Source organism: Mya arenaria, chromosome 11 (assembly GCF_026914265.1).
Source record: "Mya arenaria isolate MELC-2E11 chromosome 11, ASM2691426v1".
Lineage (NCBI taxonomy): Eukaryota > Metazoa > Mollusca > Bivalvia > Myida > Myidae > Mya > Mya arenaria.
In genome coordinates this window covers 37,888,301-37,960,389 of record NC_069132.1, presented here as the reverse complement: position 1 = coordinate 37,960,389, position 72,089 = coordinate 37,888,301, and the positions used below count along the sequence as shown (strand labels likewise).

The following is a 72,089-nucleotide window of genomic DNA, read 5'->3' as shown; positions in this document are numbered from 1 at the left end:
ATAGCGGGAAAGGTTTTTGGTAAGATAGTGCTAGAAGCCATATGTATATGGGTAAAACATAAATAATGATAATGAGAAAAACGCGTCAATTCGTGTTAGTTCAAGAGTTAAATATGTAATGGGTGGTAATTATAGTCTTGCATTAAATGATAATGATGAGGTGGCGGATGAGGATGATGATGAGGATAAAGTTGAAGAAAAACAGAAGAAGAAGAAGAAGAAGAGAAGAGAAGAAGAAGAAGAAGAAGAAGAAGAGAAAGAAGAGAAGAAGAAGAAGAAGAAGATTGCTTACAGACCATGTAATATATTCACATTGCACAAAAGCTGATGAATCGATTCGTTAATCTTTTCCAAGTTCTGCCCACAACGCTGATTATTCTAATTTACTCAGGTTGGATGCATGGAAGGGAGCTCCATTTGAGGCGATTTTGATTCGTCTGCTTTGAGGACAAAAACATCAACAAAGATATGTTTCCTTTGTTGGTTTTATAGAGTTTGTTGAAAGTCCGAACATTTGTTTTACTTAATAAGTCATATTTTTTTTTATAAAGAAATACACTGAAATGAATAGGCACTTTCTGTTGGTTTTTGAAATCTTACAGTGAAAATGCTAAAAGGCACCAGCATTGTTCCCAAGATCTCTTTAACCAAACCTGGGTAGTAGAAAATGTTATTTGGTTTCATGTATTTCAATAGATATAAAATTTTGGACAATACTAGTTTATAAGCACTCTATTTCATAGTTAAATATTCGTTTGTAGCATATAAGTGCTTGATTTACAAACATATAAACTCTAGATAGAACATGAATTATGCTTCTGTTCAATTGTTTCCACGCTCCACCGTACCGGAAGGGGGTCCAACGTTCCACCCAAAGAGATGCCGTTGCATTGGAGCTGGCTTTGATGACAACCCACCACTGAGGTATGGCTCATAGCGGGAAAGGTTTTTGGTAAGATTAGTGCTAGAAGCCATATGTATATGGGTAAAACATAAATAATGATAATGAGAAAAACGCGTAAGTTCGTGTTAGTTCAAGAGTTAAATATGTAATGTGGTATTATAGTCTTGCATTTAAATGATAAGATAGGTGGCGGTGAGATGATGATGAGGATAAAGTTGAAGAAAAACAGAAGAAGAAGAAGAAGAAAAGAAGAAGAAGAAGAAGAAGAAGAAAGAAGAAGAAGAAGAAGAAGATTGCTTACATGACCATGTAATATATTCACATTGACAAAAGCTGATGAATCGATTCGTTAATCTTTCCAAGTTCTGCCCACTTAACGCTGATATTCTAATTTACTCAGGTTGGATGCATGGAAGGGAGCTCCATTTGGAGGCGATTTTGATTGTCGCTTTGAGGAAAAAAACATCAACAAAGATATGTTTCCTTTTGTTGGTTTTATAGAGTTGTTGTGAAAGTCCGAACATTTGTTTTACTTAATAAGTCATATTTTCTTTATAAAGAAATACACTGAAATGAATAGGCACTTTCTGTTGGTTTTTGAAATCTACAGTGAAAATGCTAAAAGGCACCAGCATTGTTCCAAGATCTCTTAACCAAACCTGGGTAGTAGAAAATGTTTATTTTGGTTTCAGTGTATTCAATAGATATAAAATTTTGGACAATCTAGTTTATAAGCACTCTTATTCATATGTTAAATATTCGTTTGTAGCATATAAGTGCTTGATTTAAACATATAAACTCTAGATAAGAACATGAAATTATGCTTTGTTCAATGTTTCAGCGTCCACCGTACCGGAAGGGGGTCCAACGTTCCACCCAAAGAGATGCCGTTGCATTGGAGCTGGCTTGATGACAACCCACCACTGAGGTAATGGCTCATAGCGGGAAAGGTTTTTGGTAAGATTATGCTAGAAGCCATATGTTATGGGTAAAACATAAATAATGATAATGAGAAAACGCGTCAAGTTCGTGTTAGTTCAAGAGTTAAATAGTAATGGGTGGTATTATAGTTTGCATTTAATGATAATGATGAGGTGGCGGATGAGGATGATGATGAGGATAAAGTAGAAGAAAAACAGAAGAAGAAGAAGAAGAAGAAGAAGAAGAAGAAAAGAAGAAGAAGAAGAAGATTGCTTACATGACCAGTAATATATTCACATTGCACAAAAGCTGATGAATCGATTCGTTAATCTTTTCCAAGTTCTGCCACTAACGCCTGATTATTCTAATTTACTCAGGTGGAGCATGGAAGGGAGCTCCATTTGGAGGCGATTTTGATTCGTCTGCTTTGAGGACAAAAACATCAACAAAGATATGTTCTTTGTTGGGTATAGAGTTTGTTGAAAGTCCGAACATTGTTTTACTTAATAAGTCATATTTTCTTTTATAAAGAAATACACTGAAATGAATAGGCACTTTCTGTTGGTTTTTGAAATCTTACAGTGAAAATGCTAAAAGGCACCAGCATTGTCCAAGATCTCTTTAACCAAACCTGGTAGTAGAAAATGTTTATTTTGGTTTCATGTATTTCAATAGATATAAAATTTTGGACAATACTAGTTTATAAGCACTCTTATTCATATGTTAAATATTCGTTTGTAGCATATAAGTGCTTGATTTACTAAAAATATAAACTAGATAAGAACATGAAATTTACGTTCTGTTCAATTGTCAGGTCCACGCTACCGGAAGGGGGTCCAACGTTCCACCCAAAGAGATGCGTTGCATTGGAGCTGGCTTTTGATGACAACCACCACTGAGGTAATGGCTCATAGCGGGAAAGGTTTTTGGTAAGATTAGTGCTAGAAGCCATATGTATATGGGTAAAACATAAATAATGATAATGAGAAAAACGCGGTCAAGTTCGTGTTAGTTCAAGAGTTAAATATGTAATGGGTGGTAATTATAGTCTTGCATTTAAATGATAATGATGAGGTGGCGGATGAGGATGATGAGGATAAAGTTGAAGAAAAACAGAAGAAGAAGAAGAAGAAGAAGAAGAAGAAGAAGAAGAAGAAGAAGAAGAAGAAGAAGAAGAAGAAGAAGAAGATTGCTTACATGACCATGTAATATATTCACATTGCAAAAGCTGATGAATCGATTCGTTAATCTTTCCAAGTTCTGCCCACTTAACGCGATATTATTAATTTACTCAGGTTGGATGCATGGAAGGGAGCTCCATTTGGAGGCGATTTTGATTCGTCTGCTTTGAGGACAAAAACATCAACAAAGAATGTTTCCTTTGTTGGTTTTATAGAGTTTGTGAAAGTCCGAACATTTGTTTACTTAATAAGTATATATTTTCTTATTAAAGAAATACACTGAAATGAATAGGCACTTTCTGTTGGTTTTTGAAATCTTACAGTGAAAATGCTAAAAGGCACCAGCATTGTTCCCAAGATCTCTTTAACCAAACCTGGGTAGTAGAAAATGTTTATTTTGGTTTCATGTATTTCAATAGATATAAAATTTTGGACAATACTAGTTTATAAGCACTCTTATTCATATGTTAAATATTCGTTTGTAGCATATAAGTGCTTGATTTACTAAACATATAAACTCTAGATAGAACATGAAATTAGCTTCTGTTCAATTGTTTCAGCGTCCACCGTACCGGAAGGGGTCCAACGTTCCACCCAAAGAGATGCCGTTGCATTGGAGCTGGTTTTGATGACAACCCACCACTGAGGGTATGGCTCATAGCGGGAAAGGTTTTTGGTAAGATAGTGCTAGAAGCACTATGTATATGGTAAAACATAAATAATGATAATGAGAAAAACGCGTCAAGTTCGTGTTAGTTAAGAGTTAAATATGTAATGGTGGTAATTATAGTCTTGCATTTAAATGATAATGATGAGGTGGCGGATGAGGATGATGTGAGGATAAAGTTGAAGAAAAACAGAAGAAGAAGAAGAAGAAGAAGAAGAAGAAGAAGAAGAAGAAGAAGAAGAAGAAGAAGAAGAAGAAGATTGCTTACATGACCATTGAATATATTTCACATTGCACAAAAGCGTGAATCGATTCGTTAATCTTTTCCAAGTTCTGCCCCTTAACGCTGATTATTCTAATTACTCAGGTTGGATGCATGGAAGGGAGCTCCATTTGGAGGCGATTTTGATTCGTCTGCTTTGAGGACAAAAACATCAACAAAGATATGTTTCCTTTTGTTGGTTTTATAGAGTTTGTTGAAAGTCCGACATTTGTTTTACTTAAAAGTATATTTTCTTTTATAAAGAAATACACTGAAATGAATAGGCACTTCTGTTGGTTTTTGAAATCTTAAAGTGAAAATGCTAAAAGGACCCAGCATGTTCCCAAGATCTCTTTAACCAAACCTGGGTAGTAGAAAATGTTTATTTTGGTTTATGTATTTCAATAGATATAAAATTTTGGACAATACTAGTTTATAAGCACTCTTTATTCATATGTTAATATTCGTTTGTAGCATATAAGTGCTTGATTTACTAAACATATAAACCTAGATAAGAACATGAAATTATGCTTCTGTTCAATTGTTTCAGCGTCCACCGTACCGGAAGGGGGTCCAACTTCCACCCAAAGAGATCCGTTGCATTGGAGCTGCTTTGATGACAACCCACCACTGAGGTAATGGCTCATAGCGGGAAAGGTTTTTGGTAAGATTAGTGCTAGAAGCCATATGTATATGGGTAAATAAATAATGATAATGAGAAAAACGCGTCAAGTTCGTGTTAGTTCAAGAGTTAAATATGTAATGGTGGTAATTAAGTCTTGCATTTAAATGATAATGATGAGGTGGCGGATGAGGATGATGATGAGATAAAGTTGAAGAAAACAACGAAGAAGAAGAAGAAAGAAGAAGAAGAAGAAGAAGAAGAAGAAGAAGAAGAAGAAGAAGAAGAAGAAGAAGAAAGAAGAAGAAGAAATGACAGATATACAGAAGAAAGAAGAAAGAAGAAGAAGAAGAAGAAGAAAGAAGAAGAAGAAGAAGAAGAAGAAGAAGAAGAAGATGCTTACATGACCAGTAATATATTACACATTGCACAAAAGCTGATGAATCGATTCGTTAATCTTTTCCAAGTTCTGCCCTTACAGCTGATTATTCTAATTTACTCAGGTTGGATGCATGGAAGGGAGCTCCATTTGAGGCGATTTTGATTCGTCTGCTTGAGGACAAAAACATCAACAAAGATATGTTTCCTTTTGTTGGTTTTATGAGTTTGTTGAAAGTCGAACATTTGTTTTACTTAATAAGTCATATTTTCTTTTATAAAGAAAACATGAAATGAATAGGCACTTTCTGTTGGTTTTTGAAATCTTACAGTGAAAATGCTAAAAGGCACCAGCATTGTTCCCAAGATCTTTAACCAAACCTGGGTAGTAGAAAATGTTTATTTTGGTTTCAGTATTTCAATAGATATAAAATTTTGGACAATACTAGTTATAAGCACTTATTCATATGTTAAATATTCGTTTGTAGCATATAAGTGTTGATTTACTAAACATATAAACTCAGATAAGAACATGAAATTATGCTCTGTTCAATTGTTTCAGCGTCCACCGTACCGGAGGGGGTCCAACGTTCCACCACAAGAGATGCCGTTGCATTGAGTGGCTTTTGATGACAACCCACCACTGAGGTAATGGCCTATAGCGGGAAAGGTTTTTGGTAAGATTAGTGCTAGAAGCCATATGTATATGGGTAAAACATAAATAATGATAATGAGAAAAACGCGTCAAGTTCGTGTTAGTTCAAGAGTTAATATGTAATGGGTGGTAATATATGTCTTGCATTTAAATGATAATGATGAGGTGGCGGATGAGGATGATGATGAGGATAAAGTTGAAGAAAAACAGAAGAAGAAGAAGAAGAAGAGAAGAAGAAGAGAAGAAGAAGAAGAAGAGAAAGAAGAAAGAAGAAAGAAGAAGAAGAGAAAGAAGAAGAAGAAGATTTCTTACATGACCATGTAAATATTCACATTGCACAAAAGCTGATGAATCGATTCGTTAATCTTTTCCAAGTTTCTGCCACTTAACGCTGATTATTCTAATTTACTCAGGTTGGATGCATGGAAGGGAGCTCATTTGGAGGCGATTTTGATTCGTCTGCTTTGAGGACAAAAACATCAACAAAGATATGTTTCCTTTGTTGGTTTATTGAGTTTGTTGAAAGTCCGAACATTTGTTTTACTTAATAAGTCATATTTTCTTTTATAAAGAAATACACTGAAATGAATAGGCACTTTCTGTTGGTTTTTGAAATCTTACAGTGGAAAATGCTAAAAGCACCAGCATTGTTCCAAGACTCTTTAACAAAACTGGGTGTAGAAAATGTTATTTTGGTTTCATTTATTTCAATAGATATAAAATTTTGGACAATACTAGTTTATAAGCACTCTTATTCATATGTTAAATATTCGTTTGTAGCATATAAGTGCTTGATTTACTAAACATATAAACTCTAGATAAGAACATGAAATATGCTTTTTGTTCAATGTTTTTCAGCGTCACACGTACCGGAAGGGGGTCCAACGTTCCACCAAAGAGATTCCGTTGCATTGGAGCTGGCTTTTGATGACAACCCACCACTGAGGTAATGGCTCATAGCGGGAAAGGTTTTTGGTAAGATTAGTGCTAGAAGCCATATGTATATGGGTAAAACATAAATAATGATAATGAGAAAAACGCGTAAGTTCGTGTTAGTTCAAGAGTTAAAATGTAATGGGTGGTAATTATAGTCTTGCATTTAATGATAATGATGAGGTGGCGGATGAGGATGATGATGAGGATAGTGAAGAAAAACAGAGAAGAAGAAGAAGAAGAAGAAGAAGAAGAGAAGAAGAAGAAGAAGAAGAAGAAGAAGAAGAAGAAGAAAAGAAGAAGAAGAAGAAAGAAGAAGAAGAAGAAGAAGAAGTAAGAAGATGCTTACATGACCATGTAATATATTCACATTGCACAAAAGCTGATGAATCGATTCGTTAATCTTTTCCAAGTTCTGCCCACTTAACGCTGATTATTCTAATTTACTCAGGTTGGATGCATGGAAGGGAGCTCCATTTGGAGGCGATTTTGATTCGTCTGCTTTGAGGACAAAAACATCAACAAAGATATGTTTCCTTTGTTGGTTTTATAGAGTTTGTTGAAAGTCCGAACATTTGTTTTACTTAATAAGTCATATTTCTTATAAAGAAATACACTGAAATGAATAGGCACTTTCTGTGGTTTTTGAAATCTTACAGTGAAAATGCTAAAAGGCACCAGCATTGTTCCCAAGATCTCTTTAACCAAACCTGGGTAGTAGAAAATGTTTATTTTGGTTTCATGTATTTCAATAATATAAAATTTTGGACAATACTAGTTTATAAGCACTCTTTCATATGTTAAATATTCGTTGTAGCATATAAGTGCTTGATTTACTAAACATATAAACTCAGATAAGAACATGAAATTATGCTTCTGTTCAATTGTTTCAGCGTCCCGTACCGGAAGGGGGTCCAACGTTCCACCCAAAGAGATGCCGTTGCATTGGAGCTGGCTTTTGATGACAACCCACCACTGAGGTATGGCTCATAGCGGGAAAGGTTTTTGGTAAGATTAGTGCTAGAAGCCATATGTATATGGGTAAAACATAAATAATGATAATGAGAAAAACGCGTCAAGTTCGTGTTAGTTCAAGAGTTAAATATGTAATGGGTGGTAATTATAGTCTTGCATTTAAGATAATGATGAGGTGGCGGATGAGGATGATGATGAGGATAAAGTTGAAGAAAAACAGAAGAAGAAGAAGAAGAAGAGAAGAAGAAGAAGAGAAGAAGAAGAAGAAGAAGAAGAAAAGAGAAGAAAGAAGAAGAAGAAGAAGAAGAGATTGCTTACATGACCATGTAATATATTCACATTGCACAAAAGCTGATGAATCGATTCGTTAATCTTTTCCAAGTTTCGCCCACTTAACGCTGATTATTCTAATTTACTCAGGTGTGATGCATGGAAGGGAGCTCCATTTGGAGGCGATTTTGATTCGTCTGCTTGAGGACAAAAACATCAACAAAGATATGTTTCCTTTTGTTGGTTTTATAGAGTTGTTTGAAAGTCCGAACATTTGTTTTACTTAATAAGTCATATTTTCTTTTATAAAGAAATACACTGAAATGAATAGGCACTTTCTGTGGTTTTTGAAATCTTACAGTGAAAATGCTAAAAGGCACAGCATTGTTCCCAAGATCTCTTTAACCAAACGGGTAGTAGAAAATGTTTATTTTGGTTTCATGTATTTCAATGATATAAAATTTTGGACAATACTAGTTTATAAGCACTTATCATATGTTAAATATTCGTTTGTAGCATATAAGTGCTTGATTTACTAAACATATAAACTCTAGATAAGAACATGAAATTATGCTTCTGTTCAATTGTTTCAGCGTCACCGTAAGGAGGGGGTCCAACGTTCCACCCAAAGAGATGCCGTTGCATTGGAGCTGGCTTTTGATGACAACCCACACTGAGGTAATGGCTCATAGCGGGAAGGTTTTTGGTAAGATTAGTGCTAGAAGCCATATGTATATGGGTAAAACATAAATAATGATAAGTAGAAAAAACGCGTCAAGTTCGTGTTAGTTCAAGAGTTAAATTGTAATGGGTGTAATTATAGTCTTGCATTTAAATGATAATGATGAGGTGGCGGATGAGGATGATGATGAGGAATAAGTTGAAGAAAAACAGAAGAAGAAGAAGAAGAAGAAGAAGAAGAAGAAGAAGAAGAAGAAGAAGAAGAAGAAGAAGATTGCTTACATGACCATGTAATATATTCACATGCACAAAAGCTGATGAATCGATTCGTTAATCTTTTCCAAGTTCTGCCCATTAACGTGATTATTCAATTTACTCAGGTTGGATGCATGGAAGGGAGCTCCATTTGGAGGCGATTTTGATTGTCTGCTTTGAGGACAAAAACATCAACAAAGATATGTTTCCTTTTTGTGTTTTATAGAGTTTGTTGAAGTCCGAACATTTGTTTTACTAATAAGTCATATTTTCTTTTATAAAGAAATACACTGAAATGAATAGGCACTTTCTGTTGGTTTTTGAAATCTTACAGTGAAAATGCTAAAAGGCACCAGCATTGTTCCCAAGATCTTTTAACCAAACTGGTAGTAGAAAATGTTTATTTTGGTTTCATGTATTTCAATAGATATAAAATTTTGGACAATACTAGTTTATAAGCACTCTTATTCATATGTTAAATATTCGTTTGTAGCATATAAGTGCTTGATTACTAAACATATAAACTCTAGATAAGAACATGAAATTATGCTTCGTTCAATTTTTTCAGCGTCCACCGTACCGGAAGGGGGTCCAAGTTCACCCAAAGAGATGCCGTTGCATTGGAGCTGGCTTTTGATGACAACCCACCATGAGGTAAGGCTCATAGCGGGAAGGTTTTTGGTAAGATAGTGCTAAAGCCATATGTATATTGGTAAACATAAATAATGATAATGAGAAAAACGCGTCAAGTTCGTGTTAGTTCAAGAGTTAAATATGTAATGGGTGGTAATTATAGTCTTGCATTTAAATGATAATGATGAGGTGGCGGATGAGGATGATGATGAGATAAAGTTGAAGAAAAAACAGAAGAAAGAAGAAGAAGAAGAAGAAGAAGAAGAAGAAGAAGAAGAAGAAGAAAGAAGAAGAAGAAGAAGAAGAAGAGAAGAAGAAGAAGAAGTTGCTTACATGACCATGTAATATATTCACATTGCACAAAAGCTGATGAATCGATTCGTTAACTTTTCCAAGTTCTGCCCACTTAACGCTGATTATTCTAATTTACTCAGGTTGGATGCATGGAAGGGAGCTCATTTGGAGGCGATTTGATTCGTCTGCTTTGAGGACAAAAACATCAACAAAGATATGTTTCCTTTTGTTGGTTTTATAGAGTTTGTTGAAAGTCCGAACATTTGTTTTATTAATAAGTCATATTTCTTTTTATAAGAAAATACACTGAAATGAATAGGCACTTTCTGTTGGTTTTTGAAATCTTACAGTGAAAAAGCTAAAGGCACAGCATTGTTCCCAAGATTCTTAACCAAACCTGGGTGTAGAAAATGTTTATTTTGGTTTCATGTATTTCAATAGATATAAAATTTTGGACAATACTAGTTTATAAGCACTCTTATTCATATGTTAAATATTCGTTTGTAGCATATAAGTGCTTGATTTACTAAACATATAAACTTAGAAAGAACATGAATTATTTCTGTTCAATTGTTTCAGCGTCACCCGTACCGGAAGGGGGTCCAACGTTCCACCCAAAGAGATGCCGTTGCATTGGAGCTGGCTTTTGATGACAACCCACCACTGAGGTAATGGCTCATAGCGGGAAAGGTTTTTGGTAAGATTAGTGCTAGAAGCCATATGTATATGGGTAAAACATAAATAATGATAATGAGAAAAACGCGTCAAGTTCGTGTTAGTTCAAGAGTTAAATATGTAATGGGTGGTAATTATAGTCTTGCATTTAAATGATAATGATGGTGGCGGATGAGGATGATGATGAGGAAAGTTAAGAAAAAACAGAAGAAGAAGAAGAAGAAGAAGAAGAAGAAGAAGAAGAGAAGAAGAAGAAGAAGAAGAAGAAGAAGAAGAAGAAGAAGAAGAGAAGAAGAAGAAGAAGAAGAAGAGTTCTTACATGACCATGTAATATATCACATTGCACAAAGCTGATGAATCGATTCGTTAATCTTTTCCAAGTTCGCCCATTAACGCTGATTACTAATTACTCAGGTTGGATGCATGGAAGGGAGCTCCATTTGGAGGCGATTTTGATTCGTCTGCTTTGAGGACAAAAACATCAACAAGATATGTTTCCTTTTGTGGTTTTATAGAGTTTTTGTTGAAAGTCCGAACATTTGTTTTACTTAATAAGTCATATTTTCTTTATAAAGAAATACACTGAAATGAATAGGCACTTTCTGTTGGTTTTTGAAACTCAGTAGGAAAATGCTAAAAGGCACCAGCATTGTCCAAGATTCTTTAACCAAACCTGGGTAGTAGAAAATGTTTATTTGGTTTCATGTATTTCAATAGATATAAAATTTTGGACAATACTAGTTTATAAGCACTCTTTATCATATGTTAAATATTCGTTTGTAGCATAATGTTGATTTACTAAACATATAAACTCTAGATAGAAACATGAAATTATGCTTCTGTTCAATTGTTTCAGCGTCCACCGTACCGGAAGGGGGTCCAACGTTCCACCCAAAGAGATGCCGTTGCATTGGAGGTGGCTTTTGATGACAACCCACCACGAGGTAATGGTCATAGCGGGAAAGGTTTTTGGTAAGATTAGTGCTAGAAGCCATATGATATGGGTAAAACATAAATAATGATAATGAGAAAAACGCGTCAAGTTCGTGTTAGTTCAAGAGTTATATGATAATGGGTGTAATTATAGTCTTGCATTTAAATGATAATGATGAGGTGGCGGATGAGGATGATGATGAGGATAAAGTTGAAGAAAACAGAAGAAGAAGAAGAAAAGAAGAAGAAGAAGAAGAAGAAGAAGAAGAAGAGAAGAAGAAGAAGAAGAAGAAGAAGAAGAAGAAGAAGAAGAAGAAAGAAGAAGAAGAAGAAGAATTGCTTACATGACACGTAATTATTTCACATTGCACAAAAGCTGATGAATCGATTCGTTAATCTTTTCCAAGTTCTGCCCACTAACGCTGATTATTCTAATTTACTCAGGTTGGATGCATGGAAGGGAGTCATTTGGAGGCGATTTTGATTCGTCTGCTTTGAGGACAAAAACATCAACAAAGATATGTTTCCTTTGTTGGTTTTATAGAGTTTGTTGAAAGTCCGAACATTTGTTTTACTAATAAGTCATATTTTTTTTTATAAAGAAATACACTGAAATGAATAGGCACTTTCTGTTGGTTTTTGAAATCTTACAGTGAAAATGCTAAAAGGCACCAGCATTGTTCCAGATCTCTTTAACCAACCTGGGTAGTAGAAAATGTTTATTTTGGTTTCATGTATTCTATAGATATAAAATTTGGACAATACTAGTTTATAAGCACTCTTATTCATATGTTAAATAACGTTTGTAGATATAAGTGCTTGATTACTAAACATAAAACTCTAGATAAGAACATGAAATTATGCTTCTGTCAATTGTTTCAGCGTCCACCGTACCGGAAGGGGGTCCAACGTTCACCCAAAGAGATGCCGTTGCATTGGAGCTGGCTTTTGATGACAACCACCACTGAGGTAATGGCTCATAGCGGGAAAGGTTTTGTGTAAGATTAGTGCTAAAGCCATATGTATATGGGTAAAACATAAATAATGATAATGAGAAAAACGCGTCAAGTTCGTGTTAGTTCAAGAGTTAAATATGTAATGGGTGGTAATTATAGTCTTGATTTAAATGATAATGATGGTGGCGGATGAGGATGATGATGAGGATAAAGTTGAAGAAAAAACAGAAGAAGAAGAAGAAGAAAGAAGAAGAAGAAGAAGAAGAAGAAGAAGAAGAAGAAGAAGAAGAAGAAGAAGAAGAAGAAGAAGAAGAAGAGAAGAAGAAGATTCTACATGACCATGTAATATATTCACATTGCACAAAAGCTGATGAATCGATTGTTAATCTTTTCAAGTTCTCCCATTAACGTGATATTCTAATACTCAGGGTGGATGCATGGAGGGAGCTCCATTTGAGGCGATTTTGATTCGTCTGCTTTGAGGACAAAAACATCAACAAAGATATGTTCTTTTTGTTGGTTTTATAGAGTTTGTGAAAGTCCGAAAATTGTTTTACTTAATAAGTCATATTTTCTTTTATAAGAAATACATGAAATGAATAGGCACTTTCTGTTGGTTTTTGAAATTTAAGTGAAAATGCTAAAAGGCACCAGCATTGTTCCCAAGATCTCTTTAACCAAACCTGGGTAGAGAAAATGTTTATTTGGTTTCATGTATTCAATAGATATAAAATTTGGACAATACTAGTTTATAAGCACCTTATTCATATGTTAAATATTCGTTGTAGCATATAAGTGCTTGATTTACTAAACATATAAATCTTAGATAAGAACATGAAATTATGCTCTGTTCAATGTTTCAGCGTCCACCGTACGGAAGGGGGTCCAACGTTCCACCCAAAGAGATGCCGTTGCATTGGAGCTGGCTTTTGATGACAACCCACCCATGAGGTAATGGCTCATAGCGGGAAGGTTTTTGGTAAGATTAGTGCTAGAAGCCATATGTATATGGGTAAAACATAAATAATGATAATGAGAAAAACGGTCAAGTTCGTGTTAGTTCAAGAGTAAATATGTAATGGGTGGTAATTATAGTCTTGCATTAAATGATAATGATGAGGTGGCGGATGAGGATGATGATGAGGATAAAGTTGAAGAAAAAACAGAAAGAAGAAGAAGAAAAGAAGAAGAAAGAAGAAGAAGAAAAGAAGAAAGAAGAAGAAGAAGAAGAAGAAAGAAGAAGATTGCTTACATGACCATGTAATATATTCACATTGCACAAAGCTGATGAATCGATTCGTTAATCTTTTCCAAGTTTGCCCACTTAACGCTGTTATTCTAATTTACTCAGGTTGGATGCATGGAAGAGGAGCTCCATTTGGAGGCGATTTTGATTCGTCTGCTTTGAGGACAAAAACATCAACAAAGATATGTTTCCTTTTGTTGGTTTTATAGAGTTTGTTGAAAGTCCGAACATTTGTTTACTTAATAAGTCATATTTTCTTTTATAAAGAAATACACTGAAAGAATAGCACTTTCTGTTGGTTTTGAAATTTTACAGTGAAAATGCTAAAGGCACCAGCATTGTTCCCAAGATCTCTTTAACCAAACCTGGGTAGTAGAAAATGTTTATTTTGGTTTCATGTATTTCAATAGATATAAAATTGGACAATACTAGTTTATAAGCACTCTTATTCATATGTTAAATATTCGTTTGTAGCATATAAGTGCTTGATTTACTAAACATATAAACTCTAGATAAGAACATAAATTATGCTTCTGTTCAATGTTTTCAGCGTCCACGTACCGGAAGGGGGTCCAACGTTACCCAAAGAGATGCGTTGCATTGGAGCTGGCTTTTGATGACAACCCACCACTGGTAATGCTCATAGGGAAAGTTTTTGGTAAGATTAGTGCTAGAAGCATATGTATATGGGTAAAACATAAATAATGATAATGAGAAAAACGCGTCAAGTTCGTGTTAGTTCAAGAGTTAAATATGTAATGGGTGGTAATTATAGTCTTGCATTAAATGATAATGATGAGGTGCGGGATGAGGATGATGATGAGGATAAAGTGTAAGAAAAAAGAAGAAGAAGAAGAGAAAGAAAGAAGAAGAAGAAGAAGAAGAAGAAGAAGAAGACAGAAGAAGAAGAAGAAGAAGAAGAAGAAGAAGAAGAAGAAGAAGAAGAAGAAGAAGAGAAGAGATTGTACATGACCATGTAATATATTCACATTGCACAAAAGCTGATGAATCGATTCGTTAATCTTTTCCAAGTTCTGCCCACTTAACGCTGATTATTCTAATTTACTCAGGTTGGATGCAGGAAGGGAGCTCCATTTGGAGGCGATTTTGATTCGTCTGCTTTGAGGACAAAAACATCAACAAGAGTATGTTTCTTTTGTTGGTTTTATAGAGTTTGTTGAAAGTCCGAACTGTTTTATCAATAAGTCATATTTTCTTTTATAAAGAAATACACTGAAATGAATAGGCATTTCTGTTGGTTTTTGAAATCTTACAGTGAAAATGCTAAAAGGCACCAGCATTGTTCCCAAGATCTCTTTAACCAAACCTGGGTAGTAGAAAATGTTTTTGGTTTCATGTATTTCAATAGATATAAAATTTTGGACAATACTGTTTATAAGCACTCTTATTCATATGTTAAATATTCGTTTGTAGCATATAAGTGCTGATTACTAAACATATAAACTCTAGATAAGAACATGAAATTATGCTTCTGTTCAATTGTTTCAGCGTCCACCGTACCGGAAGGGGTCCAACGTTCCACCCAAAGAGATGCCGTTGCATTGGAGCTGGCTTTTGATGACAACCCACCACTGAGGTAATGGCTCATAGCGGGAAAGGTTTTGGTAAGATTAGTGCTAGAAGCCATATGTATATGGGTAAACATAAATAATGATAATGAGAAAACGCGTCAAGTTCGTTGTTAGTTCAAGAGTTAAATATGTAATGGGTGGTAATTATAGTCTTGCATTAAAATGGTAATGGTGAGGTGGCGGATGAGGATGATAATGAGGATAAAGTTGAAGAAAAACAGGGAGAAGAAGAAGAAGAAGAAAGAAGAAGAAGAAGAAGAAGAAGAAGAAGAAGAAGAAGAATATTGCTTACATGGCCATGTAATATATTCACATTGCACAAAAGCTGATGAATCGATCGTTAATCTTTCAAGTTCTGCCCACTTAACGCTGATTATTCTAATTTACTCAGGTTGGTGCATGGAAGGGAGCTCCATTTGGAGGCGATTTTGATTCGTCTGCTTTGAGGACAAAAACATCAACAAAGATATGTTTCCTTTTGTGGTTTTATAGAGTTTGTTGAAAGCCGAACATTTGTTTTACTTAATAAGTCATATTTTTTTTATAAGAAATACACTGAAATGAATAGGCACTTCTGTTGGTTTTTGAAATCTTACAGTGAAAATGCTAAAAGGCACCAGCATTGTTCCCAGATATCTCTTAACCAAACCTGGTAGTAGAAAATGTTTATTTTGGTTTCATGTATTTCAATAGATATAAAATTTTGGACAATACTAGTTTATAAGCACTCTTATTCATATGTTAAATATTCGTTGTAGCATATAAGTGCTTGATTTACTAAACATATAAACTCAGATAGAACATGAATTATGCTTTGTTCAATTGTTTCAGCGTCCACCGTACCGGAAGGGGGTCAACGTTCCACCCAAAGAGATGCCGTTGCATTGGAGCTGGCTTTTGATGAAAACCCACCACTGAGGTATTGGCTCATAGCGGGAAAGGTTTTTGGTAGATTAGTGCTAGAAGCCATATGGATTTGGGTAAAACATAAATAATGATAATGAGAAAAACGCGTCAAGTTCGTGTTAGTTCAAGAGTAAATATGTATGGGTGGTAATTTAGTCTTGCATTTAAATGATAATGATGAGGTGGCGGATGAGGATGATGATGAGGATAAGTTGAAGAAAAACAGAAGAAGAAGAAGAAAGAAGAAGAGAAGAGAAGAAGAAAAGAAGAAAAGAAGTAGAAGAAGAATGAAGATGCTTACATGACCATGTAATATATTCACATTGCACAAAAGCTGATGAATCGATTCGTTAATCTTTTCCAAGTTCTGCCCACTTAACGCTGATTATTCTAATTTACTCAGGTTGGATGCATGGAAGGGAGCTCCATTTGGAGGCGATTTTGATTCGTCTGCTTTGAGGACAAAAACATCAACAAAGATATGTTTCCTTTTGTTGTTTTATAGAGTTTGTTGAAAGTCCGAACATTTGTTTTACTTAATAAGTCATATTTTCTTTATAAAGAAATACACTGAAATGAATAGGCACTTTCTGTTGGTTTTTGAAATCTTACAGTGAAAATGCTAAAAGGCACCAGCATTGTTCCCAAGATCTCTTTAACCAAACCTGGGTAGTAGAAAATGTTTATTTTGGTTTCATGTATTTCAATAGATATAAAATTTTGGACAATACTAGTTTATAAGCACTCTTATTCATATGTTAAATATTCGTTTGTAGCATATAAGTGCTTGATTTACTAAACATATAAACTCTAGATAAGAACATGAAATTATGCTTCTGTTCAATTGTTTCAGCGTCCACCGTACCGGAAGGGGGTCCAACGTTCCACCCAAAGAGATGCCGTTGCATTGGAGCTGGCTTTTGATGACAACCCACCACTGAGGTAATGGCTCATAGCGGGAAAGGTTTTTGGTAAGATTAGTGCTAGAAGCCATATGTATATGGGTAAAACATAAATAATGATAATGAGAAAAACGCGTTAAGTTCGTGTTAGTTCAAGAGTTAAATATGTAATGGGTGGTAATTATAGTCTTGCATTTAAATGATAATGATGAGGTGGCGGATGAGGATGATGATGAGGATAAAGTTGAAGAAAAACAGAAGAAGAAGAAGAAGAAGAAGAAGAAGAAGAAGAAGAAGAAGAAGAAGAAGAAGAAGAAGAAGAAGAAGAACAAGAACAAGAAGAACAAGAAGAACAACAAGAAGAAGAAGAAGAAGAAGAAGAAGAAGAAGATTGCTTACATGACCATGTAATATATTCACATTGCACAAAAGCTGATGAATCGATTCGTTAATCTTTTCCAAGTTCTGCCCACTTAACGCTGATTATTCTAATTTACTCAGGTTGGATGCATGGAAGGGAGCTCCATTTGGAGGCGATTTTGATTCGTCTGCTTTGAGGACAAAAACATCAACAAAGATATGTTTCCTTTTGTTGGTTTTATAGAGTTTGTTGAAAGTCCGAACATTTGTTTTACTTAATAAGTCATATTTTCTTTTATAAAGAAATACACTGAAATGAATAGGCACTTTCTGTTGGTTTTTGAAATCTTACAGTGAAAATGCTAAAAGGCACCAGCATTGTTCCCAAGATCTCTTTAACCAAACCTGGGTAGTAGAAAATGTTTATTTTGGTTTCATGTATTTCAATAGATATAAAATTTTGGACAATACTAGTTTATAAGCACTCTTATTCATATGTTAAATATTCGTTTGTAGCATATAAGTGCTTGATTTACTAAACATATAAACTCTAGATAAGAACATGAAATTATGCTTCTGTTCAATTGTTTCAGCGTCCACCGTACCGGAAGGGGGTCCAACGTTCCACCCAAAGAGATGCCGTTGCATTGGAGCTGGCTTTTGATGACAACCCACCACTGAGGTAATGGCTCATAGCGGGAAAGGTTTTTGGTAAGATTAGTGCTAGAAGCCATATGTATATGGGTAAAACATAAATAATGATAATGAGAAAAACGCGTCAAGTTCGTGTTAGTTCAAGAGTTAAATATGTAATGGGTGGTAATTATAGTCTTGCATTTAGATGATAATGATGAGGTGGCGGATGAGGATGATGATGAGGATAAAGTTGAAGAAAAACAGAAGAAGAAGAAGAAGAAGAAGAAGAAGAAGAAGAAGAAGAAGAAGAAGAAGAAGAAGAAGAAGAAGAAGAAGAACAAGAAGAAGGTTGCTTACATGACCATGTAATATATTCACATTGCACAAAAGCTGATGAATCGATTCGTTAATCTTTTCCAAGTTCTGCCCACTTAACGCTGATTATTCTAATTTACTCAGGTTGGATGCATGGAAGGGAGCTCCATTTGGAGGCGATTTTGATTCGTCTGCTTTGAGGACAAAAACATCAACAAAGATATGTTTCCTTTTGTTGGTTTTATAGAGTTTGTTGAAAGTCCGAACATTTGTTTTACTTAATAAGTCATATTTTCTTTTATAAAGAAATACACTGAAATGAATAGGCACTTTCTGTTGGTTTTTGAAATCTTACAGTGAAAATGCTAAAAGGCACCAGCATTGTTCCCAAGATCTCTTTAACCAAACCTGGGTAGTAGAAAATGTTTATTTTGGTTTCATGTATTTCAATAGATATAAAATTTTGGACAATACTAGTTTATAAGCACTCTTATTCATATGTTAAATATTCGTTTGTAGCATATAAGTGCTTGATTTACTAAACATATAAACTCTAGATAAGAACATGAAATTATGCTTCTGTTCAATTGTTTCAGCGTCCACCGTACCGGAAGGGGGTCCAACGTTCCACCCAAAGAGATGCCGTTGCATTGGAGCTGGCTTTTGATGACAACCCACCACTGAGGTAATGGCTCATAGCGGGAAAGGTTTTTGGTAAGATTAGTGCTAGAAGCCATATGTATATGGGTAAAACATAAATAATGATAATGAGAAAAACGCGTCAAGTTCGTGTTAGTTCAAGAGTTAAATATGTAATGGGTGGTAATTATAGTCTTGCATTTAAATGATAATGATAAGGTGGCGGATGAGGATGATGATGAGGATAAAGTTGAAGAAAAACAGAAGAAGAAGAAGAAGAAGAAGAAGAAGAAGAAGAAGAAGAAGAAGAAGAAGAAGAAGAAGAAGAAGATTGCTTACATGACCATGTAATATATTCACATTGCACAAAAGCTGATGAATCGATTCGTTAATCTTTTCCAAGTTCTGCCCACTTAACGCTGATTATTCTAATTTACTCAGGTTGGATGCATGGAAGGGAGCTCCATTTGGAGGCGATTTTGATTCGTCTGCTTTGAGGACAAAAACATCAACAAAGATATGTTTCCTTTTGTTGGTTTTATAGAGTTTGTTGAAAGTCCGAACATTTGTTTTACTTAATAAGTCATATTTTCTTTTATAAAGAAATACACTGAAATGAATAGGCACTTTCTGTTGGTTTTTGAAATCTTACAGTGAAAATGCTAAAAGGCACCAGCATTGTTCCCAAGATCTCTTTAACCAAACCTGGGTAGTAGAAAATGTTTATTTTGGTTTCATGTATTTCAATAGATATAAAATTTTGGACAATACTAGTTTATAAGCACTCTTATTCATATGTTAAATATTCGTTTGTAGCATATAAGTGCTTGATTTACTAAACATATAAACTCTAGATAAGAACATGAAATTATGCTTCTGTTCAATTGTTTCAGCGTCCACCGTACCGGAAGGGGGTCCAACGTTCAACCCAAAGAGATGCCGTTGCATTGGAGCTGGCTTTTGATGACAACCCACCACTGAGGTAATGGCTCGATAGCGGGAAAGGTTTTTGGTAAGACTAGTGCTACAAGCCATATGTATATGGGTTAAACATAAATAATGATAATGAGAAAAACGCGTCAAGTTCGTGTTAGTTCAAGAGTTAAATATGTAATGGGTGGTAATTATAGTCTTGCATTTAAATGATAATGATGGGGTGGCGGATGAGGATGATGATGAGGATAAAGTTGAAGAAAAAACAGAAGAAGAAGAAGAAGAAGAAGAAGAAGAAGAAGAAGAAGAAGAAGAAGAAGAAGAAGAAGAAGAAGAAGAAGATGAAGAAGAAGAAGAAGAAGTTTTCTTACATGACCATGTAATATATTCACATTGCACAAAAGCTGATGAATCGATTCGTTAATCTTTTCCAAGTTCTGCCCACTTAACGCTGATTATTCTAATTTACTCAGGTTGGATGCATGGAAGGGAGCTCCATTTGGAGGCGATTTTGATTCGTCTGCTTTGAGGACAAAAACATCAACAAAGATATGTTTCCTTTTGTTGGTTTTATAGAGTTTGTTGAAAGTCCGAACATTTGTTTTACTTAATAAGTCATATTTTCTTTTATAAAGAAATACACTGAAATGAATAGGCACTTTCTGTTGGTTTTTGAAATCTTACAGTGAAAATGCTAAAAGGCACCAGCATTGTTCCCAAGATCTCTTTAACCAAACCTGGGTAGTAGAAAATGTTTATTTTGGTTTCATGTATTTCAATAGATATAAAATTTTGGACAATACTAGTTTATAAGCACTCTTATTCATATGTTAAATATTCGTTTGTAGCATATAAGTGCTTGATTTACTAAACATATAAACTCTAGATAAGAACATGAAATTATGCTTCTGTTCAATTGTTTCAGCGTCCACCGTACCGGAAGGGGGTCCAACGTTCCACCCAAAGAGATGCCGTTGCATTGGAGCTGGCTTTTGATGACAACCCACCACTGAGGTAATGGCTCATAGCGGGAAAGGTTTTTGGTAAGATTAGTGCTAGAAGCCATATGTATATGGGTAAAACATAAATAATGATAATGAGAAAAACGCGTCAAGTTCGTGTTAGTTCAAGAGTTAAATATGTAATGGGTGGTAATTATAGTCTTGCATTTAAATGATAATGATGGGGTGGCGGATGAGGATGATGATGAGGATAAAGTTGAAGAAAAAACAGAAGAAGAAGAAGAAGAAGAAGAAGAAGAAGAAGAAGAAGAAGAAGAAGAAGAAGAAGAAGAAGAAGAAGAAGAAGATGAAGAAGAAGAAGAAGAAGAAGAAGTTTTCTTACATGACCATGTAATATATTCACATTGCACAAAAGCTGATGAATCGATTCGTTAATCTTTTCCAAGTTCTGCCCACTTAACGCTGATTATTCTAATTTACTCAGGTTGGATGCATGGAAGGGAGCTCCATTTGGAGGCGATTTTGATTCGTCTGCTTTGAGGACAAAAACATCAACAAAGATATGTTTCCTTTTGTTGGTTTTATAGAGTTTGTTGAAAGTCCGAACATTTGTTTTACTTAATAAGTCATATTTTCTTTTATAAAGAAATACACTGAAATGAATAGGCACTTTCTGTTGGTTTTTGAAATCTTACTAGTGAAAATGCTAAAAGGCACCAGCATTGTTCCCAAGATCTCTTTAACCAAACCTGGGTAGTAGAAAATGTTTATTTTGGTTTCATGTATTTCAATAGATATAAAATTTTGGACAATACTAGTTTATAAGCACTCTTATTCATATGTTAAATATTCGTTTGTAGCATATAAGTGCTTGATTTACTAAACATATAAACTCTAGATAAGAACATGAAATTATGCTTCTGTTCAATTGTTTCAGCGTCCACCGTACCGGAAGGGGGTCCAACGTTCCACCCAAAGAGATGCCGTTGCATTGGAGCTGGCTTTTGATGACAACCCACCACTGAGGTAATGGCTCATAGCGGGAAAGGTTTTTGGTAAGATTAGTGCTAGAAGCCATATGTATATGGGTAAAACATAAATAATGATAATGAGAAAAACGCGTCAAGTTCGTGTTAGTTCAAGAGTTAAATATGTAATGGGTGGTAATTATAGTCTTGCATTTAGATGATAATGATGAGGTGGCGGATGAGGATGATGATGAGGATAAAGTTGAAGAAAAACAGAAGAAGAAGAAGAAGAAGAAGAAGAAGAAGAAGAAGAAGAAGAAGAAGAAGAAGAAGAAGAAGAAGAAGAAGAAGAAGAACAAGAAGAACAAGAAGAACAAGAAGAAGAACAAGAAGAAGAAGAAGAAGAAGGTTGCTTACATGACCATGTAATATATTCACATTGCACAAAAGCTGATGAATCGATTCGTTAATCTTTTCCAAGTTCTGCCCACTTAACGCTGATTATTCTAATTTACTCAGGTTGGATGCATGGAAGGGAGCTCCATTTGGAGGCGATTTTGATTCGTCTGCTTTGAGGACAAAAACATCAACAAAGATATGTTTCCTTTTGTTGGTTTTATAGAGTTTGTTGAAAGTCCGAACATTTGTTTTACTTAATAAGTCATATTTTCTTTTATAAAGAAATACACTGAAATGAATAGGCACTTTCTGTTGGTTTTTGAAATCTTACAGTGAAAATGCTAAAAGGCACCAGCATTGTTCCCAAGATCTCTTTAACCAAACCTGGGTAGTAGAAAATGTTTATTTTGGTTTCATGTATTTCAATAGATATAAAATTTTGGACAATACTAGTTTATAAGCACTCTTATTCATATGTTAAATATTCGTTTGTAGCATATAAGTGCTTGATTTACTAAACATATAAACTCTAGATAAGAACATGAAATTATGCTTCTGTTCAATTGTTTCAGCGTCCACCGTACCGGAAGGGGGTCCAACGTTCCACCCAAAGAGATGCCGTTGCATTGGAGCTGGCTTTTGATGACAACCCACCACTGAGGTAATGGCTCGATAGCGGGAAAGGTTTTTGGTAAGACTAGTGCTACAAGCCATATGTATATGGGTTAAAACATAAATAATGATAATGAGAAAAACGCGTCAAGTTCGTGTTAGTTCAAGAGTTAAATATGTAATGGGTGGTAATTATAGTCTTGCATTTAAATGATAATGATGGGTGGCGGATGAGGATGATGATGAGGATAAAGTTGAAGAAAAACAGAAGAAGAAGAAGAAGAAGAAGAAGAAGAAGAAGAAGAAGAAGAAGAAGAAGAAGAAGAAGAAGAAGAAGAAGAAGATGAAGAAGAAGAAGAAGAAGAAGAAGTTTTCTTACATGACCATGTAATATATTCACATTGCACAAAAGCTGATGAATCGATTCGTTAATCTTTTCCAAGTTCTGCCCACTTAACGCTGATTATTCTAATTTACTCAGGTTGGATGCATGGAAGGGAGCTCCATTTGGAGGCGATTTTGATTCGTCTGCTTTGAGGACAAAAACATCAACAAAGATATGTTTCCTTTTGTTGGTTTTATAGAGTTTGTTGAAAGTCCGAACATTTGTTTTACTTAATAAGTCATATTTTCTTTTATAAAGAAATACACTGAAATGAATAGGCACTTTCTGTTGGTTTTTGAAATCTTATAGTGAAAATGCTAAAAGGCACCAGCATTGTTCCCAAGATCTCTTTAACCAAACCTGGGTAGTAGAAAATGTTTATTTTGGTTTCATGTATTTCAATAGATATAAAATTTTGGACAATACTAGTTTATAAGCACTCTTATTCATATGTTAAATATTCGTTTGTAGCATATAAGTGCTTGATTTACTAAACATATAAACTCTAGATAAGAACATGAAATTATGCTTCTGTTCAATTGTTTCAGCGTCCACCGTACCGGAAGGGGGTCCAACGTTCCACCCAAAGAGATGCCGTTGCATTGGAGCTGGCTTTTGATGACAACCCACCACTGAGGTAATGGCTCATAGCGGGAAAGGTTTTTGGTAAGATTAGTGCTAGAAGCCATATGTATATGGGTAAAACATAAATAATGATAATGAGAAAAACGCGTCAAGTTCGTGTTAGTTCAAGAGTTAAATATGTAATGGGTGGTAATTATAGTCTTGCATTTAAATGATAATGATGAGGTGGCGGATGAGGATGATGATGAGGATAAAGTTGAAGAAAAACAGAAGAAGAAGAAGAAGAAGAAGAAGAAGAAGAAGAAGAAGAAGAAGAAGAAGAAGAAGAAGAAGAAGAAGAAGATTGCTTACATGACCATGTAATATATTCACATTGCACAAAAGCTGATGAATCGATTCGTTAATCTTTTCCAAGTTCTGCCCACTTAACGCTGATTATTCTAATTTACTCAGGTTGGATGCATGGAAGGGAGCTCCATTTGGAGGCGATTTTGATTCGTCTGCTTTGAGGACAAAAACATCAACAAAGATATGTTTCCTTTTGTTGGTTTTATAGAGTTTGTTGAAAGTCCGAACATTTGTTTTACTTAATAAGTCATATTTTCTTTTATAAAGAAATACACTGAAATGAATAGGCACTTTCTGTTGGTTTTTGAAATCTTACAGTGAAAATGCTAAAAGGCACCAGCATTGTTCCCAAGATCTCTTTAACCAAACCTGGGTAGTAGAAAATGTTTATTTTGGTTTCATGTATTTCAATAGATATAAAATTTTGGACAATACTAGTTTATAAGCACTCTTATTCATATGTTAAATATTCGTTTGTAGCATATAAGTGCTTGATTTACTAAACATATAAACTCTAGATAAGAACATGAAATTATGCTTCTGTTCAATTGTTTCAGCGTCCACCGTACCGGAAGGGGGTCCAACGTTCAACCCAAAGAGATGCCGTTGCATTGGAGCTGGCTTTTGATGACAACCCACCACTGAGGTAATGGCTCATAGCGGGAAACGTTTTTGGTAAGATTAGTGCTAGAAGCAATATGTATATGGGTAAAACATAAATAATGATAATGAGAAAAACGCGTCAAGTTCGTGTTAGTTCAAGAGTTAAATATGTAATGGGTGGTAATTATAGTCTTGCATATAAATGATAATGATGAGGTGGCGGATGAGGATGATGATGAGGATAAAGTTGAAGAAAAACAGAAGAAGAAGAAGAAGAAGAAGAAGAAGAAGAAGAAGAAGAAGAAGAAGAAGAAGAAGAAGAAGAAGAAGAAGAAGAAGAAGAAAGTGACAGATAATACCAGGATAGAAGATAAGAAGAAGAAGAAGAAGAAGAAGAAGAAGAAGAAGAAGAAGAAGAAGAAGAAGAAGAAGAAGAAGAAGATTGCTTACATGACCATGTAATATATTCACATTGCACAAAAGCTGATGAATCGATTCGTTAATCTTTTCCAAGTTCTGCCCACTTAACGCTGATTATTCTAATTTACTCAGGTTGGATGCATGGAAGGGAGCTCCATTTGGAGGCGATTTTGATTCGTCTGCTTTGAGGACAAAAACATCAACAAAGATATGTTTCCTTTTGTTGGTTTTATAGAGTTTGTTGAAAGTCCGAACATTTGTTTTACTTAATAAGTCATATTTTCTTTTATAAAGAAATACACTGAAATGAATAGGCACTTTCTGTTGGTTTTTGAAATCTTACAGTGAAAATGCTAAAAGGCACCAGCATTGTTCCCAAGATCTCTTTAACCAAACCTGGGTAGTAGAAAATGTTTATTTTGGTTTCATGTATTTCAATAGATATAAAATTTTGGACAATACTAGTTTATAAGCACTCTTATTCATATGTTAAATATTCGTTTGTAGCATATAAGTGCTTGATTTACTAAACATATAAACTCTAGATAAGAACATGAAATTATGCTTCTGTTCAATTGTTTCAGCGTCCACCGTACCGGAAGGGGTCCAACGTTCCACCCAAAGAGATGCCGTTGCATTGGAGCTGGCTTTTGATGACAACCCACCACTGAGGTAATGGCTCATAGCGGGAAAGGTTTTTGGTAAGATTAGTGCTAGAAGCCATATGTATATGGGTTAAACATAAATAATGATAATGAGAAAAACGCGTCAAGTTCGTGTTAGTTCAAGAGTTAAATATGTAATGGGTGGTAATTATAGTCTTGCATTTAAATGATAATGATGAGGTGGCGGATGAGGATGATGATGAGGATAAAGTTGAAGAAAAACAGAAGAAGAAGAAGAAGAAGAAGAAGAAGAAGAAGAAGAAGAAGAAGAAGAAGAAGAAGATTGCTTACATGACCATGTAATATATTCACATTGCACAAAAGCTGATGAATCGATTCGTTAATCTTTTCCAAGTTCTGCCCACTTAACGCTGATTATTCTAATTTACTCAGGTTGGATGCATGGAAGGGAGCTCCATTTGGAGGCGATTTTGATTCGTCTGCTTTGAGGACAAAAACATCAACAAAGATATGTTTCCTTTTGTTGGTTTTATAGAGTTTGTTGAAAGTCCGAACATTTGTTTTACTTAATAAGTCATATTTTCTTTTATAAAGAAATACACTGAAATGAATAGGCACTTTCTGTTGGTTTTTGAAATCTTACAGTGAAAATGCTAAAAGGCACCAGCATTGTTCCCAAGATCTCTATAACCAAACCTGCGTAGTAGAAAATGTTTATTTTGGTTTCATGTATTTCAATAGATATAAAATTTTGGACAATACTAGTTTATAAGCACTCTTATTCATATGTTAAATATTCGTTTGTAGCATATAAGTGCTTGATTTACTAAACATATAAACTCTAGATAAGAACATGAAATTATGCTTCTGTTCAATTGTTTCAGCGTCCACCGTACCGGAAGGGGGTCCAACGTTCCACCCAAAGAGATGCCGTTGCATTGGAGCTGGCTTTTGATGACAACCCACCACTGAGGTAATGGCTCATAGCGGGAAAGGTTTTTGGTAAGATTAGTGCTAGAAGCCATATGTATATGGGTAAAACATAAATAATGATAATGAGAAAAACGCGTCAAGTTCGTGTTAGTTCAAGAGTTAAATATGTAATGGGTGGTAATTATAGTCTTGCATTTAAATGATAATGATGAGGTGGCGGATGAGGATGATGATGAGGATAAAGTTGAAGAAAAACAGAAGAAGAAGAAGAAGAAGAAGAAGAAGAAGAAGAAGAAGAAAAAGAAGAAGAAGAAGAAGATTGCTTACATGACCATGTAATATATTCACATTGCACAAAAGCTGATGAATCGATTCGTTAATCTTTTCCAAGTTCTGCCCACTTAACGCTGATTATTCTAATTTACTCAGGTTGGATGCATGGAAGGGAGCTCCATTTGGAGGCGATTTTGATTCGTCTGCTTTGAGGACAAAAACATCAACAAAGATATGTTTCCTTTTGTTGGTTTTATAGAGTTTGTTGAAAGTCCGAACATTTGTTTTACTTAATAAGTCATATTTTCTTTTATAAAGAAATACACTGAAATGAATAGGCACTTTCTGTTGGTTTTTGAAATCTTACAGTGAAAATGCTAAAAGGCACCAGCATTGTTCCCAAGATCTCTTTAACCAAACCTGGGTAGTAGAAAATGTTTATTTTGGTTTCATGTATTTCAATAGATATAAAATTTTGGACAATACTAGTTTATAAGCACTCTTATTCATATGTTAAATATTCGTTTGTAGCATATAAGTGCTTGATTTACTAAACATATAAACTCTAGATAAGAACATGAAATTATGCTTCTGTTCAATTGTTTCAGCGTCCACCGTACCGGAAGGGGGTCCAACGTTCCACCCAAAGAGATGCCGTTGCATTGGAGCTGGCTTTTGATGACAACCCACCACTGAGGTAATGGCTCATAGCGGGAAAGGTTTTTGGTAAGATTAGTGCTAGAAGCCATATGTATATGGGTAAAACATAAATAATGATAATGAGAAAAACGCGTTAAGTTCGTGTTAGTTCAAGAGTTAAATATGTAATGGGTGGTAATTATAGTCTTGCATTTAGATGATAATGATGAGGTGGCGGATGAGGATGATGATGAGGATAAAGTTGAAGAAAAACAGAAGAAGAAGAAGAAGAAGAAGAAGAAGAAGAAGAAGAAGAAGAAGAAGAAGAAGAAGAAGAAGAAGAAGAAGAAGAACAAGAAGAAGAACAAGAAGAAGAAGAAGAAGAAGATTGCTTACATGACCATGTAATATATTCACATTGCACAAAAGCTGATGAATCGATTCGTTAATCTTTTCCAAGTTCTGCCCACTTAACGCTGATTATTCTAATTTACTCAGGTTGGATGCATGGAAGGGAGCTCCATTTGGAGGTGATTTTGATTCGTCTGCTTTGAGGACAAAAACATCAACAAAGATATGTTTCCTTTTGTTGGTTTTATAGAGTTTGTTGAAAGTCCGAACATTTGTTTTACTTAATAAGTCATATTTTCTTTTATAAAGAAATACACTGAAATGAATAGGCACTTTCTGTTGGTTTTTGAAATCTTACAGTGAAAATGCTAAAAGGCACCAGCATTGTTCCCAAGATCTCTTTAACCAAACCTGGGTAGTAGAAAATGTTTATTTTGGTTTCATGTATTTCAATAGATATAAAATTTTGGACAATACTAGTTTATAAGCACTCTTATTCATATGTTAAATATTCGTTTGTAGCATATAAGTGCTTGATTTACTAAACATATAAACTCTAGATAAGAACATGAAATTATGCTTCTGTTCAATTGTTTCAGCGTCCACCGTACCGGAAGGGGGTCCAACGTTCCACCCAAAGAGATGCCGTTGCATTGGAGCTGGCTTTTGATGACAACCCACCACTGAGGTAATGGCTCATAGCGGGAAAGGTTTTTGGTAAGATTAGTGCTAGAAGCCATATGTATATGGGTAAAACATAAATAATGATAATGAGAAAAACGCGTCAAGTTCGTGTTAGTTCAAGAGTTAAATATGTAATGGGTGGTAATTATAGTCTTGCATTTAAATGATAATGATGAGGTGGCGGATGAGGATGATGATGAGGATAAAGTTGAAGAAAAACAGAAGAAGAAGAAGAAGAAGAAGAAGAAGAAGAAGAAGAAGAAGAAGAAGAAGAAGAAGAAGAAGAAGAAGAAGATTGCTTACATGACCATGTAATATATTCACATTGCACAAAAGCTGATGAATCGATTCGTTAATCTTTGCCAAGTTCTGCCCACTTAACGCTGATTATTCTAATTTACTCAGGTTGGATGCATGGAAGGGAGCTCCATTTGGAGGCGATTTTGATTCGTCTGCTTTGAGGACAAAAACATCAACAAAGATATGTTTCCTTTTGTTGGTTTTATAGAGTTTGTTGAAAGTCCGAACATTTGTTTTACTTAATAAGTCATATTTTCTTTTATAAAGAAATACACTGAAATGAATAGGCACTTTCTGTTGGTTTTTGAAATCTTACAGTGAAAATGCTAAAAGGCACCAGCATTGTTCCCAAGATCTCTTTAACCAAACCTGGGTAGTAGAAAATGTTTATTTTGGTTTCATGTATTTCAATAGATATAAAATTTTGGACAATACTAGTTTATAAGCACTCTTATTCATATGTTAAATATTCGTTTGTAGCATATAAGTGCTTGATTTACTAAACATATAAACTCTAGATAAGAACATGAAATTATGCTTCTGTTCAATTGTTTCAGCGTCCACCGTACCGGAAGGGGGTCCAACGTTCCACCCAAAGAGATGCCGTTGCATTGGAGCTGGCTTTTGATGACAACCCACCACTGAGGTAATGGCTCATAGCGGGAAAGGTTTTTGGTAAGATTAGTGCTAGAAGCCATATGTATATGGGTAAAACATAAATAATGATAATGAGAAAAACGCGTCAAGTTCGTGTTAGTTCAAGAGTTAAATATGTAATGGGTGGTAATTATAGTCTTGCATTTAAATGATAATGATGAGGTGGCGGATGAGGATGATGATGAGGATAGAGTTGAAGAAAAACAGAAGAAGAAGAAGAAGAAGAAGAAGAAGAAGAAGAAGAAGAAGAAGAAGAAGAAGAAGAAGAAGAAGAAGAAGAAAAAGAAGAAGAAGAAGAAGATTGCTTACATGACCATGTAATATATTCACATTGCACAAAAGCTGATGAATCGATTCGTTAATCTTTTCCAAGTTCTGCCCACTTAACGCTGATTATTCTAATTTACTCAGGTTGGATGCATGGAAGGGAGCTCCATTTGGAGGCGATTTTGATTCGTCTGCTTTGAGGACAAAAACATCAACAAAGATATGTTTCCTTTTGTTGGTTTTATAGAGTTTGTTGAAAGTCCGAACATTTGTTTTACTTAATAAGTCATATTTTCTTTTATAAAGAAATACACTGAAATGAATAGGCACTTTCTGTTGGTTTTTGAAATCTTACAGTGAAAATGCTAAAAGGCACCAGCATTGTTCCCAAGATCTCTTTAACCAAACCTGGGTAGTAGAAAATGTTTATTTTGGTTTCATGTATTTCAATAGATATAAAATTTTGGACAATACTAGTTTATAAGCACTCTTATTCATATGTTAAATATTCGTTTGTAGCATATAAGTGCTTGATTTACTAAACATATAAACTCTAGATAAGAACATGAAATTATGCTTCTGTTCAATTGTTTCAGCGTCCACCGTACCGGAAGGGGGTCCAACGTTCCACCCAAAGAGATGCCGTTGCATTGGAGCTGGCTTTTGATGACAACCCACCACTGAGGTAATGGCTCATAGCGGGAAAGGTTTTTGGTAAGATTAGTGCTAGAAGCCATATGTATATGGGTAAAACATAAATAATGATAATGAGAAAAACGCGTCAAGTTCGTGTTAGTTCAAGAGTTAAATATGTAATGGGTGGTAATTATAGTCTTGCATTTAAATGATAATGATGAGGTGGCGGATGAGGATGATGATGAGGATAAAGTTGAAGAAAAACAGAAGAAGAAGAAGAAGAAGAAGAAGAAGAAGAAGAAGAAGAAGAAGAAGAAGAAGAAGAAGAAGAAGAAGAAGAAGATTGCTTACATGACCATGTAATATATTCACATTGCACAAAAGCTGATGAATCGATTCGTTAATCTTTTCCAAGTTCTGCCCACTTAACGCTGATTATTCTAATTTACTCAGGTTGGATGCATGGAAGGGAGCTCCATTTGGAGGCGATTTTGATTCGTCTGCTTTGAGGACAAAAACATCAACAAAGATATGTTTCCTTTTGTTGGTTTTATAGAGTTTGTTGAAAGTCCGAACATTTGTTTTACTTAATAAGTCATATTTTCTTTTATAAAGAAATACACTGAAATGAATAGGCACTTTCTGTTGGTTTTTGAAATCTTATAGTGAAAATGCTAAAAGGCACCAGCATTGTTCCCAAGATCTCTTTAACCAAACCTGGGTAGTAGAAAATGTTTATTTTGGTTTCATGTATTTCAATAGATATAAAATTTTGGACAATACTAGTTTATAAGCACTCTTATTCATATGTTAAATATTCGTTTGTAGCATATAAGTGCTTGATTTACTAAACATATAAACTCTAGATAAGAACATGAAATTATGCTTCTGTTCAATTGTTTCAGCGTCCACCGTACCGGAAGGGGGTCCAACGTTCAACCCAAAGAGATGCCGTTGCATTGGAGCTGGCTTTTGATGACAACCCACCACTGAGGTAATGGCTCGAAGCGGGAAAGGTTTTTGGTAAGACTAGTGCTACAAGCCATATGTATATGGGTTAAACATAAATAATGATAATGAGAAAAACGCGTCAAGTTCGTGTTAGTTCAAGAGTTAAATATGTAATGGGTGGTAATTATAGTCTTGCATTTAAATGATAATGATGGGGTGGCGGATGAGGATGATGATGAGGATAAAGTTGAAGAAAAAACAGAAGAAGAAGAAGAAGAAGAAGAAGAAGAAGAATAAGAAGAAGAAGAAGAAGAAGAAGAAGAAGATGAAGAAGAAGAAGAAGAAGTTTTCTTACATGACCATGTAATATATTCACATTGCACAAAAGCTGATGAATCGATTCGTTAATCTTTTCCAAGTTCTGCCCACTTAACGCTGATTATTCTAATTTACTCAGGTTGGATGCATGGAAGGGAGCTCCATTTGGAGGCGATTTTGATTCGTCTGCTTTGAGGACAAAAACATCAACAAAGATATGTTTCCTTTTGTTGGTTTTATAGAGTTTGTTGAAAGTCCGAACATTTGTTTTACTTAATAAGTCATATTTTCTTTTATAAAGAAATACACTGAAATGAATAGGCACTTTCTGTTGGTTTTTGAAATCTTATAGTGAAAATGCTAAAAGGCACCAGCATTGTTCCCAAGATCTCTTTAACCAAACCTGGGTAGTAGAAAATGTTTATTTTGGTTTCATGTATTTCAATAGATATAAAATTTTGGACAATACTAGTTTATAAGCACTCTTATTCATATGTTAAATATTCGTTTGTAGCATATAAGTGCTTGATTTACTAAACATATAAACTCTAGATAAGAACATGAAATTATGCTTCTGTTCAATTGTTTCAGCGTCCACCGTACCGGAAGGGGGTCCAACGTTCCACCCAAAGAGATGCCGTTGCATTGGAGCTGGCTTTTGATGACAACCCACCACTGAGGTAATGGCTCATAGCGGGAAAGGTTTTTGGTAAGATTAGTGCTAGAAGCCATATGTATATGGGTAAAACATAAATAATGATAATGAGAAAAACGCGTCAAGTTCGTGTTAGTTCAAGAGTTAAATATGTAATGGGTGGTAATTATAGTCTTGCATTTAAATGATAATGATGAGGTGGCGGATGAGGATGATGATGAGGATAAAGTTGAAGAAAAACAGAAGAAGAAGAAGAAGAAGAAGAAGAAGAAGAAGAAGAAGAAGAAGAAGAAGAAGAAGAAGAAGAAGAAGAAAGTGACATATAATACCAGGATAGAAGATAAGAAGAAGAAGAAGAAGAAGAAGAAGAAGAAGAAGAAGAAGAAGAAGAAGAAGAAGAAGAAGAAGAAGAAGAAGATTGCTTACATGACCATGTAATATATTCACATTGCACAAAAGCTGATGAATCGATTCGTTAATCTTTTCCAAGTGCTGCCCACTTAACGCTGATTATTCTAATTTACTCAGGTTGGATGCATGGAAGGGAGCTCCATTTGGAGGCGATTTTGATTCGTCTGCTTTGAGGACAAAAACATCAACAAAGATATGTTTCCTTTTGTTGGTTTTATAGAGTTTGTTGAAAGTCCGAACATTTGTTTTACTTAATAAGTCATATTTTCTTTTATAAAGAAATACACTGAAATGAATAGGCACTTTCTGTTGGTTTTTGAAATCTTACAGTGAAAATGCTAAAAGGCACCAGCATTGTTCCCAAGATCTCTATAACCAAACCTGGGTTGTAGAAAATGTTTATTTTGGTTTCATGTATTTCAATAGATATAAAATTTTGGACAATGCTAGTTTATAAGCACTCTTATTCATATGTTAAATATTCGTTTGTAGCATATAAGTGCTTGATTTACTAAACATATAAACTCTAGATAAGAACATGAAATTATGCTTCTGTTCAATTGTTTCAGCGTCCACCGTACCGGAAGGGGGTCCAACGTTCCACCCAAAGAGATGCCGTTGCATTGGAGCTGGCTTTTGATGACAACCCACCACTGAGGTAATGGCTCATAGCGGGAAAGGTTTTTGGTAAGATTAGTGCTAGAAGCCATATGTATATGGGTAAAACATAAATAATGATAATGAGAAAAACACGTCAAGTTCGTGTTAGTTCAAGAGTTAAATATGTAATGGGTGGTAATTATAGTCTTGCATTTAAATGATAATGATGAGGTGGCGGATGAGGATGATGATAAGGATAAAGTTGAAGAAAAACAGAAGAAGAAGAAGAAGAAGAAGAAGAAGAAGAAGAAGAAGAAGAAGAAGAAGAAGAAGAAGAAGAAGAAGAAGATTACTTACATGACCATGTAATATATTCACATTGCACAAAAGCTGATGAATCGATTCGTTAATCTTTTCCAAGTTCTGCCCACTTAACGCGGATTATTCTAATTTACTCAGGTTGGATGCATGGAAGGGAGCTCCATTGGAGGCGATTTTGATTCGTCTGCTTTGAGGACAAAAACATCAACAAATATATGTTTCCTTTTGTTGGTTTTATTGAGTTTGTTGAAAGTCCGAACATTTGTTTTACTTAATAAGTCATATTTTCTTTTATAAAGAAATACACTGAAATGAATAGGCACTTTCTGTTGGTTTTTGAAATCTTACAGTGAAAATGCTAAAAGGCACCAGCATTGTTCCCAAGATCTCTATAACCAAACCTGGGTAGTAGAAAATGTTTATTTTGGTTTCATGTATTTCAATAGATATAAAATTTTGGACAATACTAGTTTATAAGCACTCTTATTCATATGTTTAAAATTCGTTTGTAGCATATAAGTGCTTAATTTACTAAACATATAAACTCTAGATAAGAACATGAAATTATGCTTCTGTTCAATTGTTTCAGCGTCCACTGTACCGGAAGGGGGTCCAACGTTCCACCCAAAGAGATGCCGTTGCATTGGAGCTGGCTTTTGATGACAACCCACCACTGAGGTAATGGCTCATAGCGGGAAAGGTTTTTGGTAAGATTAGTGCTAGAAGCCATATGTATATGGGTAAAAGATAAATAATGATAATGAGAAAAACGCGTCAAGTTCGTGTTAGTTAAAGAGTTAAATATGTAATGGGTGGTAATTATAGTCTTGCATATAAATGATAATGAGGTGGCGGATGAGGATGATGATGAGGATAAAGTTGAAGAAAAACAGAAGAAGAAGAAGAAGAAGAAGAAGAAGAAGAAGAAGAAGAAGAAGAAGAAGAAGAAGAAAGTGACAGATACTACCAGGATAGGAGATAAACAGAAGAAGAAGAAGAAGAAGAAGAAGAAGAAGAAGAAGAAGAAGAAGAAGGTGACAGATAATATCAGGATAGAAGATAAACAGAAGAAGAAGAAGAAGAAGAAGAAGAAGAAGAAGAAGAAGAAGAAGAAGAAGAAGAAGAAGAAGATTGCTTACATGACCATGTAATATATTCACATTGCACAGAAGCTGATGAATCGATTCGTTAATCTTTTCCAAGTTCTGCCCACTTAACGCTGATTATTCTAATTTACTCAGGTTGGATGCATGGAAGGGAGCTCCATTTGGAGGCGATTTTGATTCGTCTGCTTTGAGGACAAAAACATCAACAAAGATATGTTTCCTTTTGTTGGTTTTATAGAGTTTGTTGAAAGTCCGAACATTTGTTTTACTTAATAAGTCATATTTTCTTTTATAAAGAAATACACTGAAATGAATAGGCACTTTCTGTTGGTTTTTGAAATCTTACAGTGAAAATGCTAAAAGGCACCAGCATTGTTCCCAAGATCTCTTTAACCAAACCTGGGTAGTAGAAAATGTTTATTTTGGTTTCATGTATTTCAATAGATATAAAATTTTGGACAATACTAGTTTATAAGCACTCTTATTCATATGTTAAATATTCGTTTGTAGCATATAAGTGCTTGATTTACTAAACATATAAACTCTAGATAAGAACATGAAATTATGCTTCTGTTCAATTGTTTCAGCGTCCACCGTTCCGGAAGGGGGTCCAACGTTCAACCCAAAGAGATGCCGTTGCATTGGAGCTGGCTTTTGATGACAACCCACCACTGAGGTAATGGCTCGAAGCGGGAAAGGTTTTTGGTAAGACTAGTGCTACAAGCCATATGTATATGGGTTAAACATAAATAATGATAATGAGAAAAACGCGTCAAGTTCGTGTTAGTTCAAGAGTTAAATATGTAATGGGTGGTAATTATAGTCTTGCATTTAAATGATAATGATGGGGTGGCGGATGAGGATGATGATGAGGATAAAGTTGAAGAAAAAACAGAAGAAGAAGAAGAAGAAGAAGAAGAAGAAGAAGAAGAAGAAGAAGAAGAAGAAGAAGAAGAAGAAGAAGAAGATGAAGAAGAAGAAGAAGAAGTTTTCTTACATGACCATGTAATATATTCACATTGCACAAAAGCTGATGAATCGATTCGTTAATCTTTTCCAAGTTCTGCCCACTTAACGCTGATTATTCTAATTTACTCAGGTTGGATGCATGGAAGGGAGCTCCATTTGGAGGCGATTTTGATTCGTCTGCTTTGAGGACAAAAACATCAACAAAGATATGTTTCCTTTTGTTGGTTTTATAGAGTTTGTTGAAAGTCCGAACATTTGTTTTACTTAATAAGTCATATTTTCTTTTATAAAGAAATACACTGAAATGAATAGGCACTTTCTGTTGGTTTTTGAAATCTTATAGTGAAAATGCTAAAAGGCACCAGCATTGTTCCCAAGATCTCTTTAACCAAACCTGGGTAGTAGAAAATGTTTATTTTGGTTTCATGTATTTCAATAGATATAAAATTTTGGACAATACTAGTTTATAAGCACTCTTATTCATATGTTAAATATTCGTTTGTAGCATATAAGTGCTTGATTTACTAAACATATAAACTCTAGATAAGAACATGAAATTATGCTTCTGTTCAATTGTTTCAGCGTCCACCGTACCGGAAGGGGGTCCAACGTTCCACCCAAAGAGATGCCGTTGCATTGGAGCTGGCCTTTGATGACAACCCACCACTGAGGTAATGGCTCATAGCGGGAGAGGATTTTTGGTAAAACTAGTGCTAGAACCCATATGTATATTGGTAAAAGATAAATAATGATAATGAGAAAAACGCGTCAAGTTCGTGTTAGTTCAAGAGTTAAATATGTAATGGGTGGTTATTATAGTCTTGGAATTAAATGATAATTATGAGGTGGCGGATGAGGATGATGATGAGAATAAAGTTGAATTTCATTTTGCTCGCTTTTTGGAAGTTGTTAAAATGCCCGAAAATATGTTTCAATCGACTAATCAAACAATATTTTTTAAAGAACAATGAGACGATGGCTCATAGCGGGACTAGATGAGATAAGAATAGATACTGTTACTTTTCATATATACCATATATATTGTTCAAGGGTTAATAATAAAATGTATTTTATATCTTATACATGCTTTCATCTTTGTATGCCCCGTGCATGTTAAAATCGCACCGTCCGTCCGTCCGTCTGTCCGTCCGTCCTTTCGTCCGTCCGTGTGTCCAGCTCAATAACTCGTGTCCGGGCTGTAACTTTCCCTTGCATGTATAGATTTTAAAATAACTTGCCACATGTGTTCCACATACCAAGACGACGTGTCGCGTGCAAGACCCGTGCCCCTACCTCAAAGGTCATGGTCACACTTAGTCTTTATTCACAATGGAGTGCTGCATATAGGACATAGAGTATAGGTTGTCGTGTCCGGGCTGTAACTTTCCCTTGTATGGACAGATTTTAAAATAACTTGCCACATGTGTTCCACATACTAAGACGACGTGTCCCTATCTCAAAGGTCAAGGTCACATCTGGGTGTTTATTCACAATGGAATGCTGCATATATTAGGACATAAGAGTGTCAGTTGTCAACTATGGGTGGTATTTTTTATGTTTAGAGGCAATTTAAAATAACTTGCCATATGTATTTGACATATAAAGGCGAGATAAACTTTTCATGTACTGACCTTGTTTATAGGTCAATGTCACAATCGGGGGCATTCGTCACATACTGTGACAGGTTTTGTTTCTTTTAGGGAGAAAATGGATGCCTTTTGAAGGGAAACACGATGTAAAGGGAATTTCCAAAACATTGATTGAGAAGACAGGTTTACATTGATGTCACCAACGTTTCTTTATGTGGAACTACTAGTATGCTGTTTGGACAGTTGATATGATAACTTAATTTTAAATTTTAATTAATAATGATAATGAGAAAAACGCGTCAAGTTCGTGTTAGTTAAAGAGTTAAATATGTAATGGGTGGTAATTATAGTCTTGCATATAAATGATAATGAGGTGGTGGATGAGGATGATGATGAGGATAAAGTTGAAGAAAAACAGAAGAAGAAGAAGAAGAAGAAGAAGAAGAAGAAGAAGAAGAAGAAGAAGAAGAAGAAGAAGAAGAAGAAGAAGAAGAAGAAGAACAAAGTGACAGATACTACCAGGATAGGAGATAAACAGAAGAAGAAGAAGAAGAAGAAGAACATGTGACTTTTTTCCATTCTTAAGTTAATGTGACATTTAAATGCAGAAAGTGTAAGATAACAAATTATTACTTTAAATCGGACGTTTATGAAATGATCAATTATTTTTATGCTATGATTTAAATTTATATGTATACTAAATGTAATTTATATACAAGTTTAAAATTGTTCAAAAGGATGTATACCATAATATATACCACACCATCGTAATCATTTTCTATGTCTTTCCGAAACACTGTCATTAAGAGAAATTTTATTATCTCGAACGATTTTTTTCTAAATAAGTTACATTTAAATGATACTGAATTATTCTCATTTGTTTTCGGATCTTTGATTTCAGTAAAACCTGTTTCAAACAGCCATTGTATTTCTGTTATTTCTTTGGCAATACATGTATGTTGTTTTTTAGCTTGCTCAGATGCTTAAATAAGTTAATACAACACATACATACTTATGTTTTGAACATGCTTGCCTTTGCCACATTTACTTGCCTGGTAAAAACAATTTGTCTTGTTTCTTTTGTTTTGATATGTTTGAGCAAAGACCTTGAATAATTTTGGTAAAGTTTGTTGTTGTTTTCGTAATATTTATTTGTTAAAAATAGTAATTGATCGATATCTATTCTTTATAAAGGCCCCGTAATAACATATTGGTTTCCTTACTTATCATCATTTGCCTTTCCTTACAATCTTTTTATCTTTTTTTTCATAATATTATATCAGCTGATAAAGCTTTCAAATCAATACTTTTTAAACTTTTCCACAGTAACAAAACGCATTACTGACAAGCAATTCAAATGCAGTTGTCAAGGGAAGTCATGAAATACAAATACAGTTGTCAAGGGAGGTCATGCAATATAAAAACAGATGTCAAGGGATGTCATGCAATAAAAGTAAAGTTGTCAAGGGGATGTCCTGCAATATAAATACAGTTGTCAAGGGAGGTCATGTAATGCAAATACAGTTGTCAAGGGAGGTCATGCAATACAAATAAAGTTGTCAAGGGAGGTCATGCAATACTAAGAAAGAATGCATGCTACAGCAGTTGCCAATAACCTTGTAACTTGCTTTTATACCTTTGATTCGGGACCCTTATCACTCCTGTGATGGTTCTAGTGTAATACTGATTTGGTTAGAATTATTTAATATCTGAATATACCATGAATGTATAATAATATAATGTTTTTTTTACTATACATGTTGTTTAAATGTCCATGTATGTGCATTCCTTACTGAAATAAATCTATATATCTATCTATAAAAGTTCTCTTTTTTCCATTTTCCTGGCTAGTGCACGTCGTTTTTGGCATACGGAAACTCTTGTTATGTTCTTTCAAATGTAAACTTAGGGATAAATGAAATCATTTGGTTCGTTCTTATTTTCATCTATATCCTAGAATATTGTATTGATAAACATAATAAGAACGTTAAAATGTTGAATTTAGTACAATATATTTTATTACACTCGTTGTCATAACAATATAACAAAATAACCATTTACGGTCGTAAAACAAAATACGATCTTACACTGAGACTAACAAATATCCTCTATATCATCACTGGAGGCACCTCATTAACCAACATATCGTGATAAGTGTTTTCTTCAGTTCCTATATTTTGGTTGTATTGAGATATATTTCAAACAAATAGCAATGATATTGGATGTAATATTAAAAAAATGCAAGTAACGATTTTTTTACAAAGCTTTCACGATTCAAAACTGCAAATTATAATATCATAGATTAACAGCTGTTTGAAGAGCATCACTACATCGATTGTTTCTATGATAACATGTTACTTTGCGAAATCTGTTAATTGAATCAGGGCTTCCGTTAAAGGAAGTTTGGAAGTATATAACTCCCTAGAAATGGGTTAAAACTTCCAAAATTGATTTCTTTGAAGTACAAAACTTTCATAATTTTGAAGAAAACTTCCAAAGTAGAAAGCTTGGAATTTAAATAGCAGAACCATTTGTAAATATTACTTTTATGGTCACAGTTCCAATCAGTTTAACTGTTTTTAAATAAAATTAATTATTATGATTTAAGTCTGTGAATTTGGCAAGTTAAGGATGCAAATTATTGGATTTTTAATACATCTTGAAAAAGATACTGGATTCAGGAGATTTAAACTTCAACTTTTCAGTGAAAAGCTTCCAAAATTGATTGACAGGAAGTTCATACTGCCAGTTTCAAATTCGTAATGGAAGCCCTGATTGAATTGCATTTTTGGGACAGTTCGAATCTCTTGCACACTTGCCATGAAAATTGAAAACTTATGAAAGATATATAAAAAATATTCAAAAATATTATCCTTTTAAGTTCATTAATACAATGTTAACTACCGTTATTTAATTTCTCGAAATGATTTAATAATGATAATAACTGGTGGTCAGGAGGATATATCGTGAGGAAACATTTATTTTTCCATGAAAGAAAATGTCCAGTGGCAGTGTAAACTCAACTGCCAGTGATCAAATGCTAGCCGCTCGAAAACTGACCGCCAGTTCTGACCACGGTAACGTCACCTTATGTTTTCTCCTTCGTGGCTGGTTCACTGTCAACCCCTCCAGGAAGTCGAATGTACTGAAACGCTTATGAATCACTTAAAAAGGATCAAACTTCAAATAGTGGAATTTTATTAACAACTTAGCCACTATTAAAATAGAGCGTCGTTAATATTTTAAACTAAGATGATAACACACATGCGTACAGGGCCATGATATCGAAGTCTCCAGTCCAAGTCGAGAAAAAAAACAATGACAAAAATGGGCGGTACTTGGATGGAAAAGAACGTACAAATTTCTGCTGTGCTGTACGGAAGGTTTTCATCTCCCCTCTTTATGATTACACAAATGAATACTTATATGTTTACTTTAAAGCTATATTTGTCAATCATATCTGAATGTGTTGGATCAAATTAAACAACCCACAGCTTTCTAAGGTGGAAAGTGCTCATGAAAAATGGACTTCTTTGAGCCGACTTTAGCATTATAGGCTAGTCAACTTAATAATTATTTGGGGTAAAAAATCCTTCACAAACTCTTTGTGTAATTTGTGATAGGTTATTTTTTGTCTTAAGTATGTGAAAAGACCTCCCCTAAGCTCACGAGACATTTCAAACTCAAAGTTTTAATTACCTATGACCCGCATTGAGCACCATACTTACCATTTGCGATTTCCATAGATGGTGCGTATGTCGACAGTCATATTAATCAATAAGCTCGTTTATGTAAAGTTTAAAACTATGGAAGACGATTAAGGTTATACATTCAAACCAAATATACAGCTTAATAAAGATGTACGATTGTATTGCCCGTGTAAGTTTACACAGTATTTATAAATTACATACTTCCTGCTTGTACATAAGTGATAGAGAAGTGAGCGATAAATCCGACTAATATACGTATGTGCTGGATGCTGATGCATACAGTTCAGGACCGTCAACTTGCGATAGTACGCATACTCGTAGGACAAAGGGGAAAGTCGGTTCAAAAGTTTCTTCCAATGCCAATAACCCGTTCAGATCGAAGAAAAAGACATATTTTTCTTTTTAATGTCGTAAACAGACATATCTTTATTTCCTTATCAGGTGAATGCGTTTCTAGTACAGGGTGCACTGTGTTCAATGCCGACAGAGGTCTTCATTGTTAAAAAAAATTGTCACAATGATTTTTCCTTTTTCTCGAACTTACTGGACTGAGGACTTTTTTCTGAATGTCTTTAGTCATTCAGCATCACATAGGAATGCTTAGACCTTGTGAAGGAATTTGTTTAAGGTTCCGGTTGCATTTAGGATAAAGTGACAGGCCTATTATGAAGAGTGTTTTTTGGAAAAGATTATATATTTCTGGCACTATCCATCTTAAGGCGTCTTACTCCGATGTCAAAGGTATCGTAAACTAGTTTGCACTGTGTGTCCCCTTAGATATGTATATTAATATATCAACTACTTTATTCAAAGAAATGATAATTATAAAAAAGAGAAAAAATCCAAATGACTTGACTTGCTCGAATATTTTATCACCGATGTGTAATACAGAAACTACTTATATTGATTTCATAATGAACCAAGATTGGGTAAAACAGCATCAAATCATTTCGGCAAAATTTCATCATTCCGCCCCCGCCAAATTTCTTGAATTTTATAAAATATGAACCACCGAATTATACCCAATTAAATAACTAATCAACAACAATAAAACAACAACAGGAAACACAACAACAACAATACAATAACAACAGCAGCCGCTCCACCACCATCAGGAACATCAACAAACAGCAGCGGAGACAAAGACGACGAAAACAACACAACTCCTAACACACGACCAACACCACAACCAACCACAACCACAACAACTGTTATGGCATTCAGGCGCAAAAATGTGAAAATCATAAAGTTGCAAATGTGTTTGCTACTTTAAAAATTAAGTTCTTCACAATTCATTTGGTAAATTGCCAACCAAAAATCGATTGGCTTATTACGCAATGACAACTCTTCAAGTCAATCGAATGTTCCTGTATTCCAATACTTACAAGTGTTAAATGGAATAATACGTGTATTGATATCACAAAGAGGCGAACGAGTGAAATGAATGCATATGTATTAGATTTATTTCATACGAAATACAGTTTTATACAATAATTAATACATTGCGGATTGCCAGTGAAATAATTCTTTTTTTTTGTTTTATTTCTGAATCATATATATGGATCCATCTACACAGAACACTGATAAGGCCTATGGAGGAAAACATACAAGTATACTCCTGACGAATTCGTCTTTGCTGGGTATGCGTATAAACAAATTCACCTGTGAAAAAAATCAACCCGAGCTCTTATATATTGTTTGCATATTGATCGTTATATTGAAGCTGAACCAGCGTGAGTGTAAAGAATACTTATTTGAATTATTAGTTCAAACCGTTATAAACTTGTACACATCTTATATTCTTTATATCATAGTTTTGCGTTGATATTATTGTTACAAGCTTGTAAAGTGTATTCTTTTCAGATATTGGCAGCATGTATCGTAACTATTTAAGGTTGCAAGATTTGTTCTTGCACATTTGTACGAAAGTTCTAAGACATGCCTTGGAATATTTTGTAAAGAAAGAATCGGGATGCGCTTTAGAAGATTTTAACATTGCATTTTTCATTAATACGAAGTTAGACAAATTGAAAGATTTGCAGCGTGGAGGTCTATAAACCCCACAAGTTGAGGCTATCAAAACAATATCAAGATTGGGATATTTTACTTTTAGCGGTAGTACTACTAAAAATGGTTCAAATGAAGCCTCACGAAATAGCTGCCGTCGAAGGCATTCGAACAGAAAGGAACATCGTTCAGCACTCTAATAATGTTGAAGTTAACGATGGAATCTACAAAAGTACCTGAACAAAAGTTACCGATTCAATTAGAATAGTGGCTTTAGTATCTGGACCCGATTTCAAGGCGGACATCGAGAAAGTTTGGAAAGAACAGATCAACTGGATGAACCCGGGGAACCTTGGATAACTGCTTTCATTGAGCTGTTAAAAGAATCATATACGAACCTAATTATCATGGATCAATTGAACGAACTAAGACATGATGTGAAGTCTATTCACACAAAAATTACTTCCGATCCAGGTAACACTGCACTTATCCAATCGGATTAACATTATATCTTTTTTTATTACATGCCTATCAATTTTTTTTGCATATCCAACATTGTAAATACGGCACGCCGTATTGAAAATTCCGCATCACCATACTGGCGTTTTCTGATTCCATATCATGCGAGTACCGTGTGTATCCTCGGAACTACTTTCGTGTTGCTAAAACTAGCATGAGAAAAATACTTGTAAAACCTGTTTTTTATATAAAATACATAATACATAAACTTATCTAACTTTACTCACGCTCCAGTAGCATGCAAACACACAGGAATATGGTTCTTCAAAGAAACATAAGGATAAGCATGAGCAGCCCGCCAATACAAAGAAGAAGGCGAGTTGGCGTCATCGATAGAGTTAGCGATTGACTCACGAACTTTAACTTTGTTAAAAATGGCCGCGTTAGTGTGTATACTCGTAAAATAAGTACCGTTCATGTTTGTTATTTTTGGCGCTGTGACATTTGAAAATTGAATCGTATAACATTTTTTTTTATTTCGCTGAGATATAAAATATTTTCTTCTTAAATTGCTCAATAAAAATTGAATTCTGTAACTTCTGAATTCATTTCGCTGGATTAGCCTCCCTTGATTTTCATAACACAAACATACCTAACACATTCATACGCGCAAGCCATTCCATATTTTGACATTTGTCAGATGCTGGTAAATTTAAATAAAATTGAAACCGAAAAATAAAAAGGAATAATAATTAAAGTAGGTATATAATAAATGGGATAATACGATCGTACGCTTTTCTGGTGGCGTGCATCACGCCTCGTTCGGTAAGTAAACATGTATTCGTCTCGAGCTGCGGTCTCGACATATACGTATTAACACACCGAACTCAGCATGATATAGGCGACCAGAAAAGCGTCCTATCATAATATCCCATGAATACGCTCTGCCATTGCCATAAGCAAGTTCGTTGACAGAAGTCAGATTGACACTTATCCAACTTGACAATATTTGTGAATATTTATATGCTTTAAATAACATTCAAGCGTCAGGAAAAATGGAATTATTCGTAAAGTTTAGATGGACATGCCTCCGTGTTGCAAATTTGATTGATAAATCAATAGTCTTATAAATAAAACAAAACAAAAAGCGGGCCTAGAATGGCTTGCAACGGTAATGGACAAAAAACTAATAAATTAGAGACGTAAGGGTTTCCTGAACTGGACGTACTTTTCTTTGCTAGTCTCCAACAAACGGAGCAGTATGTTCAACTTCATTAATGATGTTCGAGAAACATTCGTTCACTGTAAAATATTATGTTAACAGTTGATAGCTATATCCTTAAGATGAAAGGTCCTCTGAAGACTGATTATAATATTTTGTTGGTATTTATTTACTGTTTGTGCATATACTTGTGCATATGCGAGGCTATCCATGAACAAATCATTGAAATTTACACTAGTGTCGTATGTTTTGCACGGGCCTACACAAACCTGTATGACGTAGATCGCACAATTTACTTGCAATTTATTATCGCTTAGCCGCTTTAAACATATACCTGGAGTTTGTATTTTCCCACATAAGTACACACTTACAATAAACACATTATTATACAGGTAGCGATTTACAACACTTCTATCACTTTAACATTCATGAAGAAATATTACCGATGTAACATCATAATATGTCATTCCAGAGAACAGCAGAATATTTATGGAGAATTTGATGCAGAAGCCTACATTCAAAATTAGACAGTCTGTTTTGGAGCAAACACAGTCATTTTTGACGAACGAGAAAGTAGTTGTATTGTCCAGTTACAAAGAAGAACTTGTGATGTCTATTCTTAAAGACATGGCTATATGATTCCAAAAAGAAATGAAAAATGTTACACAATTTAATACACCAAGCGAATGGAAATCCATTTCGCTAAAACATGCCGGCCTATTCATTTTGAAAAACATCACAGGACCGTGGACAAAGAAAAAACTAATTGAAACACACACGATTGATAAATGGACTTATTTGTTTGACGAAATCCATGCACGTGCAAAAAGCACTCCAATTCGGTTGCAATAGTTTTGAAGAAAACACTTTTAGATGTGATTACACCCAAGTTGTGTGATCACAAATATTTTCAGAATGTTGTCGAAATTCGAGTAAGAGACGCTGCATCAAGTCCAATGCCTGATCAATCACAAAATCCATCCACAGGTATAACATTTGTTTGGCGGGAATGGTTTTGAAATAATATTTTATAAGTGAATAATGAAGAACTTAAATGTTGGTGTTGTAAATGAAAATGCATTTACAGCCGGTGGTAATGACTCTCAAATATCACTTATAAGTTTGTGATGAAATACTTGAATGTCGGTGTTGTAAATGAAACATACATTATGTAGAAACATTTTCAGCTCGAGTTTTCTAGTAAAAGAACTCTCTTTTGCATTCATATATATTCTCAGACTGCATGTTTTAATGCTATACGTTTAATTATTTTCCAATTCTATATGATCCAGATTTCAATAACAAATTATGTGCTTTTTAAGGCACTATTGTCGATCTGAATCAAAGGTAAGTCTTTTTCGTCATTTACTTCATTTTTTGTTTTTCATTTTCAATGAAATAGTTTCATACTTCTGGGAAGAAAATTGAGCAGTTAGTTGCACATCAAGTCATTTCTTTTCTTCTTTTTAGGAAGGAAGATCAATATCAGAACAAAACAGACGCAGACGACACAAAAGAACCAATGATTCCTTGCAAACTTGTAACACACAATTGGACATCACATTGTTTCATTTCTTGCATTTTGGTTTCAACTGCTCAAGTTTGCATTGTAGTAGTCGACGTATGGACCAGTTGTATCAAGTTGTTTCACACTAAACAAAAAACACACACACAGAAGTAGACTGCAAACAAAATAAAAATGAATGATCCTTTGGCTCTAGCTGAATTTCCAAATAACCAACAATTTGCCGTGACGTTTCCAAAAGACAACAAGATCAGAACTTACACAGACGTACACATTAACAGTCTGTAGAAATCCGGAGACAATCCAAACAGCGGCAGACTGTCGTGGCATCTGTAGTTTAGAAAGTTGCTTAGTAGTTTCCTATAGAACAGCGGTAGAACATGGGATGATACAAATCATAGCGCTTACAGGAAAAGTCTACAAAAAATAGACAATAAAGGATGGAAACCTCTTTTCAATAATCCTAAGTACTTGGTACTAAGTCCAGAAAAGAATCTATACATGTCAGCGACGAAAGCAAAAACAAGATTGGTCCGAAATCGACATTCAACGCACTGGCTGTGTCGTTGCCGATCCTAGCACAGGCGATTTATACATTTGCTCAAAGGCCACAAACAATCTGTTTCAAGCATCTTGTGAAACCGACACAAGTTTTGACGTTGAAGCACAACAGTTTGGAGAGGAACCAATTGCAATGGCGTTTAACAGAGTCAGACCGTGCCTGCATAATAGCCTTCCGTGGCTCACCTGATATACTGGAATATATACTTTAAGTCAAAGTACGAGCTAGAAACGTTAAACTCTGAATAAAAAAAAATACAAAGAAGACATACGGTCATGGAACTGTATTGTGACGATAAATAATAAATGTCGAGTAAAACATATGTTGCTATGTTTTAAAACATGCATTTTTGTGCTAATTTCGTTGAATATGTTTGTAGTATTGTTTTTTTTTACTACAATTTGAATTTGGTGATGGCAGTTAACATTTCTGTCATTATAGATCATTCTGTGAAGCAGTTTTCCGGCAATTTTATTTGTATTGTTTACTTGTTGATATTGATTTTAATGTAAGGTGTCTTATGTAATTGAGGAATTGAAACTGTATTTACTTATTTTGTAAGATGTACTATGTAATGAATTTGAGACTGGGAAAGCCCTAAGATTGTTGATTATTGATTTATTATACGTTACTTTTTAACGTATCAAACTGCTGTTTGCTTGGAACAACATGCACCATATTAGCTGTATCAGTTGCCTTTTTGCTATACATGGAAATCCATGCATTGCAATAAATGTAACACTAGATGGTTAATTTGTCACGCAACTATTTTTACGCAGTTTTGTAAGTTGTATGAGAAATATATGCTAGTGAATATTTGCTTTGCAAATTGGAGAGGTGGATATTTTTTAACTGAATGGATTAATTCAGTCGCAGGTTAAATATAGCTTATGGGCTATATTTCGTTAATGTTAATATATGAGTAAAATAAATATTAAACAATCAAATTGATTAGCCACTTCATCGAATAGAAGCAGGGTCTTTCACGCCATGAAATACATTAAATAAAGCCCACCACCCTCCTTTTCAAATATCATAAATGTCTTAAGGAATGTCGTTGCAAGCAATGGCCTAATGGGCACTAAGATAATAGAGCTATTTATCCTAGATAAGTTTTTTTACCGCAAGAAAATGCAATAGTTAAGGATACGGAGGCATTCGAAATATAGAGCCTACCGCTACCATGTAGTATCGATCTAATATTTGAGAAAATTGCAGACCAGCTTTAGATAGCTATTGATTCCGAAAAGAATGTCGTTTTAATTCGTATTAACTGACTTTAATCCTTTCCTCAGCTAAGGACTTTGCGCTGTAGCATATCTGTTCCAATAATGGTGAGATATTCAATAGTGTGGCTTTAATTTGTTACAGACAGAGCAACTTTTACTACATGAACTTGAACCCGGACGCTTCAAGTACCTTCAAAAGTGCAAATGTATTCTTTTGTGGATCATATATGGCGGAAATTGCCGTGTACCTGACAAAGATCATTAAAACAACTTTTAACAAATATAATATATCCACGCTGTAAACACTGTGCACAAAGCCGAATAACTTCCGTACTTATTGTCCTAATATCTGTTGACCGTGGTATGAATATAAACTGAATCATATTACTCACAAAAGATATAGGTTTGTTTGCATGGTATTTAAAATAAGCCTTATACCACAATTAGGAAGTTTTGACAGTCAATACAAGGAAGTTACGTGTACTCGTAAAGCCGCGTGGTTTACACCAAATTGGTGATATATGAAAGAGATGGCGGATATTCTTGTTTTTTAAAACAGGCGTTTATACTTTATTTTGGTATATTTTATTTGTTAATTTATTTGTATTAAGTTGCTATAACTACTGATTTGGTATATATTTGTTGTACAACTGGTGTGAAATCTTGACAAAATTCACACAAAAGAAAGGTATTTTTTGGATTAGTTGGTATATAAATAATGACACTGTGATAGACTTTTGCAACAGAGTATCCGCTTTTGTGAGGTTTTTTTGGTAAAACATTATGCAAGTGTTACCGATGTCATTTAACCTCAGTGAAAATATCAATTTTGTTATCATTTCGACCTGCGCTGGTGCGCGTAATGCTTAATTAATGTTACATATAGTTAACTATGCTAGGTAAAACATGTTCAAAATCCATATGACGTTAATGCGTTATGTATAACACGCGAATTTCCTATTTACGCCAATCAAATTCTCTTTTTCACAATAATTAAATAAACAGAACCTTTGTTAAATTTCATTGTAAGACTCAAATAAAAATAAATAAAGAAATATATTACCAGCTTTGCTGAGACATTCATGAGAACAATGCTTCTTGCGATCACTCTGTAAAATTATTTTCGAATTTACATTGAAATTCAATATATATATATATATATATATCCTTATTAAAATAATTATATAGGGTTTTCTCAGCGCTCGGATGTATGCTTTAAATACAATTCATCTAATATTCTTATTTTGTCGGTGAGCGCTGAATATTGTGACAAGTACGGCCGGCTTTCGTCCTCATATTGCGTAACCAAGAGTTGTATTGACTATGAGCGAAGGTATGGACATATTTGTTTATCCTTTTACGACAAAAATCAATAAATATCTTTAATTTTGAGATAAATAGGTCCAAGCATTCTCATTCCAACTGCCCTACACAAAGAGGGTGTGTTAAATTTATACAAACATTTGTTGTGTTAATACACACGTTGCCAAGCTTTTTTTCGTTAATTAAAAAAAACGATGTAGCTAAAATATTAATTTAGAACATACTTAAAATATGTTAAACGTAGAAACAATCAGAAAATCAAATATCGCAAGACTTGAAGGTTCTGTATAGTGCCTCAATGAAATAGTTGAACGTGGCAATAGTGCAATAAAGCTGCGCTCTCACATAAAAACCGTTTTCACAACTTTTTATTATTATTTTTGTCTTGGAAAGAGCAAATTTTTGAGTTAATATCTGCAAACCAATGATAAAAGATTGCTGACAAAAAATCAGATCGCAGATTTTCATATTTCCGTTCGAAAATTAATGTTGTATGGATTAAACCGTTACTTACGGTTAGGAAACATGCATACAACATACAAAATATAACTTAAATATTGAAATCTGCGATCTAATTTTTGTCAGCAGTCTTATATAACTGATTTCCATGCATTTTCTCAAAAATTGATTTGGTTTCCATGACAAAAAATAAAACAAAGTTGTGAAAACGTTCAATCTGTGAGAGTGCAGCTTTAAGGTACTCAATAAACAATTAAGCAAGCTTTTCGCAGAAATTGATGCCTCGTGACTCAATGTCATGTGTGTATCATTTGAAAGGGTATTACATCATGCATTCACTGTAGGAGTCATCATCGGCGGAATTCTGGCTGTCTGTGCGTTTATTGCTGTTGCCGTTATCAATATCTACTGTGTCTGTAAGCTGATAGCACACCAGAGGCAAAGACAAACCATCTTGACAGTGGCTTACGGTCCTTATGTCCTGAGTAAGACTTTCTTTGAAAAAAAACAACATTATTCATCGTCTCGGAGTTTTCCTTGACTGTTTTAATTCGGTTATTCTGACAACATTGTACAATTTCTTCTTCGGTGTTGCATTGCTGTTTATTAATTTTCTTGAATGAAACTTTGAATTTCGTTTATTTGAATAAACTTTTTACAGTTTTGGATGTGAGTGTGATGTAGTTTATAATATATACTGGTTTTGTCCTTTATATGAATACGTGGTCTTATTTGGGCTTTTGACATTAGTTATTTAGACAAAAAACAACTTCTAATGCTAAATCGTGTAGTTTTTTCTTTGGTTTTATAGACCAGATACCATTCAGGGCCCAGGGACAGGCACCTTACGATCAGCAGCAATACCCAGCTCAGCTGCCCTTTCAAACCGGACAAATTACCCCGGGAACTTCAGTTGTCAGCAACCAAGAGATACCGGACCCACCGTCATATGAAAAATGCGTCGACAATTATAATTAATTGTTATTAATGTTAAAGCATTCATTATCGTTATTTATTTGATAACATTTTTTGGTGAAAAATAAGTACGAACTTGTGCATCTATATTTAATCTTGTATCAATTAATCAATGGGTTAAAATATAATACGTACGTTCCATGAAAAAAACATGTTCACTTAACTACACTTTCTTAAAGGCAGTCTTTCATTGAGTCATTTAAAGTTTCAGAAAACTGATAAAATCACATGTCAATTAGCATTACTCTTCAATTAAACGTCAAATGCATAGCGGTGATTCCATAAAAGTAAGTGCACCGTTATTGAAAAAGATAATTTACATATATTTAACATAAAGGACCAACATATGTTTTCACTTATCTTTTCATCCCAGTTTCACATTTTACATGATATATATATCATGCAGTATTTTATGGTGAAGTGAGTATGGTATTAAATTTAGTGAGAAAGATATTCTTGACCTTTTTATCTTAATTGTGTAAAGTTCTCTAGCTAAGTCTTGCAATGGGACACTATCAAGTGTAGTTGACTGTCAACATTGCATCAGTGGTCGGGCTTCATGAACACAAACAATTTTGCAAATAATATATATTAATTAAACTTGCTTCAATACTTATTTGAAAAACTACAGAAAAAAGCTTAGTAGCCAACAGTTTAAACATAAGCCCCGTTTAATGGCACAGGGTAAACACCAAAGACATAGAACACAAGATTATGCAAACCAAAGAATTATTGTTCTCAGTCTCTGTAGAACTAGAAATCATGACGAAATTTAAATGTAAGTGCGGGGCTACATTTACAGCTTCCACAAGCACTCACAAAACTGCTGTTACAAGATAAAAGATACAAGAATCTTTATTTAAAGTCGTGTATGAGTTAAAAAGAAGATTTAGCTCAATGAGCGATTTTCCGACATGAATAACAAACATACATAACAAATAAAAAAAACAATAACAATGAGCTTGTGACCTGGAAATAAAAGTATATATGTTAAAATGAACACACATTTGAGCATGCATACAAATACAAATAGGAAAGTAGGATTATAGCACCGTGAACAGTGATAACACCAACAAGTTTTCCCGGCTGTACGGCCAGTCCACATGCGCGATGTTCCACTAGTTGATATACCACTGTAAAATGGTTAGTTGTTTCAACAGTATTACTTAAAGGGTAATCATATACATCGAAGTAGCAAAATATACAAGGGAATAGCAACTTTGTACATCGATGTGTAGTTTGTAAAAACACAAAAAAGCTTATAATTAATCTAGCATGATAGGAAAAATACAATTCTTGCTTAGAGGAGGTAAGATATGTATCATGTTATATTGATATTACACCTATCACTGTAAAAGAATGTTAATTGAAAAAAATGAAAAAAGTAAAAGTCGTCACACCTAAACAAAATACTTGCCGAAAGAAAAACACAAGTAGTTGTATGTGTTCGACAGATGTTATATAAATTTGAACAATCATAATTAGATGTTAGCCCATGTAGTTTAATCTAACAAGTTGTTAATTTAGACCGCTGGAATCTTTCCTGGTATTTGAATCCCATATCAATATGTTAATATGTTAAAATCAATACTAATGTGAAAAAATACAGAAACAAGCTTAGTAGTCAAAAGTTTAAACATAAACCCCGTTTAATGGCACAGGGTTAAACGCTTAAGACATAGAACACAAGACAAACTTGCAAACGTTAACCATGATTATACAATGTTAAGCAACAGTATAATAAGGTTGTAACACTGATAAATAGTTATATATATTGCCATTGAATCGGTGAATAACATTTTTATAGATATGTTTGAGTAAACAAAATATTAACTTTTATGCGTTTATTTTAAGCGTTTTTAAAGGGTTAAATTGCAATTAACATTAAAATACCAATTTTAAACTTTTTTGTTCTGGAATGTTAAATGCCAAACAATGTATGTTATGTCAAGGCGACAACCAATCAATCTTGTTCAGTTTACTTGAACCAGTGTTGGCAGCTGAATTTTTAAGAGAAAAGGACTCTAGTCAGTTTAAACAGCCATTTAAAGGTTCATAAGCTATGATTTGAGCACCATTTAGTCCAAAAATAACGAAAGAGTGTTGCAGGCTACCAACTGTAACGTGGATCGAACTGCATGCTACCTATATATTACAAATCAAGTACTTAAACCACTCTGTTAATAAGGCCATGTCGTCATCAAAGTATAGAGTTGTAAATCAACACTTTGAGGCGGGAGTTCTAAATTCAGTACGAATGTTCATATCGTTTAGAGCGTATAATGTTCAAATGTATTTTTATTGGATGTAGAAATTGTGAAAAAAGACAATTATTGTCTACGGCTGCGCAATCATGAAGAAATACAATCATAAAGAGAAAAGCGTAATAGGAATACGATCATTAAGGTAGAAATGTAATAGGAATACAATCATAAAGGTAGAGATGTAATAGGAATACAATCATGAAGAGAATAGCGTACTAGAAAAACAATCATAAACGTAGAAATGTAATAGGAATACAATCATGAACGTAGAAATGTTAAAGGGGTACAATCATGAACGTAGAAATGTTAAAGGGGTACAATCATGAACGTAGAAATGTTAAAGGGGTACAATCATGAAGGTAGAAATGTAAAAGGGATACAATCATGAAGGTAGAAATGTAATAGGAGTACAATTATGACGGTAGAAATGTAAAAGGGATACAATCATGAACTTAGAAATGTAATAGGAATACAATCATGAACGTAAAAATGTTAAAGGGATACAATCATGAAAGTAGAAGTGTAAAAGGGATACAATCATGAAAGTAGAAATGTTATAAGAGTTCAATTACGAAGGTAGAAATGTAATAGGGATACAATCAAGAATGTAGAAACGTAATAGGAATACAATCAAGAAGGTAGAAGTGTAAAACGGATACAATAATGAAGGTAGAAATGTAATAGGAGTACAATCATGAAGGTAGAGATGTAATAGGAATACAATCAAGGGGGTAGAAATGTAATAGGAATACAATCATGAAGGTAGAATGTAATAGGAGTACAATCAAGAAAGTAGAATGTAATAGGAATATACTCATGAAGGTAGAATGTAATAGGAGTACAATCATGAAGGTAGAAATGTAATATGAATATACTCATGGAGAGAGAAATAAGAGTCGAATGCAACCTCACTGACAAAACCTACTAAATATAAATGCATGATTCGGTGTTTCTGTATCTGCCAATGAATCGTCACTTATATTTGACGTACATAATAGCGTTCGTTAATACAGTCAGACAGATCTGTTTTCGATTGAGACCTGATCCTTAATGTATTATAAGTGCCAACAAAGATAGCTAGATTTTATCAGGAAATTAGCGATGTTTTTGTTAAAAGCAAAAGCAGATTTGTGAAGCTACAACGCGATTGGAAAGATGGTTGTGATATGGCATAACTGTACGAGACGTGTGATGTTACAATGCCATTGGTGAAGATGGTTGCGACATGGCATAACCCTACGAGACGTGTGATGCTACAGTGCCATTGATGAAGATGGTTGTGACATGGCATAACCGTTTGAGACGTGTGATGCTACAGTGCCATTGGTGAAGATGGTTGCGACTGGCATAACCCTACGAGACGTGTGATACTATAGTGCCATTCGTGAAGATGGTTGCGACATGGCATAACCGTACGAGACGTGTGATGCTACAGTGCCATTGATGAAGATGGTTGCGACATGGCATAACCGTACGAGACGTGTGATGCTACAGTGCAATTGGTGAAGATGGTTGCGACATGGCAGAACCGTACGAGACGTGTGAAGCTACAGTGCCATTCGTGAATATGGTTGCGATATGGCATAACCGTACGAGACGTGTGATGCTACAGTGTTATTTGTGAAGATGGTTGCGCAGTGGCATAACCGCACGAGACGTGTGACTTTTCAGCGCCATTGGTTAAGATGGCTGAGCAATGGCCTAGCTTTACGAGGCGCAGGGCTCAACAGCTCAATTGTTGAATATAATCGCGAAATAGCCTAACTGCATGAGGCGTTTGACTCTACAGTGCGACGGTGAAGATAAAAAATTGCAGGAAAACAGTAGTAAAACATGCACATTCTATTACGTACTTTAACGTATAGTAAACTTCAGAAAAAGGTTAAGGTATGTAATTATACAACCGCCGATACTAGAAATAGGGTCAACGAAATATCATGCATGTTTATTTGATATTAATTGTAGCGTCTAACAACGTCAAACGTTCTTTTGCGTCATAAAGCAGTTTTATTAACATTAGTCTCATTTATATATTGTCTTATTGGGAGTGCCAATGTTTCTTCTTTGACATTTAAATATTTATCGGATATTTCAGTACATCTGGCGAGCCACGAAAGGCGACACGGAGGCACTGATTATATCTGTCAAATGCCAAGGCAACTGGTTCTGCTTCAATATGATGTGATTTGAGTTCAAAACATTGGTCTGTTTCACACGATGCTTGAAACAGGTTGTTTCTGGCCTTGGAGCAAATATATAAATCATCTGTCCAAGGGTCGGAAACGACACAACCTGGACGTTGAATGTCGATTTCAGACGAAACCATTCCCTCAAAATTAATCGTGATTATCTTGTTTTTGCGTTCGTCACTTACGTGGATGAGATTCTTTCCTGGGCTTATTTCCAAGTACTTAGGATTATTGAAAAGAGGTTCCCCGCCTTTATGGTCGATTGTTTTGTAGACTTGCCCTGTAAGCTTTATGATTTGGATCATCCAATGCTCTCGACAGTCCCCCACTGTTCCAAAGGAAACTACCAAGCAATCTCCTAAGCTGCAGATGCCACGACAATCTGCTTCTGTTGGGATTGTGTATTTTTGATAATTTCTCAAGACAGGGAATCCGTACTCTTTTGTTAAGTGAAACCTCCTAATGTTCTTGTCTTTTGGAAACGTCACGGCAAATTGTTGTGTATTTGGCAATTCAGCTACAGTCCAAGGATCTTCCCAATTCTTTGTTTTGCAGTTTATTATATATTTTCGAATGCAGTTTGTGTTGCTCGGTACTAAACTTTTTGATGGAGCAGTTCCACACATCTATGACTATAATGAGCAGTTGATACTAAAATGCAAGAAATGTAAGTATGTGATGTCGTATTGCTTGTATCAAGTTTGCAAAGATTCGTGGGTTCATTTATGACGTCTGTGTCCATCTCCAGGTTCGTTTGACGTTGATCTTTCTCCCTAAAAGAAAAAAATAACTTAATAATATTTATTAAAATGTACAAAATTGTTGAGGTTTTTAAGAAGTATAAAACAGTTTAAACGGAATTTGTTACAGGAAGAATGCTTCACTTTGAATTGAAACAACTAAGGAACTATACTTACTTGATGATACTGTCAGGATCGGTTCCTGGAAAGAAGACGTGGCGTTTTGAGGTTATGTTAATAGCTTGGAAAATCGGAAAACTTTTGAATCGCATTTAAACAAGCTTCATGTGAACTATAATGAACGCAAATGTGACTATAACAGGTAAAAGTGTAAGTTGAAGTGTTATTATGTGACGTATATTTCGATAGCAACGCCTACATAAATGAACATCAACACATTCTTAAACAATGACATTTGGATATAGTTTCGATTAAACGTTATGCCTGCGGGTGAAATTATTGATTGTATCAGCGTTTGATCGGGTGCAGCGTCTCGTGCTCCAATTTCGACCACATTCTGAAGAATTTCGTGATCACACAAGGATTTAATCTCATTTAAATGGCTTTTCTTCAACACTATTGCAACTGACATCGAAGTGCCCTTTGCACGTGCATGTATTTCGTCAAACATATAAGTCCATTTATCAAGCATGTGTCTTTCAGTTGATTCTTTCTTTGTCCAAGGTCCTGCGATGTTTTTCAAAAATGATCAAGCCCGTGTTTTCTAGGGAAACAGATTTCCAATCGCTTGTATTATTCAACAGTGCAACATTCTTGTTTTCTTTTTGGTAACCCATGACAATGTATTTAAGAACAGACATCACAAGTTCCTCTTTATGTCCAGTTAATACGACTACTTTTTGGTTCGTCAAAAATGTTTCTGATCGCTCTAGTAAAGGCCGCCTTATTTTGAATGTGGGCTTCTTCATCAACGTTTCTATAAATATGCTTCTGTTTTCTGAAATGAAATATAATGTAGAATCGGTTGCATTTCTTGATAGTTATTGACGTAATAGGGTAGTTAAACCTTACTTGTATTTGTACCATTATGTGGAGACTATTTTTAGTATAAACGTCAAGTTAATGCGAAGGGGTAGAAAAATTGCGATCTACGTCACGAGGGTTTGCGTAGGCCTGTGTTAAACATGAATTTTACTTTCTCGCGGTTGCAGCGGAAATAATAATTATACAAGCAGGCGAAACGCGTGTTCATGGTGAACGATGTTCATGCACACCATTTCCTAGTAACTAGTAATTGTATCCTAAGTCGTTGTTAAAATAGCGAAATTCGAAATGAATAATGTAACAGTTTTTTTAATTCGAATAAAAGTATTGAAGTTTGCAAAAAGAAATATAAGTCGACAAGATCAGTTAGTAGCGCTTCAAAATCATCATCCAATGGTGAATGACTCGATATATCTGTATGCATATGTAATGTGCTATTATTTGAAACCCAACATTGTAAATAACTGTTTGAAGAATTGGTCGAACGCCAAAACACTGTAATGCGAGTTGTAGTTTTTAAATTTGCATAAACAAGCAGGTTTTTCGAAAGTATTTATAACTTTACTTTCTGTTCAGTACTGCATATCTTCACATAGTTCGATATTCTTTAAAAACTTAACCAATAATTTCTTAAATTGTATACTTACTTTCTATGCGAGTATCGCATTGGTTTTTTGGCGCTGAGCTACCTTCAAATATAGAGAAAGGTCATTCAAACAATGAAACACAATAAAAAATAATACTGTTTCAAGTATTCACTTTGGCTTAACAGTTTAATTGTTACAGTAGTAAATTGAAATGTTATACGATAAATTCCATGTATTATAGGGACTAGTTACAGGTTTTCCTCAAAACAAGCCTAAATATGTCACTGCAAGCTAGTACGCGGCCGATAATACATCATAATACATGATTGAAATTAACGCAACAACGATGTTGCTGTCTCATCCGAGTTTCCTCTTTATGAAATAGGGCATAATGGTTTCCACGTATTAACAATTCATTTTTATGCATACAGAATAATATACCATCGCTATCTTTATACATACTGAGATCTAACATAAATCTTACCTAAACGTATAAGAGATAAGGAATGGTTTCAGGTGTCACATTCTTTTAATAAATGGCTTGCGGGTGTGTGGCTATATATTTTATTTTAAGAGAGACATATGCATTTTCGAAACAATGAAGTGAATATTGGTCAGCGTTTATTGAATAAATGTCTTTTTTGAAGATGAATTTAAAAAAGCAACAGTTCATTGTGGGATAGTCTTGACATTTTTAACATCAAGACTATCCCACAATGAACTGTTGCTTTTTTAAATTCATCTTCAAAAAAGACATAACAGCCACGATGGAATAATGCCAAGAGATATTTAACAAATCTCTAAATATTATTGTTTCTATAAATGTTTAGCAGTAAAGCATTCTTAACACGATTAAAGCTCTTCACTACCTGAAAATGAAATACTATAACGTTTTAAATGTTTTACCTTTTCCACTGACATTGGTATTGTAGAAAGCTCTGTGGAATGATTGCATTTTGTATGGAAAATTTGAAGGCTGTTTAAAGCATACTTATATATTAACACTTAGAGTAAAGTTTGATAAATGTAATCTAACCTGACTCGGAAATACGTTGTTCTCTCAGAGATTGCAAATTCATATCGATTGCATCCAATCTTTGCAGAACTTCTGGGTTCATTTTCGATTCTTTTAACAGTTCCATAATTACTGTTATCCAGGCCCCAATTTCTCGAAACTTCTTAAGTCGTCCCTTATAACAGGATTAAGCTAAACCCACTATTATTGTCTTCCAATATATTGCGTTTTATATACTCCTTTAAAAGTTTTGATATTCTAGATAGGAATTATCGTTACGATTACAACAATGAGCCATTTTTCATTTATAAAAAATCACTAGAAGTATGTATTTTGGCTTATTGAAATAAGCAGCTTAAGCCTGTTAAGCTTAAGAAGTTTCGAGAAATTGGGGCCAGGGTTCTCCGGGTGCATTAAGCTGCGCTGCTGTTTTCAAGTCTTTCTCGATTTCTGTTCTGAAATCGGGTCCTGCCACTGAGGCCAACATTCTTAATGAATTAGAAACTGCTTTCCAGATAGATTCATAGTTATCATCGTCAACCTCAACATTATTAAAATGTTGAATCTTGTTTCTTTCTGTCCGAATATTGTCAACGGCAGCTATTTCATGATCCTCCATTTTAACCATTTTTAGAAGTACTACTGCTAAAAGAGATATATCCCATTCATGATTTTGTCCTCGTTTAAACGCTTCCACTTGAGGTTTAGTCATAATATTTCGATGCTGCAAATCTTTCAATGTGCCTAACTTGTTATCAATAAACCATTCAAAACTGAAATCTTTTAAAGCGCCTCCACATTCTTTCTTCGCAAAATAATCCAAGGCATGTCTCAGAACCTTCGTACAAATTTGCAAGAACAAACCTTGCAGCCTTAAATAGTTACGATACATTCTGCCAAATCCTGAAATGAAAACACTCATGTAACAAATTTAAAAATTCATAACGATATTATACTGAAAATAATCTGTAACTTCGATATTCAACCACGCTTTTGCAAAAAACTGTATATATTTACAGCGATAAGATAATAATATATGATCTTAACTCACCACTCACGTACTGCTGTATTTATATTAATCTCAAATGTGCAGATGACAATCAATCTTAAGTTTTACGATCAATTCTTTCTAGACGAAGCGAACATCAAATATTTGAACAAGACTGGTTAAATCCTTTTCCTAGAACGGCAAACCGATACCAACGCAAGGATTCCTCAATTTTTCATGATATAAGTTTTTACGAAAAAACATGAAGTGAGATTCGGTGAGAAACACATCAGTCTGTACTACTTCAGAAACTTACACCTTTTATGTTTTGTTTATTTGTATGCATACGAAAACAATAACTTTCGTTTATATTGGTAAGTAGTTATTTTCAATCACATTCAACTAATCGATTATTGGTTGGCCATTAACAAAATGCGCATGCGACATTCGTCTGTCTGCCTTATCGGATTTTACTTCCATGATAGGAATCACATGTTTACAAACTTCCCAATGTGAAAGTATGTGGTTGCATGCGAAACATTTGTTGATTTAATTCAAAATGAACGATCTAGAAAGTGTTCATTTGCTATATCTTAAATATTCCTGCATTATAAAACGTGTTAAGATTTATACCATCTTCCATGCTAAAGGCAGTTTCATTTTACGAAAATAAGTGTGCGCTTTTGCAAAAAATACACACTACACTATTGTTGCTGTTTCTTTTCCTGATTTATTTCAGCAATAAAAAACATCACGACGTACAACATTGGCTAAATTTCTTCCGTTCCCATTGTACGTTTAATCTCTAACGTGTTAATTAATTACAACTGCATTTTGGGTTAAACAAAAAAATAAGCTTGAACATTTTAAAGATTAAATAATTTTCTATTGCCATATTGTTTGTTTCATGTAACATGAAACCAAAAATCATTATGAAAAGAAATGATTTCAACATAAACGTGACATAAGTATAGCTCCGTGATGTCCATACATATATGTATAGATCTATACAAGTTTCCTAGTCAGCTTATATATCTGACAAATACATATTGTTAAACAGTTTCAGACTTTTTACGATTTTCGTTAGTTTAGTTTTTAAAAGTTATGTTTATATTTTGAGTTTTCTCTCTTTCGATTGTTTTTATTATAGTTTTGTGATTTGGGTTAGTCCGACATGACTGAATCACTTAAAGCTATATTTAAATTAATTAATTAAATTGACTGAACATTAAAGCGACAGTGATAATGATGTGCTCTTAATAAATGTATAGAGTCACTGACTGTAGCCTACGTCATTGTTTGTTCATTTTATCTTTCGTTTGTTTTAAAATGTTTATCACAACTGATAAAACCAAAATGTGCGATATTTTGAAATAGCGCTGACAATTATGAAGGGATTAAGAGGAATTACAGTTATTTTTGTGATCGCCTTATTCAGTACAAGTATGGAGTTTTTGTTTTTGTTTTCTGACATAGATTCCTTATGTTTTCTAAGTCAATGGTTATATCAAAGTCGTAGTTTTTTTGTACAAATGTACATATGTGAGTGAAAACAGACACTTAACAAATGACACAAACCGTCAGAAGAAAACAGACTGAACGAGATTTACATATCCTCATAGGAGAACATTGACTAAATGAAAGGCTCACATTGTCAGAAGGGAAAAAAAAAACGTAAATGAATTTACTGGAAGGAGATAAGGGGTAAACCATTGTGTTTAATTTGGTGTATTTCTGAGTAATGTTTCTTGTATTTTACGATTACAGCTTGCTTTGGAGGCGATTTGTGCTGGGTTAAAGGAGACCTGAAAGTGTGTGAATGGGGCTGTTGTGGGGACTATTCAACTGACACATTATCTGGTGTTTGCTGCGAAGACACGTATGTACATACTCAATTGCTTCCATTTGTGAATTCTGAGTTATTTTGAAAAATCAGTAAAACCATTGTGGAATTGCATTTATTTTTCGCAGATGTCAATTGAACGATCTGGTGATCTGAACAATTTGGTTATACTTTGTAAATTAACAATATATCAAATGTGATTAATCCAAATAATACACTGCAATCTTCAAGAATTAGCCTCAGAACAAGAAAGACCCTGATTAGAAGCACAGTAGTTGGATGGGAATGAAAGCCTGCCTTGGTGGCATTTGACTTGTAAAGCATTTAGTGTCATTTAACCAACAATTTAGCATAGAATAATCCAATAAATTGGACGGCAGTCAACCGAAGGGAATGTACTTCCGGTCAGGAGTAATTCCGTTTCCCTGTTCATAATGTTGATCAGTGAACCGGGCCGCTGTGTAGAGAACTGTTGGGCATACATACGAAAACTTTAACAAATGTCTTTATCTAGACGCATGTTTAAGTGATGCTCTAATTGTGTTTAAAAGATAAGAGGGTAGTGTGTATGTAAGCTGCCTATTGTTGTTGCTACTTTTTGGTTGGGTACTTTTCTTCGATTTTTTGTATTCAAAACCTTTTGATCAAAGTATCGATTTAAGTTGTTTTACTTTAAGATATTTTTGCATTTCTATACGTTCTGTCACTTTTAAATTGCAGTATTTCATAACTATTTTATGCTGGATCGTCGGTAGGAGTGACACCTTTAATAAATCTGCAGAAAACAATAATGTGTTAAGGTTATATATCACTTTTTTGCCAAATCATATGACACCAAAGCAGGAGTTCATTCTCATCAAACTACTGTGTTTTGAGGCACACTGATTACAGCTTAAAAAACTATACCAGAGACACACAACGTCACAGCCTACTCTTCTCTTCGACATAGTTTTATTCCCAAATTATTGGAGACCCCCTTGGAAAGAATAAAGAAACAACCATCTCATGTTGATATATTTACATTGGCAAATGATTAATTCTTCTTCGTTACGTACTTATAATAGCTTGTTCATTTATAATATACTATATTGATTTGACAACAACGTACTGTTCACTTTTTGTATAAATGATAATTGAGTATCCATGATAAATTTCATAACAATGGGACGTTAAAAGTTTTATATACTGCATTTGTCTACGGCATTTCGGGTCTATCACGAATCCCTTGATGTTCTGTTTATAGAAATATTGGGGTCATTGTTGGTGCTGTGATTGGGTCAATTGCGTTGGTTACTGGAATAGTGGTGACTATCGTTGTCGTTTGCTGCTGCTGTAGAAAACAACCAATTGTTAGCGGTCATGTGATCCAGGGAAATACTGCAACGGTGGTGACAGGTAATGTTAGCCCATTATTTGAAAATTGTTAATGCCAATTATATTTACTGGTAAAGTCATTTCCAACAGAAAGGCTTAAGATACGGAATAAGTTTCATATCAATGAGTTAAATTGGGCAATTTAACTTTCTAAATCATTATGCTAATTCCATATCAAGAGTCCACGTAGGAATATTTATTATGCCAATTTATCTATTATTTCAGGTCAGACCCTCTATGGGGTTCCTAACGTAACGAACGTCTACGACGGCCCGGATGGTCAGGTTCAAATGACGTTTACAAGCAACACCACGCCAGTTGGAAAATATTGACATTTGAAGTGTGCACATACGTTGAACAACACCTTGAAAAACATATGTAATAACCTACAATTTTGTATAATTGTTTTTCTATAATAAACAATATGCTTAACAACTTGTTCACGGTCGCAAATGACTCTTATGTTTAAATCTTATAACGAATAAACACTTTCTAGAGTGACGTGGTAGTAGAACAAACGAGCAAAACTAACTTAAACTTAGATTGCTCAAATGTTTGCGTCAAAAGTCATTCATTCATTTCGAAACATTACATATTCATTACAAAATATAACTTTCGTAACGAAAACACATCATGTTATTATGACTTACTTGAATCTTACAAAAAATAATAATAGAAAGGATAGCCCTTTGGAAACACAATCTAAAATAACATACGAGGGTCAAGAAATAATCTGTGGATTTAAAAAACAAACAATAACAGAACTAAATATCATACATGTACAAATGTTATCGAATTTATGTTATTTTGATGATAGAATTAACAATTAAGGCCGAAACGGGGTTTGTCATTTATGCAAGCTTAAGATGAAACACAGTTTTGTTACTGCATATCCTTTATAATAATTGCACTTAGTTTCGGTACATATGGTGATTTATCGACCTAGTGAAGCTATATCGACCGAGGGCCTAGCCGATATGGTACCCTATGTCCCGTATATCCCATATCGGTTCACCTACTAGCCCCGTATCTTATACTATCGACCGAAACTGAATTACAACAGCTGTTTATTATTAAAAAGGAAGTCCAGTTAATAAATAACATGGTACATTTTAAACATTGTATGATATAAAGTCGTATAGAAAACATTAAGGAGACTAGACACCAGATGATACCATTGCAAGAAAATAAAATCAAAATCTTACATAAAATTGATATCGTTGTGTACAACTCATTAAATCTTACTAACTTATGTACGACATCGCTTATGACACATCTATTTTTCATTTTTTGCATTATTTTCCAATTCCAAATTATTGTGGTTTGACTACCACGTAAATTCCAGTAAATTAAAAAATAGGGTCGGTATATGTATCTGTACTTAATAAACACACACTATAAGCTGGAAAACAACTATGAACTATGTTTAAACGTGTAAGCTGAAACAGCGACAAACTTTTTTTTATTCCTGTATGATTGGCCTCAGTATAGCTTGTATTGATAATTATACGCTTGATATGAGGAAATACTGTATTTGTCGATTTTTGGACCATTTGTTGTGTAGTCCCTTTAAAACACCTTATCAGAGAAAAAATGCAAAATGTTGCAAAATGTATCCATAATACATCCCACTAATAACTATCATAGCGAAAACAGTTTATAAGATTTCAAATGAAAACTATCTTAGCTGGTTGTATTGTTTTAAAGACAGTTTTATATTGCATAATTGTCTAGTAGATAGAGGACCGAATGGAACTTTTCAACAATTCAGTAAAACAAGTAAGAACATTGGTCAAGTTTAATACAAAACTTCAAAATGCAAAGAGAAAAAGTGCAAAAATAAAAAATATAACTAACAGAGACGAATAATCAACATCCAACCATCACAAAGAAAATATTTTTTTGAATATTATTTTATAATTTTTCGGACATAAGTTTCATAGTTGAAGTTCTAGTTTGTTTTCCTCGGTTTGTTTTCAAGGATGTTTCATTCGTATGGCCGGTGACATTTATAATATTTCCTGTCAGAATATGGGCCTTACCCTTGACTCTTAGCACGACAGCAGTGATTTGTATATTTCTGCGACTTCCCCGCTTTTCACTAATTGTTGCCTTAAGGTTTCCCAGTCTGAAAAGATAGCTAAAAATACTTGCGAAATTGATACTTTGTTATGAAAAGAAATTCATATCCCGCATAATGATATTGCCACCATCAGATATATGATCTTATTTATAATCAACATATTTGAAGGAAGATAAAAATGAAGAAAAATATCAATAGTTATATGAAAACCTACAGAAATAGGTCAGTAGTCGAAGTTTAAACATAAACCGCATTTAATGACACAGGGTGAACGCCAAAGGCATAGAATACAAAAACAAACAATCACAAACCAGAAACATGAAATGACACCACAAAAATCAAGTCAGATGAAACACATGGGCTATGACATATCAATTGGTATCAGGAATGTAAGAAATCCACATATTTTATAATGACAATCATACCTGTCGTGTCTTAGTCTGGCATTATTATAGAAATACTTCTCAATCGGCTCTTTGAACCTGGATGATTTTTGACCCGCCTTAAATATTTTACGAAGGACTTCACTGGACACCTGTCAGTGTCTTAAATGTAATTCAAAGATCCTTTCATACATGAACTTGTACCAGTAATATGTGGGTTGCAAACAATGTTCTTTTTGATAATTTAATGAATTCAACTATATAAGAAAAAAAAAGTGAAATGTAAGATCAAAATGTAATTCACTTGTCCTTGATCAATCGATGAAATAAATTAGATTTCAACCGAAAATTAACAAGACTCCTCTTTATATCTGCCTAAAAAGATGTAAACATGTCGATGATAAAAGATAAATTTTCCATATTTAATTAGTTTAAACTTTATTTAATTTTACAACGATTGTGAAACAAGCTATAACAACTTATATTAATCACTCTCGTTGGCACGATGTTGCGCGAGAGTGTGGTCTTGTGTTGTGGGGGAAACCGGAGACCCCGGAGAAAACCCACTTGTCCGGCTTGGTGACCACTAACCAAACTCACATGCGCCCAGGCCGGGAATCGAACCCGACCGGGTCGCCTTGGTGAGAAGCGAGTGCGCTAACCACTGCGCTAACCGGACAACCTCCATATTTTCCATATTTAATTGAAAGCGAACGTTTAAGTTCATACATCCAGCCATCAGATGCCTTTTGATTTTCCTAACGATGTTCTTTTTTTTTGTCTGGAAATCCCTCGTTTTGTGGACGTTTTTCGTTCCGACCTCATCTGAGGTCACAGTAAAGTCAGTCCTTGCCAATGTGGCAACATTTTCCCGTCATCTTTTACCGAAATACAACGTAATGTCCAGAACAACCACGAGAAAGTGTCAAAAACAATTGTGTGAAATTATTATTTGAATGATATTAACTGATCCTGGTGTTAATACCATTGTTATTCGGTAGGGGAAAGAACAGTAAATTTGGACAAAGATGTTTTACATCTTTTAAACCCTGTACTGCACGTATATGAATAGTTCAAGTTAAAGTCAACTGAGGTGAAACAAAAATTCTGCTTGATCCAAACTACAACAGTTTTGTTGAATCATCCATTGACAGAAATTAAAAGTGCAACTCTGTCAAGATGTTTACGCTCGAGTAAAAACAAAAACTTAAAAGTATTCGTTAAACAGCCAATTTAATATATAAACATAATTCTAGAGCGTTCTGGAAAAACACTCTCCGTAATCATGTTTCCTTTTTTAATAATAAATTGATAATAGAACCGTAACTTGCAACAAACCGACCATTTTATACTTTATTTTGAGCGAGATGTGCACTATTGAATGTCATGATTTGCAGTCACATGCTTCAAAGATCGTCAAAAAAGTAAACGTATTATATTGTAATTTTTTTATGACCGAAATTGCTGTATACGTGAAGCTAGCCATCCATGGAAGATACCCTTGCTGAAAACACTTTGCTCATTCCTAGATTAATATCGTGGGTCGCTTGTCTCAGCCACTACATGAAAATTAGATTACTTGTACCCGTATAGCCGTGTGTTAATGCAAACTATATTGTCGGTAAACAAGATGGCGGACATTTTCAATATTTTGATGCTGGCGTTTATAGTTCCTTTTGGTAAGCAATTGCTTATTTGTATGCAAATAATTGCTGTGAATACTAAGTTTATATCCGTTCATTAGTAGACTAATTTGCAATTTAATGTTACCTCATAGTTAAAATTTTAAATTTCTGTTGAACATGTAAAAGTTGGATTATTGCGATGATATGTTTATTGCTTGTTAGATATTAAAGCTTTATTATCCTTTCAAATATATTTGTATAAGAAAGCAGACATGGTAAGCTAAATATTAGTCCGAACCGGATTTAACAAAAAACGAGAGAAGTAATAGATCAATCTTCTTTAATTTGCTGTTTAGGTTTTTGCCATTTATATCCCAGCTCATTTCATATTCTGATTGTTGGTAGTGAGCGCGAGTGCTTATTGTCGCACGTACATATATCGTGGCGCTTCGGTGGAATACTGTTTTGATGGCTGTTGTACTGACTACGGAAATCCAGGCTATGACAAATGTTGTGACAGGTTTGAACAATTTACTTTTATCTATCATCACTAAGGTTAATAAGGCTTAAGGTAACGTACCAATCACAAAAGCTAGTAATTTACGTCGTTGTAGAAATCGATGATTTTAACGACAATGTAAAATGTATGTACTTTTCAGTTTGCACTAAGACTAAAACAGTGTGGTTAACAATGTTACTATGTACTTTAGCAATTAAATATTCGCTGGAATAAAATTAAAAAAGACGTCACGAGTTACATGCGTTTACCACAATGAATAATTTGATGATTTGAACGACACGGTGTGATTGAACCATTGTAGTTTGCATTTAGATTAAGAAGTTGCATTGTAGTTTGCATTTAGACTAAGAAGTTGACAAGTAAACTTAGTTGGTTTGGCACTCCGCTAGTAAATTGACGATCGTAGGTTCAATCCAAAATCAGCCTTTTGTTCTTACACAATAACTGTTACAATATAAAGCCTAAATTGTATTTCAAAGGTTCTACTTGTGTGAAAATATTCGTTTAAAAGCAAAAAAAAATCGGGTTTTATTTTCTCTATGACTAATATCGATTTTATGTACATATTATAAACGTTTTAAAATTATGTTGAAGTGGATTTGAAATAATATTTTCCAAAATCATATATCAAAGAGGATAACATACAGCTATAATGCATCACAGTATATATTCTGAAAGTGAAAGGAAAATTTCAGATAATTTTTGTTTTAACATTTAAGAACACGAACATTCTGAAAACTAACTTATTTTGGTCCTGTTATCACAATTATGATAAAATGAGTTTCATCATCTTTTCCAAAGCAAAAACACATTACTTTAGCATAGTTTAACCTATTCCTATAAAACGTTTTTTTTTTTTTTTTTTTTTTTTTTTGGGGGGGGGGGGGTCAGTTGATCAAAGGTCAAGGTTACCTCAGCAGTCTTATGTGTAGCTCAGCAGTTTAAAGGTAAAAATGATTGTTTACACCTTCCTGAAAACTGTGTTCAACTGTATGTGAATTTATCGGTGTGAACGCGTTTGTGATCGTAGGACATTTTTCTACGAATTTACCAACTTTGGCTCTTTTCGTATTATTAAAACGTCAAAAGGGTTGTTTTGACTATGAAATCACTGAGTCCAATATGTAGTTAAACAGCGAAACATATGAAAAAAATCATTAAGACCCCTGATGCATCGTACAACAAGAATGCAACATGTCTTAGATAGAACACTGGGAAGATTCGTTGGACAGTCGTGAGTGTGTCAAGGACTCGGTTGTTCAAACGCTATTCAGCCACCTCATAGATTTTCGACATCAGGTTTATTTCGTATGTTTATTGTTGCATGTTCTAAGACGTTTTGATAGACCTACGATTTTTATAATATATTTGGACATCTGAGGCCTACAGAATCGTAGGAAATTCCTACAATGGTCCTTCGTTAGACCTACGAATGTCATATGACATGTTCCACCATTGTAGGTCCCATTTGCGACTATCGTGTGTTAATCCTGCGACCGTAAATCTCACAGTCTCACAGCCTAGACCTATTTTCCCACAACAGTCATTCAATACATATCTTCTTTTTTTATTTTGACGCTACCTTTCAAATCCACACCTCCTAGATCTACCTCTGTTCCTGCTGTCGTAGTCTTGCTAAATTAGTACGACAAAACGTAGGTTGTATATAACGACAATGGCTTCAGTCAAACTAAGCTATAATGTCTCTTACCTCTGCAAATTTGAAAGTTCAGTTTATTTTTTATGTCGCACGACAATCTTACTCAATCGTGAAGAGTGTTCAGTCCTTTTTATTTGTCGTTGATAGTCTTGACTATGGATCAAATGAGACTACCATTGACTAAAAGGTTGTCAAACAGTCGTAAGAATTCAATCTGTGAATATAAGACACCCTGTCACGGACATGTCATACGTTTGGTGTCTACTGGTACTTAAAACAAATGCATACATAAAATAATGCAATGTTAACCATGGCTTTTGGTTGATTATTTCCACAGTAAGAAAACCAACTGCTCGAATGCTTCAGCCTGAGAGTAACTTGTTTTCACTGGGGCAATTATCAACCAAAAAGCATGGTCAAAATCCTCTAATCAGGCTTAATATGTTTTGTCATTTTTGACCCGACTTGAAAAAAATAAATGCATACTGATAAAATTTGGAACAGCACAGGACTAAATTTGCTCAAAACATGTCTGAAAATGTTATAGTTGTGAAATATCAAATCAGCTGCAAATGGCATTTGCTACATCTCCTTTAAAATAAAAAAAAATACTAGAAAAACGAAAATTAAAAACCCTTTTGCGATGTTTGCATTTACATGCACACAATTAAAATAGTTTTTATTAATATTGAATGTTTTTTCACATTCATTTCGAGCTAGGGTCGATCAAGCGCAGAAAAAGTTCCTTCAGAATCGTTCCTTGAATGACGATAGCCAATAACCTGAAACTTTTTTAATCTTTAAACAACAGTGGGAAAAAATATTTTTTAACAAAACTTGACATCCTTGAGTGATTCACCGATGTTAGCTTTCGATACACGTGTAAAAATCGGCTACCGGTATCACTCATTACTGCAACAAGGAGTGTGTCATTTAGAGTAAAACTAATAATACGTTTCATTTATTGATGATCTTGCATATATCAATTTAAAATTTGGCTTGCGTCAATGTTGCCATTAAGACGGCCATTCATTTGGATTGTGCTGATGTTCGTATTCGTTAAGCAGCTTTGCGATAATCCATTATCGGTATCACGTTATCACATGTGTGAAACGAAAAACATTATTTCTTGAAACGGATTTCTACAGGTCTATAGTTAAATGTTACAATCTTTAGAATTATGCAAATGAAAGCACTGTATTGCCTCCGTTCATAAAACAATCCGTTCTGCAAATAAACCAAAAAATAGGTTGAATTGTGCATGAACCTTTTCAATAAACATAATCATGGTATATATTTAATTTTGATTGTGTCGATTTACAGTAGTTCCGAGGCCGTCACTCGTGTTCTTGCTGTTGGAGCTATCGTCGCCATTGTGGTTGGCTGTGTGGTTCTGGTGGTCATTGTTGTCAGTGTCATCCTCTGCTGTGTCTGCTGCATGCGGAACTCACGTAGGACGCAAGGACAAATCGTCACTTCGGCAGCTAGCGGCCCTTATGTCATGAGTATGGCCTAATTTGAAAATAACAGTGTTTGTCAATATACGTATTTTCATAGATGCCGGATGAAGAATAATTGTTCAGTTTATCGACCAATGATCTCTTCACCTTAGTAAGGTATTTTTAAAGGAAGTTTGTATTGGCGAAGACATAATAAAGTTATGTTTTTCACACCAGATGACACAAGGGGTACATACGGGACAGGCACCATACGGTCAGCAGCCAAACCCAGCTCAGCCGCCCCTTCAAACCGATAATATGGCCCCTGGAACTACCGCTGTCAACAACCATGGAACGCAGGACTCACCGCCTTATGAAAAGGGCATAGCCTATTAGAAAACAAACTTTGAGTACTCTTAAAGCATTCCAAATCGCTTACTGTTTTATTATTGTAGTTTAAACAGAAGTCAGTACGTTACTCCGTGTGACAAAAACTCAACAGGCAACAATGAATTTACGTACGTCGATCGGTTTTTAAGACCATGTTCAACTGCATTTACTTAAAATCAGTCTTTCAAATATTAACTATTAAATAAACGTTAGTGTGCTTTTATACAAAAATATAAGTAGGGGTCGTGATGGTAATTATGACCAATAAAACTGATTTGTCGACCTTAGTTACCATGTATGATATTGCGCGCCTCGCTTATCTTTGATAGTTATCACCCGCATATGTTTTCACGTCTCTTTAGACCACAGCATATTGTATAAAATATATAGAAAGCAGTAATTTATCATGGCAAAAAGACGCGTTTTTATTCAAACTATACAATATTTATGTTCCAATTATATACAGTCCTCTAAATTTTGCGATGTTTTACTACTAAGCATGATCGGATGAGTACTCTGAGCTTCTTAAGTGTTAAGTTTTACAATATCATCCCATACTCTTGTCAATAAATCAACGTTCTGCTTCGTTTAATCATAATGTCTTGTCGATGCTATTCCATACCAAAACTTGCTAACGTTTACCGAGAGACAATCAATTTAAGGCTTTTTAGCTATGAACTTTGCGCGCAATTCGATCGGAACACTAGATATATAGGGAGATGCAGGAAATCAAAAAGTTAATTTAAAGTTGTTCGAACTGCATGTTAATACTATCAGTGGCGGTCCAGGATTCCACGTAAGAGGGGCGTTACTTAGGGTGTAACCTTTTGAATTGATCCCCTTTCTCAGAACGGAAATGTATATTGTTAATGTGTTAATAGGGGGTTTTGGGGTACTCCCCCTTGAAAGGTTTTCTCCTTAATTGAAATTAAAAATTAACATGGACAATTTAAGAGGGGGGGGGGCTGGCACCCCCCCGGTCCGCTTGTCATTATAATACAAACAAGTACTTGAACCGCTCGGTTACAGAGGCTTTATCTATATGCGAATAAATGATGTTTATTGTAAATCATAGGGGCGTTGTATGTTTATATTTACTGTTTACGTGAAGTTGCAACATTCCCGTGTACAAAGTTTTAATAATGGTATATTGTGTTCTCAATCATTCAGGAAGTTAAGGTTAGTCCTATCAAAAGTAGGAAGAGATATTTTGAAAGATGC

General features: G+C 34.4%; 4 protein-coding genes across 7 annotated transcripts; 3 read left to right on the top strand and 1 right to left on the bottom strand.

Moving 5' to 3' along the window:
- Nucleotides 1-48,461: 48,461 nt before the first annotated feature.
- LOC128209799 (uncharacterized) lies at nucleotides 48,462-51,197 on the top strand. Of its 3 annotated transcripts, none has more exons than XM_052914015.1 (4): nucleotides 48,462-48,584; nucleotides 49,262-49,339; nucleotides 50,133-50,273; nucleotides 50,600-51,197. In XM_052914015.1, exons 2-4 carry the CDS (start codon nucleotides 49,330-49,332, stop codon nucleotides 50,764-50,766), a joined length of 318 nt encoding a protein of 105 aa, XP_052769975.1. In that variant the 5' UTR covers nucleotides 48,462-48,584; nucleotides 49,262-49,329; the 3' UTR covers nucleotides 50,767-51,197. The 3 variants fall into 3 exon arrangements, with proteins under 3 accessions (XP_052769975.1, XP_052769972.1, XP_052769974.1); XM_052914012.1 differs by having other exon boundaries at nucleotides 48,496-48,694; XM_052914014.1 differs by having other exon boundaries at nucleotides 48,523-48,586; nucleotides 49,259-49,339.
- A 5,215-nt stretch (nucleotides 51,198-56,412) lies between these two features.
- LOC128207516 (uncharacterized) lies at nucleotides 56,413-58,750 on the bottom strand. The gene is made up of 3 exons (XM_052910466.1): nucleotides 58,585-58,750; nucleotides 57,609-57,650; nucleotides 56,413-56,914 (listed from the first exon to the last, which is right to left on the bottom strand). Exons 1-3 carry the CDS (start codon nucleotides 58,688-58,690, stop codon nucleotides 56,616-56,618), a joined length of 447 nt encoding a protein of 148 aa, XP_052766426.1. The 5' UTR covers nucleotides 58,691-58,750; the 3' UTR covers nucleotides 56,413-56,615.
- A 2,130-nt stretch (nucleotides 58,751-60,880) lies between these two features.
- LOC128207219 (uncharacterized) lies at nucleotides 60,881-63,280 on the top strand. Its single transcript, XM_052910026.1, has 4 exons — nucleotides 60,881-60,994; nucleotides 61,319-61,430; nucleotides 62,638-62,789; nucleotides 62,994-63,280. Exons 1-4 carry the CDS (start codon nucleotides 60,940-60,942, stop codon nucleotides 63,098-63,100), a joined length of 426 nt encoding a protein of 141 aa, XP_052765986.1. The 5' UTR covers nucleotides 60,881-60,939; the 3' UTR covers nucleotides 63,101-63,280.
- Nucleotides 63,281-66,752: 3,472 nt separating this feature from the next.
- Nucleotides 66,753-71,808, top strand: LOC128209584 (uncharacterized). Of its 2 annotated transcripts, none has more exons than XM_052913669.1 (4): nucleotides 66,753-66,913; nucleotides 67,265-67,379; nucleotides 70,363-70,544; nucleotides 70,716-71,808. In XM_052913669.1, exons 1-4 carry the CDS (start codon nucleotides 66,838-66,840, stop codon nucleotides 70,793-70,795), a joined length of 453 nt encoding a protein of 150 aa, XP_052769629.1. In that variant the 5' UTR covers nucleotides 66,753-66,837; the 3' UTR covers nucleotides 70,796-71,808. The 2 variants fall into 2 exon arrangements, with proteins under 2 accessions (XP_052769629.1, XP_052769628.1); XM_052913668.1 differs by having other exon boundaries at nucleotides 70,711-71,808.
- Nucleotides 71,809-72,089: the final 281 nt, after the last annotated feature.

Coding starts and splice junctions, on each gene's coding strand:
- LOC128209799 (XM_052914015.1), top strand. Junction 50,274..50,599: donor TTACGGTCCTTATGTCCTGA/GTAAGACTTTCT, acceptor TTGGTTTTATAG/ACCAGATACCATTCAGGGCC.
- LOC128207516 (XM_052910466.1), bottom strand. CDS start 58,690: ATGGAACTGTTAAAAGAATCGAAAATGAACCCAGAAGTTCTGCAAAGA. Junction 57,651..58,584: donor ACAACGTATTTCCGAGTCAG/GTTAGATTACAT, acceptor CTATATTTGAAG/GTAGCTCAGCGCCAAAAAAC. Junction 56,915..57,608: donor ATGCGATACTCGCATAGAAA/GTAAGTATACAA, acceptor ATTTCATTTCAG/AAAACAGAAGCATATTTATA.
- LOC128207219 (XM_052910026.1), top strand. CDS start 60,940: ATGAAGGGATTAAGAGGAATTACAGTTATTTTTGTGATCGCCTTATTC. Junction 61,431..62,637: donor GGTGTTTGCTGCGAAGACAC/GTATGTACATAC, acceptor TTCTGTTTATAG/AAATATTGGGGTCATTGTTG. Junction 62,790..62,993: donor TACTGCAACGGTGGTGACAG/GTAATGTTAGCC, acceptor CTATTATTTCAG/GTCAGACCCTCTATGGGGTT.
- LOC128209584 (XM_052913668.1), top strand. CDS start 66,838: ATGCAAACTATATTGTCGGTAAACAAGATGGCGGACATTTTCAATATT. Junction 67,380..70,362: donor TATGACAAATGTTGTGACAG/GTTTGAACAATT, acceptor GTCGATTTACAG/TAGTTCCGAGGCCGTCACTC. Junction 70,545..70,710: donor TAGCGGCCCTTATGTCATGA/GTATGGCCTAAT, acceptor TATGTTTTTCAC/ACCAGATGACACAAGGGGTA.